Source organism: Centropristis striata, chromosome 15 (assembly GCF_030273125.1).
Source record: "Centropristis striata isolate RG_2023a ecotype Rhode Island chromosome 15, C.striata_1.0, whole genome shotgun sequence".
NCBI classification, from domain to species: domain Eukaryota; kingdom Metazoa; phylum Chordata; class Actinopteri; order Perciformes; family Serranidae; genus Centropristis; species Centropristis striata.
The window spans coordinates 13256811-13307462 of record NC_081531.1 but is presented as its reverse complement, the minus strand read 5'-3'; the positions used below and the strand labels follow the sequence as shown (position 1 = coordinate 13307462).

The 50652-nt window shown below is 39.6% G+C and overlaps 1 protein-coding gene across 2 annotated transcripts; it reads left to right on the top strand.

Moving 5' to 3' along the window:
* The first annotated feature begins 15141 nt into the window (after nucleotides 1–15141).
* On the top strand, nucleotides 15142–50355 carry cpeb4b (cytoplasmic polyadenylation element binding protein 4b). Of its 2 annotated transcripts, XM_059351168.1 has the most exons (11): nucleotides 15142–15545; nucleotides 16335–17572; nucleotides 29374–29464; nucleotides 34866–34916; nucleotides 38762–38785; nucleotides 40114–40284; nucleotides 40507–40596; nucleotides 40968–41086; nucleotides 41239–41353; nucleotides 43293–43474; nucleotides 45681–50355. In XM_059351168.1, the coding sequence occupies exons 2-11, from the start codon at nucleotides 16382–16384 to the stop codon at nucleotides 45906–45908; spliced, it is 2262 nt and encodes a 753-aa protein (XP_059207151.1). In that variant the 5' UTR covers nucleotides 15142–15545; nucleotides 16335–16381; the 3' UTR covers nucleotides 45909–50355. The 2 variants fall into 2 exon arrangements, with proteins under 2 accessions (XP_059207151.1, XP_059207152.1); XM_059351169.1 differs by lacking the exon at nucleotides 38762–38785.
* Nucleotides 50356–50652: the final 297 nt, after the last annotated feature.

Below are 50652 nucleotides of genomic sequence, written 5' to 3'. Positions count from 1 at the left end.
TTCTGTGCCTCCTCCTCCTCCTCCACCACTCCTCCTCTTTCTCCCCCGCCTGCTAATCATCTGTGTTTCTATCTTCCCATCCTCCTCAACACTGTCATCCTCCTCCTTCTCCTCCTCCTCCTCTTACTCTCTCTCTTTCTCCCTTGACTCATCATCCTTGTCCTCCCTTCCTCTCTATCGTCCTTCTCCTTTTGTTTGAGATACAGGACCCTGGGGACTCAAGGCTGCAGTAAAACAAGTCTGATTGATTCAGTATGCCTTGATGAAAGTCCTTGAACAAAATTTAAACAATATCATTGATACATGGGGTAAAGCTTGATTATAGAAGAACATAGAGGATCATTTTTGCTAAAAGAAAATTGAGTTGGTCAGTGAGAAGAAGAGTATTGAACTATTCAGACTTCTGCCAAAGCTTCACCAGACTCTTAATTTGAAAATATTCTGATCTTGTGGCTGGGGTAGGTGTGTGCATGTGTGTATGTGGGGGTGGTATTGGTGGACCTCTCTGATGTCAGGGAGTGAGTGTGATGAGGCTTGTGTCTGTGAGGTTGTAAATGTTTGATGGGGTTTGATCCTACCATCTGTCCACTACTGCTGGTGAGGAGGAAGAGAGGCACAGAGTGAGACTGTGTTACAGTAGAAAGCACGAAAACAGACACAGACAATGGCAAAAAGATCAAAATGTTAGCATCGTGTAAGCAGCATTACACAGCACTGAGCACTTAAATGTTAAATGCATGAATAGATTAAGATTTAGTATGCTAGGCCTATATATGAGTGTTTGCATGACATGAAAAATATATAATTGCATATTGTACAACATATACATCATATGTTTAAATCCCCTAGATAAGGTGCTATGTAAATAGCAGTAGCACAAAAATACCAAAAATACACTTATTCCACCATAGAATATCATTATCAATTCACTCTACAACTCTACAACGTTTCAGAGACAAATATTAGCATGTTAGCATGCTAACATTTGCTAATTAGCACTAAATATAAAGTACAGGTGAGGCTGTTGGGAATTCTATTAATTTTACGAGGATTTCATCATGAACTAAGTACTGGACATATTATTACCTTAGTGACCTGATGGTGGAGCTTTATGGAGAGTCAGGGGCTCAGCAAAGTTTTTACTATTATTATGGTACAGACCGTGTAACCTCCAGGCCTGAAACGACTCCACTTGTTGAAAAGAAAAGATTGTGTAGAGGTCTATGAGAAAATGGCCCCTCTTCTCACTTGATTTATTCCCTCACTGTATGTTTTCCATATAAGTTAATGGTCTGGTTTCAATTACATGATGTTCATTTTGTGGATTGTTGTCGCAGTTGGAGTAAAATAGATGATAAAACAGGGTGTGCTTTAGGGCGTGCCTACCTTGTGATTGACACTAGATACTATCATGGTGACCTGTCAATCTGATTGAAATGGATATGCATTGGTTAGCCTCCATCCTGATTGGCTAGAGGCTTAGCAATGGGTGAACGCTCGCCAATTTAGCACTAGTTAGCTGGTAACTTAGCATTTAGCTAAGCACTCCTTCCCAGCTTCACCCTCTTGTCCAAAAATAGTCAATTTTGGCTCCAAAAACACAAAATGCTAATGGCCAAAAACACAAAATGCTAATGGCCAAAAGTCCAAACTTGAGGGAACAGAACTACAGTCCACAAACCACTAGGTGACATCATGATGGCTATATCCACTTTTTCTCTGTAGTTGACTGCCCAGCAGACAGACAAAAGTGCCACTAGGATGGTGAAAGAGATGAACGACTCCTGCATTTATCTGTTTTAAAAGGTTGTTCTGGGGGCAGCATTGCAGATGATCAAAGGATATGCTAAGCAGTTTGTAATGGATTTTGTGAGGTATTGATTGGTGCATGCTATGACATTTGTGTGAGTAGAGAGTATATGGCATGTTCATGATTAATGTATGTTTACACAGTGCTTACACTTCTATGAATGTATAATGAACAGATATGCTTGAATGGGCACAAAATGCTTTTTGTTTGCATGCATGCAGAGTGTCCATGACCCAGGATCAGCCCACTCCCCCATCCTTTAACAGTCACGTTGCTGTGTGCCTCCCATGACCCCAGAGGCTAGTGACTGGCTGAACTCCCAGCCAGTGCGATTTTAACAGATTGATCATCTCTGTGTTATACTCCAATCAATGGCTCTAACTACCAATGGGCCAGATTGTGAACTCTGCAAACGGAGGTCAATAAACACAACAGATCCTGGGGGGCCTGAGGCTTTGGGGTGGTGGTGGTAGGGAGGATCAATCTCTTTACTAAAGGGCCTCTCCTTGCACTGTCGCTCGCCGGAAAGGTCACAAAGTCTTTCTGCTTGATAATAATGCCAACGCAGCTCGTACAGCAATCATCACCCGCCCAGACATCAAATAGGATTAATGAAATCCTGTAAACTCCTGTGACCTTCTGTGCATTTGTGACCTTCTCTTTACATTGGCCTTTCCTCAGATTTGTCTGAAACCTCTAAGTCTTGCGATATTGTCTGAGATCAGCAATTTGATTGCAGATTAGGAAACCATGGGGTGTATTATGTTATGTAACTTTGCCCTTACTTGAGTAACCAGTAAGTCATAAGCAAGTACTTCCCTTTAGGTGAAAGCTCAGGCTAAAATAATACATCAGTGGCTTTTTGATTGTCCGAACCAAGTTCAAGAGCAAGTTGAGATAAAAAAGATCAAGGGACCCGCACATTATTACTGAGGGAGTTAACCTTGGTTTACTTTCGACTGGCAGATCTTTAAGGTGTAAAGATACCACAGTGATGACAGAAACATCTGGAGAAGTAATTAAGATGGAACAATCTGGCTCTCAGAATATAAATCTTTGACAGGGAGGAATCAGTTATTCTTTCCAACGCTCCAAACTCCCACTGATTCCTAATATAGAAGACCATGCCAAATGAACCTGATAAAACCCATCACATTAATATTTCTCAGCGGGCTTGCACAACCACAATATGCATTTGTCTTTTCCAACAGTAATGTTTTGTATAATAAACTGTATAAGTGTATGAATGACAAAAAAAAACCTGGTGTACTCAAGGATTTCCTTTTGTTAGACAGGAGGACAGGTTGCTTCATTAAATGGAACAAATAGGAACACCCAAAAAGTGATTAAAAAATGTTCTTTCATATTTAAATGTTACAATGTTGGATGTTCATATTAAATGTGACCAAAGTTTTAAATAATGTGGTAAACATATGTTAATTAATCTGCTCGAGGCATGGTACTGCAGGGTTTACATCACATACACTGCTACATGTAGCTACATGCTAACATCTTGCTTACTTCCCTTTCATTGGTTATTTGCTAACAGTAAAGAGCTGCTATATTCTGTTACAGTCCGCTGCAATGATTGGGGGTACAGAGACCAGAGCACAAATGTGGTAGACCCTGAAATGCTGACCAATCAGAGCAGACGACAGCAATCAAAGGAGGTGAAATCAATCAATCATCTTTTACTACTCCTGAATATGTTGTAAAATATATTTTGTTAAGGTCTGAGTTTGACATTGAAGTACCCTTATTCTCTTTGTTTTTTCCTATAAAGTTACATGAGAACATCGTGACCACCACAATGCCTCTCTGAAAAATATGAAGGGAGCAATTAATTCCACCGATTGCCTGGCAACTGGTCCTATCCAAGAAATAGCCCAGCACATAACCCCCCATGAAAGGCATACTTAAAAAATGTTTTTTTTCCAAAACCATCTTGACACATGAGAATATTTTTTAATAGCAGTCCAGTGAGAGTGCTGTATTAGAGGTTGTACACTGAATTTTTTTCTTGATATACACATCCTCTCTTCACACCAGACTTTTTTATGCTCAATGCTGTCATCACAAAAAACTACCTGTAAATCAACACACCAGAATGAAAAGATGAAATGATATAGTGATCCAGATGAATATGAGAAAAGTAAAGAAGAGATGCTATTCAAATTACAAAGAAGAAAGAGAGAGCTGAGAGGCATATCTACAAATTCAAAAACACACATCTAGGCTGCTATTTATTTACTGCTTTACATTCACCCCAAGACCAAGAACGTCAAGGACAGAATTCTCAAACATTGGCATGTTCCCTAAAACAACCCATCTTTTATGGTAAGTTTTGAAAGGGGAGTTGTTAGAGCATGTCGAAATTTTGAGATCTCAAAACTGCCAGAATGTCCCAAATATTCTAGTCAATAAAAATGTTTTCATTTAACAAACAATGTTAAATTAAACTCAGAAGTGGCCCAGATTCTTGGTGCACACAACTAATTAATGTCCGTAAGTGATGGCTTTGATGGATCACAGCAATGCAAAGTGAAATAGGTGTACTTTGTATGCATGTGGTATGAGGTTCAGCCTTTTGGAACTTTAAACATAAAAAATTCCTTAATTCTCAGTTCACAGTTGAAGGAAGTGAGATTTGGGGGATTACAGAGTTGCTGGAGGGAATAACGTGTAGTCATGTCTGGAAACCTCCAGCTGCTAGTCACAGTGTGCACATCATTCAGACTGGCTTTCACTACATCTACCGGCTGACACACACATCTCAGTACATCACAGTATCCTCGGAGGTACAGCTGTGTCGACTGATAAGAGACACTCGGAGCTCCACCTCGCAGTTAAAGCGATCTGGAAATACCATAAACCTAACCATCTCTTTGTGTCCCCCTCCGACCACAGACACACACAGACTAGCATGATGTCTTAATATAAAAACTAATGTTTCTCTTAAACAAGCATCAGCATATTTTCTTTTTTTCTTTTTACTGACACAGACACACACATATACTATATATCAGTGACTTTTGGGCCTTTAAGGAGGAGTTTTCATTATTGATGAGGCCACATGCTCTGTACCTTTATTGGGGCTGGGGGTGGCTCAGGTCTGCTTGACTCAGCATTCCTCTGTCCATTGGTCTTTCTTTTAGCCTCTGTCAGCACTGTGTGTGTGTGTGTGTGTGTGTGTGTGTGTGTGTGTGTGTGTGTGTGTGTGTGTGTGTGTGTATATGCGTGCAGACACACAGGAAAGAGAAAGCAAGAGAAAGACAAACACATGCAATGAACCCCAGACAGACCTTACAAGAGGCACAGCCCAAGTGGGTTTAGAGCTAGCAGGTCAGAAGACAACAAAAAACACAATAATTTTGGATCCTATTTTGGGGGTTAACAACAATTTCCAGGGGTTTGAATGGAAATAAAATATTTTGGTGGCGAACATCAGGTTTGGATATAGCTGCTCAAAACTGAAGGACAGAACTCAAAGCATGAACCACATAGCCTCCATTCAACACATGTTGTGTTTGAGAGAGAGAGCTATTGTAATCATTGATATGGCAAACGTTGGTTAGCATTTGAGTGGGAATGTCAGCCCCCTTGTCCTTATTTCCGCAGTTGGGGAATTTTTGAAGGCTAAAAACTCTCCTACTTGGCAAAAAAAAAAACAGATTTCAAAAACAGTGACAAAATGGCTGCAAATCAAACATCACTGGCAATTCAAAATCAACACTTGAGAGTAGTTTGCACTAACAACAATCACTTCCCGTAGACAGCTGGCAGTTGATTAAAATTGGGGAGATATATAAAATCAACAAACTTCTCCTTCAACCTGACCTTTTTGAAAATGTTTTAATAACAAGATATGAAATTGTCAGCCCTGCATTTTAGATAAAAGAGATGTCCCCCCTATTGGCTCAGAGCCATACCATTGTATTTAAGTGTTGCTGAGTTTTCTTACATGGAAGATATTGTAAAGAAATGTAATTGGTTTTGTAGAATAAAAAAGAGAAAAAAGAAAAGAAGGTACACATTTATATCCAATATGTTACTGAAATGTAACACTTAAAAACAACAAAATAGGATTAATAATAATTTCCATTTATCAGGAATACAAGTCACAATTCACCATCCATCCATGCTAACTTTAGCATGCTAACATGCTCAGAAAGATGAAGCTAACATGCTAATACTAAGCAGGTATAATGTTTACCATGTTCACTGTTTTAGTATAACATGTTAGCATGTTAAAATTAACTAATTAGCACTAAATTCAAAGTACAGCTGATGGCAATGATATTAGTTTTGCAGGTATTTGTCAGAAAAGGAGATTATTGGACAGTTGACATTTTTGACCTAATAATGGATGCAGCATGTCAGGCGATCAAAAACATTATTGGAATTCATATTATACCTCTGAAGGGGACATGAATGTGTGCACCGAATATCACTGAAACTCATCCAACAGCTGTTGAGATATTTCAGTCTGAACTGAAATTGTGGACCGACAGATAGACAGACAGATATTGTCGTCCATAGAGCCATGTCAGGACTTGGGAGCATGGCTGAAAATCATTCTGGGAAACAAAGAAAATCACAAACTGAACCAGACCTGGAGGAGGCTCATTGAGGAAACATGATCACACCATAATATCATATATTCTGGATTATAGAATCCAAATTTCAACACCCCATCAGATGCATTGAGACTTAACTTAATATGTGACCTGAACATCATATAATTACAAAAAAAAGACTGAAGATGGTGAAGATAATGATGGATTTTTCCTTGAAACTTTCCATGCCATCCATCCAGCGTCTGTTGTCCAAGGCTGCTTTCTGCCTGACACCCAGCCAGACTCATCAGCCATGGAGAAGTGCCCAGAAGGTAAATGAAACCGCTCCCGCTTTAGAGGCACAGCTCCTCAATTGATTCCACACACATCTGTGCACATTCTTTAATTATATACACTTACGGACAAACACACAACCCTCTGACAGATCGATAATTGTTTCCAAATGTTTTTCTAATGTTGATTCATAAGAAAAAATAAAGATGCAAATAGATGAAAATAAGCAGAATCAGAATCCCTTTTATGTGTCACCAACAGTGAATGAATGAACAAGTAGCCCAAATTTGACATTGCCATGGCAACAACAAATTCACACATTGCAGACTGCCACATATAGTACAAGAATCCCCCAAGATACAGCCATGAAAGATATAAAGATTGAAAAACACTTATCATTATGCTTTTTTTCTTTATTGTTGATCCAAACCAAAGGATCAAGAACATTTTGGCTAAACCAAGACAATGTGTTCAGGCCCAGTTCTTTGTGAAACTTTTTGGCATTAATGTACAAATCTCACATCTGATTATGGCAGCTACTACCAGGGCAAAATTGGGTAATCCACCAGTACTCATTTTCAATGCCAGTTATAGTAATTATAATAATTTTGCCAATTCTCTCCCTGATGTTGGTACGTCTCCAAACAGATTTTTTTGCAGTTCATAAACTGTGAAGCACATGAAAAATGTTTTATATCAGCTTTTATTTTTTTTCTCATTAATATGTAAAGTTACACCATGATAACATAAAACAGAGGACTGAAAAAGAAGTCAAACTGCTTTTTTTTCATTTTTGCTACAGTGCAAGATGTTGCATTTTGAATGTGTTAACCCACTTAACTATATATTTGCTCAATCTAGTTTGCGGCAAGACACACACACACACACACACACGCACGAACACACACACACACACACACACACACACATTGACACTCACATCACAGACCCCCAGCTGCTGCTCTTTTGTAATTTATTATCCCTTCTGTACCCAGTGGAGTCATGAAATCAGCCTGGCCTTTGTGACACACCACACACACACACACACACACACACACACACAAACACACACACACACACACACACACACACACACACACACACACACACACACACACACATACACACACACACACACACACACACACACACACACACACACACAGAAAGTGCCTTTTTCAAACAGTCATCCTGGCCTCTACCCGGCAAAGACCTCTTTGGCTTAATTAGTATCAAGTCCCCAGGGAGAACACAACAGGCAAAACACACCGGGCGGATGAAGGATGTGAAAGGTCTCTGGCTGACAGAGGAAAAAGAAAACACTGAAAGAGAGGAGCTAATCTCTCATATCAAAAAAAAAATTCTAATGGTTTTCTACTCCATTTTAAAGTGAGCTATCAACAATCATGAATGATTGATAAAGCCAGATCAATGTGGTAGGAATTTTGGAGAACTGACCGAGGCTCTGCCACATCTACCTAGTCTTCTTTGTGTGTGAAGATTATAGATAATAGCATTCAAAATGAATGCAATGAAGCTAAAAATCCATGCCTCAGACATTTAAAGCTCAAACTAGGTCATCATGTGTTTTAGTACTTCATAATAAAGGCCGTTTTTCGCCAGTTCGATGCGAATGTGTGGTGTGGGAATATGGAAAATCTGCATGTGAATTTCCCTTGTGATAACTACGAAAACGATACAAATTATCTGTGTTTCCAGGTTCCAGCTGTTATATGTAGCTGATGTGCACTTGTTTAAGTTTTATGCTGGTCATGGAATCTATTATTACTCATTGGTCCAACAAAAAGACGATATGCTTGGTGTCAGTCTGCAGCCTTTACTATTCAGACCCCTCTAGCGACTATTTTTCAAAAAAGCGAATATCGACAAATCTAGCAACTTTTTCTGGTGCGATTGGAGACTCGTTCCTACTTTTCTTAATGAGTAGCGCCGTCCCATAACACTCACATACAGCCCCGTCCTCCCGCAGCAGTCTCTCCAAGCTGCAGAGCAGGAGCTGTTATTCTCAGTAGCACTAGTAGTACTACCTGAGCCGCTAACCGGTGAAGTTGGGAGGATCTTGGGCGGATCCTCTCTCCCAAGCCACACCCATAGCGGCTCACTAGAGGGAAAAGTTCCTAATAGAAACACGCTTCAAGTTATTCTTGTCTTGCGACCTCTTGCTCAGTCACTCTCCTTTTCTCGTCTTAGCTTCCTCTGTCAGTGTCCTCTTTGGTCTCTTTCCCTTCGCCACGTTGTCCATACAGGCTGTTAAATCCAGTTCCATTTCCCACTTGCCCGGTTGTGGTTCAGACATGACACTGGTGAATGCTCTCCAGAAGCAGACCCACCCAGCCCCCACACTGGGCGTGAAACCTCCTCCTCCCCATGATCCAAAGCTGTTGCTTTGGGCAGCAAGCAAACTAGCTATGACCTGGAGGTATGACATCAGTTGGAACGAAGGATTTCTTTAAACATGTATTTCCGCAGGCGGCAATCTGCTGAATCAAGATCTGCCTGAGTGGTTTTCCCCACACAAATGATCTGCAGCAGTTCATAAGAAACCACAAGTTCAGTTTTTATACATTTCTGTGCATTTTTTGGGCTGAAAATCCGTGATTGTTGTTAAATGGCTTTTTTTTTCTTTGAGAATGTTTTTTTTTTTAAAAACTCTCAGCCTTTACACTCATGTATATTTGTTTTTGCATCCGTATCTCCATACTTGCCACAGCTCTTCAATTTTTCTATCCACTTCCCTTGTATTTGGTTTTTGCATCATCTTACTCACCTCCCCGTTCCCACCCCACCCTGTACCCAGAGGTCCTTGATGTGTCCCAAAGCCACCCAGGAGCACGTCCACAGCGTTTTGTTAGCAACATGTACACTCCCTAAATATTTCATAGGACACAACACAAGCCTACAACAGCACATCATGAGGTTCAAACCTTCTATCTTTCAAACATCTACATAATTTACACAAATACGATTTCTATCGGGCCAAAACCTTGTATTTCCCAAATGTCAACTTTGGATAACAGCCATGTTTTTGGATGGACCACAATGCATTTCTAAATCCAAGTCAAATTGAAATGCCTGGAGAATTTTCTCTACCATCAAAGAGGCAGGAAATATTTTTAAATTGAAATTTTAAGATAGAAATCATCAACACTGGAGCTATTGAATTAGCATGTGCACTGTACCACTTTAGTGCACACATACAAATGAACACACACACACACACACGCACACACACACACACACACACACACACACACACACACACACACACACACGCACTCTGGGAGGAATTTCACCATAATTATGCCTAAGGTAAAAGGCGATTAATTTTTTAATGGACTCAATGTTTTATTCATAGCACCTATCCAGTCTTGGGTATGGCAGAACACACAAAACCATTGCTGGACTGGCAGAACTGGCTATTAGCTATTTCATACAGTGGATACATTACATATCTCAGTAGCTTTGAACATTTTTAAACTGTAGATGTACAGACTCCATTAATAATTTCACATATATGTATGGTTTATTTTAGATTGCTTTGGATATGCATTTTAAGTTTGACAGCCATGTGTGACAGAGAGTGAAAGACAGACAGAGACAGAGAAAGGGAAAGCAGGAGGAGAGGGTGTTGTCTCCCAAGTGAGGCCTGTAAGACCGGTTATTCCGTCCAAGAAAGCCTTTTACTGTACTGAACACTCTGCCCAAACATCCACCCCACTGTGAGAGGAACACTCTCTCCTACTGCTGGAGCACATTTAGGACTATCAAACATTACTCCTTCTCCCTGCTGCTTCTCGCCCTCCAGCGTATGATTAAGATTACTCTTGAACACTTTCGTTTGTGGAACAGAACGGAGATTAGAAAATGAGGAAAGGGAATGGAGGACAAAGATAGAAATTACAATATATAATAGAAATGCATGAGACAAGTGTTCAACTGGAGCAGCTGCTGTACTGCGCATGTGGTGTTGGACCTATTACATTAATTAAAAAGCAATGCAGGGAAAATGGTTTTGGAAGCTAGCTGCTGTATTATTATACAATTACCATTAGACAATTAAGAGACTAATTAGCCTATATTGTTCCAAGATGAGGAGGATGGAATATTTTGTGCTCAAAATATTTTCTGATGCTTAGACATTAATGACAAGTGCCTCACATTAAATTTAAAGGGATAGTGCAGCTTTGTTTGAGGTAATTATCTATAGTCAGTGTTAGGCCTGGGCAATATATCGATATAAAAAATATATCAATATATTTTTAAGTGTGATATGAAGTTCGACCATATCAAAAATTTATCGATATTGTTCGATTTTTTTTCTTTTTATATAAATGTTGCCCTTACCAGGGTTTGCCATATTTAGTTATTTTGTAATGTCCATTAATCTTTTCTCATATGAATATGTTTATTTCAGATAAAGATTGGCCTATTAAATTTCATAGGTTATTTTTATTTAAGATATTATTTTTATTTAAATGTGCACTTTCTGGAGTTTTGAATTTTTAAAAAAAGTACTCCTGTTGTTACACACTATTAATGTTCACTTAAATAAACAGTTTCAATATAACTACTTGTGACATGTCATATCTAGCTTTGACTTTGACTGAACATTTGCTCTCACTTTGCGATGAATATATCTGTTTATATATTATATATCGATATTCAGCCTAAATTTATCGGGATATGACTTTTAGTCCATATTGCCCAGCCCTACTCAGTGTATGACCTTCAGTAGATGGAGGTTTGGAGAAGCAGCAGGCAGGAGTACTAACACAGAAGCTAAGCAATGTGGTGCTGTGGACGAGGGCAGCAGCAAAATGAATTTTAGCCATTAAAAAAATGGCCCATCTAACAAAATCAATATTGGTTTAAGCGTATGCTATTTTTAGAACATTTTCACTGTTACATGCCTTCACACAGCCCGTTCTGATGGGGAACTAAAACCATTATACCTCTCTGTAAAGCCACCAGACCCCATTGGCAAAAATAGCAACTTTTATCTTGGAGAACATGGGAATTGCTGGTTTACCGCTGCCATTATTTAGTTTATTCTTGTTATTGTGTGACTTTGGTGTATCTAAAGTAACACCAAAGTCACACAATAACACAAGCAAGCTAAATTATTGAGGCAGCAGTAGACCAGCAACTCTTGTGCTCTTCTAGGTGAAATTACTGTTTTTATTAATGAAGTCTGGTGACAATGGCTTCTGTGCTGGTAGCCTTGTCTGTTTCTCTTCCAAACTGGGGGTGTACAGACTGCCATCAAAGGTAGGTATTAAACAGACTATGCATAAATACCAAAATCCTAACTATCTCTATAAGGGAATGGTCTTGGTAAACAGTAAAAGTAAGAAAAGCAAATTGAGGGACAGCTTGCATTTAATATTTTTTAGCTTAAAATTACAACTGTCAAAATAAACACCTCAATTTCACTTTTGAAGCCTCCAAATTCTTTTCATGTGAGAGTATTTGCACAGCTCGCACTAGTTTGCAGGCGTAATGTGAATAGTGTTACTATCAGACATCTGTAATCTATTTTTTTAATCGGATTACTGTTAAGCCGGTCACTCCCTAACCCTGCCAATACCTGCCGTCACCCACCGCCCATCTCCTGCTCATCCTTCCTGTGCACACTTAATAATGCAGAACACTACAGATTCCCTAATTTATCACACTCTCCCAGCTGGACTTGAAGTGACAGATTTATTAGATAGCCATTTGCAGCTGCATGTAGCACTGCCAGTTGAGGGTCGGTGAGACTGACAGAGTCAAAGCTGTTTGATGACCTCGAGGTGATAATGACCGTACAGGAGAGAAGGACACAGAGGAGGACAGAGAGGGAGATAAAGAGACATGGGGAATGGCGTGGGCGGGTAATGAGGGGAAAAGGGTTGGATGGTCAGACATCTGGCAGAGTAGAGAGAAACAGACAGTGGGCTGGACATAGTGTACACAAACTAGAAGAGATTAGGATTTAAACTATTATATATTATAGTAGTTGCAATGTGTATTGTTTTTAAATACATGGTGAGGTTTCTTCAGGATAGAGTATTTAAAGAAACATTTTGTGCTTTGTTGCTTTAATGCAGAGGACCAGATGAACGGATCACTGCCATTCTTATATCAATTAGGACTGTGTATCTTCACTGGTCTCACGATTCGATTCAATTCCGATTCCGATTGTTAAGTCCACAATTCGATTTGATTCGATTCCCCGATGCATCACGATGCGTTACATCTTCGATTTTTTTTTTCATCAATAAATACTAATGATCTCATAAATGTGGGTTCACTTTTTATTATTTAAAGTGCTTTACAAAATGTATAGCCGACTTTTGGAGTCAAGTTGTAAATTCTAAAAACTTCTAAGGACATTCCTGATAACCACAATTTCTGTAAACCAAAATAAATAGTATATGCCTAGTCTACTACCCACATCATCTGTCTGATTATCGATTATCGATTATGGACAGTCACTGCATCGATTATACAATTATTTTCACATCCCTAATATCAATCAACAACCCCTAATATCAATCTGTTAAATATGAGGCTACAGCCTGCATGGAGTTAGCTTAGCTTAGCATGAAGACTAGAGGAAGGAGGGAGAGCAAGCCTTGCTCCATCCATAAGGTAAAAACAAAAAACAGCGAGTCATGGTGTATTTAAAACAGCAAATGTTATTTTGTAGGATATCATAGCAACTGTGTTGCATAGATGTCCATAGGAAACGAAAGACTCTCGGATGTCGGCCAAGAAATAGTTCAGCACATAACTCCTCATTTCATCTGAGAAATTCTCTGTTGTCAAATTCATATCATATAATGTTGTTTGATGTAAAAAAAATAACTCACCACATGTGACTGGTTCTTATATGCAAATACATTATTCAGGAATATACAGATTTTAATAATGCAAATTGATATTATACACTCACTGGCCAAACTACATGTTTATAATTGAGGTTGTAATTGAAGTGTTGTTGAATTGAACTTCATCATATATATATATAAAATGCAGTAATGCAATAATGCAATAACCCACTGTGGCCACTTTATGACCTGTACCATGTAAATTTACTAAAACAGCCATAATAACCATAACATCTGTTTTTACCAAGCTCATATGTCCAATTTGGTTTGACATTCTCAGAAATGTGTGATTTCAAATATTAATTTTGTTATTGAGGTCATAGTTCAATGTGGTGTTGTAGCATTGTGTTGACTACATTATATTGAGAGGTGTTTCTAATATTTTGCCTGAAAGAGGCAGATTGTCAGAAACACAACCAGAATCTGATGCAGTCCAGTACAACACTACTATAACTTCAATGCTAAAAAATATAAATATATTAAAGTCTCTATGATATATCAAATAAATCTGATTGTCATGGGCATCATTACAGTAGACCGGCATATGAATAAACTAAATAAATAAAAACGCCATAGCTGCTGAAATTAAATGCTTTGTTGCAGAGGACCACATGAATGGATCACTGCCATTCTTATATCAATTAGGTAGAGTATCTTCACTGGTCTCACAATTCGATTCTAAGGGCGTGAAAACGTCTGCAATTGTGGATACTTTATATATTTTTATTTGGAAAAACTTGTATAATCGATGCATTGCAATCCAGATGTGGATGACTCTGCATTGATGCAGTGACTGATCATAATCGATAATCAGACAGATAATGTGGGGAGTAGACTAGGCCTATACTATTTATTTTGGTTTACAGAAATTTTGGTTATCAGGAATGTCCTTAGAAGTTTTTAAAAATATACAACTTGACTCCAAAAGTTGGCTATACATTTTGTAAAGCATTTTAAATAATAAAAAGTGAACCCACATTTATCAGATCATTAGTATTTATCGATGAAAAGTAACCATGTGTTGTAATATAAAATAATGGAGGATGTAGCACATCGTGATGCATCGGGGAATCGAATCGTGAGACCAGTGAAGATACACAGCCCTAATTGATATAAGAATAGCAGTGATCCGTTCATCTGGTTTCTCTGCAACAAAGCAACATATGTCAAAAATGTTTCTTTAAATACTCCGTTCTTTATTTCCACATTACAGTGGAGCATGAGATCAAAAAGCTTGGGCCAAGGATGCTCTTTTTCTGAGGCATCCTTTCGAGGAGGGGGGGTTGGGTAACTCAGTTTTCTCACGACCTGATACCGGCTGCATCGTGAAAGGACAGGACCGTGCTGGGAGGATTTTTTCTCCTTTTTTTTCATCGTATCTGACCTCAGTGGGCAGTACTTATGGATGGCATGGTTGTATTATTGGTGCATGGCCTTTAAATGTTGTAGAATTTAGGCGAGGCTGCCGGTCGTGCGGCCAATCACATAGCGAGGTGTGGCTCTCGGAGGGCGTGTCCACGGTGGAAAGGGAGGCGCTCGAAGCGGAAGTGTGTCTCGGCTGATCTCTCGCTGTCATTCGGCCACGGTCGGTTTCAGGAGAGGGGCAGCCCAAAGAAGCACACAGGAATCGGCTGGCTCAGTAGGAAAGAGAGAAAATATAGTGAAAATCAAACGAACAATGAAACCGATCGAATAAGGCTAGTGAAAGAACCGCGGCCGGATATATTTGACTCATTGTCACGTTAACAAAGCTCTTTGATTATCCAGTCCAGATTAGAGGCAGCAGATAGAGAGCTGTGTCATTGAGCAGGCAGGACACGTCAGGAGAAGGGAGGAAAAAAAAGACTGCACTGTACGAGTCAGCTATCAGATCGCCTCTGTGAAAAGCTTTTGCCCTGACGCACTCATTTTTTCAAGGACACCACCTTGCTTTCAAACCGAAGAAAGGATCTCGACAAAGACATCGCCGAGGTCGAAGGTGGTGATCAGAAGGTGAAAAGACATTTTATTCGCCTGTATTCAGACAGTCCAGCTAGCTAGCATTCATGCTAACGGTTGATAGCTTGCTAACGTTAGCTGCCCAGCTAACATTTCCAGTTTATTCAAACAGCTTGGTTGTCGAGTGTTACCTGGACTGCTAACATGTAAAAACGAACATTAACGTGTAGTACTATACATTGTATGACTTGTTTATGGTACATTTTGAGGTTGGACTTTACAGGACTCCTGACAGCTGTCAAACAAGGTCGAGTGTTTTTCCTCTCACGGTTTATTGTTAATATTATCAACATTCATTAATATTTTGTACAGCGGTAACCTCTCTAAGCTTGAACTGCGTGTAAGAAATGATCTGTCAGTTGGTTTGCGTCAGGAAAACGTCTCCAAATGGAGATTGTGTCGGCTCGACACAGCAATGTTTCAAGCTATATTGGTGGCTGCCAGCAGCTCAGCTGAAGACTTACAAGCTGGCAACGTCACGGGGTTATAATTAGCTAAAGATGTAATGTTAACTGGTTGGCTTTTTTCAGCTGCCCAGAGTTATAAGGCTAGATTGTTCAGTGTAAGAATGAACTCATTCATGATTGTGTTGTGTGATTATCATATGTCTAGGAATTCTCTGAGGGAGTAAAACAGACCCAACAGAAAGAAAGATCTTTTATATCACTAGAAAATATCTATGGCCATCACCTTATTATTTCTAAATCCCTTGCTCTATAGTGGTATGAGAAGGGCTGACTGCTAACTCGGTGCATGCCATCCTGTGTGCTCTTCTCTCAATAGGACCAAACGATCACGGGATAGCATTTGTGTGTGGGGGGAGAAAACAAATGGGGGATTACGGGTTTGGAGTCCTAGTTCAAAACAACACTGGCAACAAGTCTGCATTCCCGGTCCGAATCCACCCGCATCTGCAGCCCCCACACCACCACCAAAATGTGTCGCAGAGCCCCGCTGCTTTCATAAACAGCACCACAGCCGCAGGGAATGGCACCACGGGAGGCTCTCCCTGGCTCTTCCCTGCCTCTGCCACCCACAACAGCGTGCAAGACGAAATCCTGGGGGGCCCAGAGAAGCCCAAAGCACAGCAGCAACAGGAAATGCAAGAAACGCAAGAAAAGCAGCAGCAGCTGTCCCCTGGTAGTCACCAGGAGGGTGGGAGTGGTGTTGGGATCATTTCAGAACTGGAAAAAGCCCGGTCAGATGAAGCCAAGACAGACAACGGCACGTCTGAGGGAAGTAACGGAAAGGAGAAGCAGCTACGTCTTGAGTCTCCTGTCTTGACAGGCTTCGATTACCAGGAGACGTCTGGTCTCGGGGGAACTGGCCCAGTCCAGTCCAGTACAACCTCGTCATCACTCACTGGCTTCAACAATTGGTCTGCTGCCATCCCGCCGGCACCATCAACCATCATCAATGAGGACGTCAGCTTCTTCAACCCGGCCTCTGCCAATAACGGGCCCCTTCTGTTCCAGAACTTCTCACACCATGTCAGTCCAGGTTTTGGTGGGAACTTCTCCCCCCAGATTGGACCAGCAGCGGCCTTGTCCCAGCACCACCCGGCTCCCCCACCACACCCCCACTTCCAGCACCCCCACAACCAACACCAGCAGCATAGGCGCTCCCCAGCCTCTCCACACCCTCCACCGCCCTTTCCGCACAGGAATCCGGCTTTCAGCCAGTTGCCACACTTGTCCAACAGTCTGAACAAGCCCCCATCCCCTTGGGGTCCAGCCAGCTACCAGAGCCCCTCTCCCTCCCCCGGCTCATCCACCTCCTGGAGTCCCGGAGGAGGCTATGGTAGTGGTGGCGGTGGCTGGGGAGGGTCTCAGGGCAGAGATTATCGCAGAGGGCTCAACGGCGGGATGACCCCCATCAACTCTATCTCCCCACTGAAGAAGACGTTTCCAAACAACCATGTGGCATCCCAGAAGTACCCTCGAAACAGTCCCGCAGGCTTCAATCCTAAATCCTGGATGGATGATGGAGTCGGCCGCAGTGATAACATCTTCCCCTTTCAGGTCAGTTTACCTATGACAGTCTCATTGATGATTAGCAATATTTCTGCATACTATTCATTTTTTCCCCCCTGTGATGTACCTAAGCACATGTTCACTGTCTGTATTCATGAATTTGTGTGCACATATTTTTCAGCATGGCCGATTGCCATCCGAATCATTAAAAACCAATGTGTCATTTTTGTTAGCTGATGATTTTATTACAGTATGTGGTATAGCTGCTATTTTTAAACATAGGGGGAGGGTATGGATTTACATGATGCATTTATTAGCTTAGAAATCAGTCGTTGGGCTCTGTACTTCAACAGCTGTATGTCCCTGATGATGACTAATGTGCCTCTGTCGCTGCAGTGGTGTGTGCCACGTATACGAGCTGGGGGGTTTGAGTGAGGAGCAGGGGGAGACATCATGGATGTGGAGAAAAAGATGGGGAGAGGGAGTTAGAAATGGGGAAAGCGAGAGGGGGTGCAGGGAGAATGATCATAAATGGATGGATGGATGACCAAGGTTGACAGACACTGAGATGTAAAGAAAAATCTAGATTCAAGAAGACAACATCAGGGGATTTCTTTTATCCGGCCAGCAGCACAAAAAAATGCAGGTAATTCTGTGGATTTATGGCCAGAGCCTAATGCCCAATGATTTTTCAGGATTACCGCTTTATTAATCACCCAAGTCGTTGCTGCCATACCACAGCCACACATTTTCAAAATGCCAGCCTATTCATAGTGTAATTGTGATCGCCGGGTCCATTCACAATGAAGATGGTTTGAATAATTGGAGAAAACAGCCGATGGGATTGATGGAAGAGGTAAAGGGAGCATGGAGATAAATTCATTTTATTGATCTAGCTCGTGATTGATTGTGTCGGTCGTTACAAGGAGGCGGGGGTGAAGAAAGGATGGTTGGTAAGGCCCAGCTAGGCCAGAAGACCTGATGAAAAGCTTCTTTAAGCACCTTTGTCTTCCAATCTTTGGACAGTGTCCCTTTTGCTATGTCAAATTAACTTCTGGTCAGTCATAGGTACTTGATTGTCATCAGTTCCCAATGTCATCTTGGATGGAATAGACAGTATTAAATTGTCTGAATGATTTCTTGCCTGTGTTGTTTCAGCTGTATGTCAATAGCCTAACAGCATTACAAATTGGCCTTAGAAACCATTGGTGAGGGGGTACTTAATTTCCTACCCATCCCCATCTACCTCACAATCTCTATTTGCATTAAGATATCTTTTACAGGAATTAACTAAAATTCTCCAAACAAGCAAATTTACTCAGTCTATATCTAATCTCTTGCTGTGACCTTTCCAGGAGTTTCCTTATCTCCTCTTAAAATTAACTTCTCACAGTGTACCACACATGTCAAACAGTAAGGACATTGTACTGACATGTCTTGACATGTCTTGACATGTCTTAGGTATTTTTTTGCAGAATAAGTAGCAAAGCTTTGAGCAGCTATTTACTATTAGCTAAGAGCCTAATTGCTGTAGATATTCATGGGTCAGGTTCATATCTGACCTGTTCCAAATCATTAGGGATTAATCCTTGTTAATATTATAAAGTCATATTGTATTTAAATTAATTCTAAAAAGCAGCATATTTCATTGCAAATTCACTGTACTTAGCAACAGTAAGTGATTGTAAATGCTGCATAAAAAGGGTCAAGGTGCAGCTAGCACCTAGCTCTGTTAGGTAATTCTTTCAATCAGAATTGTGATTCTGTTTCTATTTTGAACAGTGGAGTCTTGTTGTGACGTCTCCATGACGGATTTAAACTAAAGCTAGAATTACTGTGGCTGCAGTGTGTTGCTCTCCGGTGCGGTTGAATCAGATCAGTCAAAGTAGCAATGCCCTTCTAGCCTCTTGATAATGCAAGGGCAGATGGAGGATGGGCACATCTCTCTCTCTCTCTCTCTCTCTCTCTCTCTCTCTCTCTCTCTCTCTCTCTCTCTCTCTCTCTCTCTCTCTCTCTCTCTCTCTGTGTGTAACAAATGGTAAAGCTCTACATTAGAAAAAAAACATATAAACCTGGTTGTTGAGAAATGAACATTGACAGTTGACCCTTGAACTATTTTGTAATTGGAAGGTCTGATGAGTGGATAGTGGATGAGTTTCTCAACTCCCAAAAGAGATGTGTGCTTTGACAACAAGCATTGTCTCTCTGTATGAGGTTATTGTCAGGGGACATTGTAAATATATATTATCGTGAACCATATCATGTGCTTTTTTTCTAAACTCAAGATATTGTTCTAGCCTCTGTAAGTGAAATGGAAAATGTGTAATTTTGGTGTGGGCATATAGATCATGTTGCAGCATTGAAGCTGTCACTATAGAAACCACTGTTAAATTATTACAAAGGCAACCAAGTGTCAAGTTTACTGGTCACAGGCCTACTCAGTGTAGTCCAGTCTTGTCTGTGGTCCATTTAATTTGCACACAGTTCAATTTAATTGCATTTGCTGATTAATTACAACAGCCAAAACGGTTGGACCAATAGCTTTTAAAAAACTGTGCCCAAAATGGTTCTTGTCAAGGCTTGTCGAGATCATGCTCTGTTCAGATGACTGATGACACATGTTGCCTCACAAGGCACCCTTCAGGTTTGGTAATTGAAATACAGTAGCTCCTGTAACTCTGAACTAAATGGACCCCGTGAGGAACTGTTGTCACACTCTTTCACTGTAAGCCCTCTCCAGCTGTCTCCATTTTAGCACTGACAGCAGATGAAGGATGAGTGGTTTTTGCTTCAGAATTGTCCTTTTTAGTTCATCATAGTGTCAATTTCTTTGTACACTTTTGGATTAAATGTGCTTGTAGCATAAGGCTCTACAGAGACAAAGCAGATAGTTGACTCCCACAGAGTAGCACTTCTGTAACATTTGCCGTTGGATGCTATTCGGTAGATAGGAACACAAATTAAAAGAGCAATATGTCACTGCTGAGGTACATTATAACAGCTAACTGCTAAAGCAAAGATCCCTCTTTCAGCCCACTTACACAGAGTTTGGCACAATCTCGTAATTGCCTTAGGCCATGACATTCATTTGTGTGTATATGAGCAAATGTGTAGATGCAATTTGAGAGCAAGGCCATATGCCATTTGTTGGATATTTTATCCAAAGTGGTGTACAGCACCATGGCACACAGAGGAAGAAAATGTTCCAGTAATGTGGCTGTTGCTGCAGCAGGCAGGGCCACTGTTGTATCAGAGCGGCTGTAGTATTTGGGATGGGCTCCAGGCCAGACACACTGCTGCTAATACACTGGTCAGCTAGTAACTAGCCTCGGGCCAGTGCTTTTTTAAATGCCAGGTAACCCTTCCTTGCTTTTCTTTTTTGTCCCGCTTGCTTTTCGTCCTTTTCATCCATTGCTATACCTGCTTATCCACAAGGGGACTGGAGATAATCCCAGCTGACACTGGGCAAGAGGAACAGTACACCATGGACATGCAACCAGTCAATCACATTCACACTACGGGCCATTTTAGAGTCACCAATTAACCCAACCTCTATGGATTGTGGGAGAACACCAGAGAAAAGGCTTTGTGCTGTGTCAGGTGTACTGGGCTCGTTCAGATTGGTTGATTTGGCCTGTGACCAGATCAAGACCCACAGGGCCTGAAGGCGAGTAAGCCAGGACAGGATATTGTCTCAGTAAGCTACCTCGGTAACTGTTAGTTACAGCTCCCTCCCTACTGTTTGTGTAGCTTAGATATACTGCAGCCTCGTACAGTGCTGTTATATGAGGGACATTATTAACCTACTTCAGGCCTGCAGTGGAAACAAATGTTGAGCACCTGTTGTCTTACTTCTACTTCCTTTTTACCTTGATTGTTTTAAAGTATAATTGAATCAATAAAACAGGTCTATAGGCAAATATCCAAATACATGCATTCATTGTCATTGCCTGTCTTTGGAGTGAGACTTTGATGATAAGGACGGGATCGTGTTAAAGCTGACCAGTTTACTATGAAACATGAAGCTTCATTATATCAGGTAGCCGTCCTTCCCTTACTCGTAATGTGTGCATACAAATTCTCTTGCGTACATGTCTACAAACACTCAGAGCCATCAAGCTGTAGAGGCCCAAGGTTTCTGCCATTACCTCTGGTCCTTGTGACATTGATGTTATGTGAGAGAAATGTTTTTAGACTAATGAGCGGCTTCAGCTGTGCTGGCAAGCACATAACTCTGCTGCTCATACGGCCTCATTGTGCCCTTCTCACACCCTTGACAGACGCTCTGAAACAGAAGAGAAAGAGAGCTTGTGTGTGTGTGTGTGTGTGTGTGTGTGCCCATGCCCATGAGTGCATGAGCCCTAATTAGTCCCTGGTCTATGTCTTCTGCACATGTGTCTTAACAAAGGAAGAAGACAAAGCAGAGTCTATGTGGAAGTGTCATATTGTATTTAGGCAAGCTCATTGCATACAATAAAGGAGTCAGTTCAGTCTAATCCCAGAGCAGCAAATACTGCTAGGACCCCTGGCTCCATCACTCCAGCTACACCCTAAATACAAATACACACACCACGACATTCAGCCAACACTGGGTAATAGGTTGTTTTTGACAGTTGGGGGTATTTAATGTCATTGCATGCCTTTGAAATACTTTGACCAAGAAACATAATCGCAAGCATCAAAAGCTCAACCTGCTTCCCTTTCCTGCCCTCCTTTCTTCTCGTTTTGCTTTGGCTTACCTCACTATTCGCTCTCCCTCTCTCCATCATCCCCTTTCTTTCATCTGCCATTTTCCCCTTCCCTTCTTTGCTTTGAGCTTCCTCTCTCTCCTTGTTGTCTCAGGGATGTGATTAGATGCATGAAAACTAAGGGGGGAAAAAAATCAGCCTTCCCACAAATGAATGTAACGTGGATGGTTTAATATTCTCCTGCCTCTAAAAAAAACTCTAAAATTTGAAATGCACCCATATATTCTATAAATATATATATGTATATATATATATATATATATATATATATATATATATATATATATATATATATATATGTCCTTTACAGTGTTAGTTCTACTCCCCCACCCGCCCTCAACTTCCATTTTTCATTTACAGGCAGATGACATGGAAGATTTATGTTTGAGTAATCACCCTCAGCATGCTGTATTTAATCATTCTTTATTACCCTATATGTCTTTAAAATGTGTTGGAGGTTGCCCTCACTGTTTTTGGTGCTTTAGATTCAAAGATGTCTGGAGTTGAGAAGCTGTGTTACTTTGCAACATATCTGATCCACTTTTTTTTTTATCTCGACCTATGTTCACTTAACAGTTAAACAAAAACAGCTTTAAATTGTTCCATATTGTGAGTTTCTTTTTAGGTAAGGTTCATACAGATGCCCAATGCCATCATCTTTTGTTGATGTGTGGAAGCTATTGTTCATGACTTGACTTTTGAAGCAGGCAACAAGTTTTAACTGTTGTGGCTAAAGATACAAATTGTAAAGCGTTTTTGTTCTTGTACCATTTTAATCTATATTTTCGTTTCTTCCTAGTTGCTGAATTGTATATATATATATATATATAAGTCTATAAAACATCAGAAAAGAATGAAAGATACCCACCAGGGGCCCTTATGCCCCCTTTTGTCTGACACGCCGTTGAAAACCCGAAAATGTTCCATTCAAACAATGTAAGAAAAAACAGCAAATACTTACACTAGAGAAGCATCAAAGGTTTGGCATATTTGCTTGTAGAAACCTAAAATGATACATTGATTATCATAATAGTTGCTGATTCATTTTCTGTCGATAAGGAGCAAGAAATCGACTAATGACGTTCCAGCTCTAGTATTGTTCAGAGTTAAGGCAGCATTGGCTTAGCTGTTCTCAATAATCACAGTAGTGACGTCACAAGAACAAATAATTTGGTACCAAGTCGATACCTAAATTCTGGAAACGTGACGATACTGATTTTTGAATCAGGGATGCCCAGTCTCTCCTCATAATGTAGTGCATGGAGCTCTCCCCACTCACCTGCTGCTAAAACCAGTCTGAGTTTCCCTTTAATCCCAACTGAACATCGTGGTTGAATTTCAGCCTGTGTGCACATTTGTTCAGCCCAACATTGATTTAAAAAAAAAAAAAAAAAAGAGCAGCTAGTATTAGCAAGAGCATCGTGTTATTAAGCAGTAAAGTCGTCACTGCACCTCTTTTGATGCTCCACACCAGGTAAAATAAAAGTAAAGAAATGGAGAGTAAGTGATAGCACAGATAAGAGTTACGGATGTAATTTAGATTCTATGAATTCCTCCGAACCACGATATAAAATTCCTAAATGAACTCAGCTGGAGGGAAGAATGAAATAGAACCAGATACAGTTACAGATGTACCTCACCATTGAAATATATAGGAGAAGCATGCTTGCTTGCTCCTCAGTAACCTACCCATCTACCTCTATCTGGTGTCCACGAAGTACGAAATTAGATATAGGCTATTGTCTTGTTTCTGTTTTTTAAAGTGGTATCAAATTAGTAGAACTACTAAAATTCTTGTATGGTGACATCCCTTTATCAAAGTATTACGTTTCCTAGGCCTTACCCCTCATAGGAAAAAAAAGCATGCAGACTAAATAAATGTGCTTTATATTGATTGAATAGAATATTTGGTTATAAAAAAACAATAAATCAACCTATTGGTCATGGTTATTGGATCTAAAAATCAGTTAAGAGTTCATGCCTCCCACGACACAGGGTTCTCTGAACCACTGGGTACATGCTGTCTCGATTCAGAGTGATGATTTCATATTTGCTGACGCACTCCCTTCTTGTTTAATCCCGGTACCTTTAGTACTTTTCAGTTCAGTTCACATTTGTTGATCCAGGGTCAAACACTGGAGACTGGTGACAGGGCTTGGTAGAGGCATTTTGCCATGCTGTGTAATGCAAATCGATCCATCATGCAGGTTTTTATTGACAGTCACTGAAAAAAAATGTCTCGCCATTTTGATCCATTTACCTCTAACTAGATTAGGTCATAGTTATTATATTTTTTTTCTTCTCACCCACATATGCTAGACTGCTTTTTATTAATGCCTGCAAATAAAATGGTATGTACTGCCACGTCCTCTATCTTTTTATTCCTATGGCCTTGTGTTAGCATGGGCAAGCTTTCATAGATACATATGATGTGGACTGTAAATTGTGTGTCTTGCTTGCAGCTAATCTGTTTGTGTGTGTGTGTGTGGATGTTGTGAGTGACTGAGTGTGTGTATTTGTGCATGCCCTGCAATCTGTCAGGGATGAGTACTTTACTGGTCAGCTGGCCAGTTGTTAAGAGAGAGACGCATGCATGAATCTGATGATTAATCACCCTCTCCACCTCTACAGGCTAATGCTTAGCAACTGCAGAGCAGCAGCCAGGCCTTGTGGACGCCATACTGAGTCCATCTCAGCCACAAAATGAATTCCTATTCCCTGAAACCAAATAATAGAAATACCTTGCAGTACTCCATCAGCCAAAATATCATCATACCAAGGAGAGCGTACTATAAAGAATACCGACACCCGCTGTTAAAACACAAAAGCATGAAGCTCCTCTGCTTACTGCTTCTGCTCTTTTATCATAGTATACTACAGAAAAATAACCTGGTCATATTTCACTTTGCTGCTGTACCTAGCTGTGTTTGACTAATGTATTCATGTGTTTGCCTGCATTCAGATACACGCACTAGTGGTTTAAACTTCCCATATTAACTAGTCCTTCACTTGTTTCCTCTTCCCTTGCTTTTGAATGTTTAGTTAATTTAACCCAAAGCAATAGCTTAAGTCCACATAAGATACTGAGGCGGATATGAGAAATAGTAGACCTAGTCTGGCCTATATCCCTGTGTTGATATTTGTTTTGAGGGAGAGTGTGCACTGGGTGTGTTCTTCTACCATGTCATCTCTGTGTTAGTATGTTTCCTCCGTCAGTGTGGGAAATGTACACCAGCCAAAATGCTGGTGAAATTTTGGCTACAGCTGTTGATTTTTGGCTGTTTTTATCAGCCGGTGTGTGCCAAACTTTAAACCACGCTCTCTGGCTGATCAGATAGTAAAAGTAGCTATTGGATTTTGGGAGCCGCTGCATTCACACACCAGACAGTAGATGAAAAAGTGAGCTGCCTGTCTGGTCTGACCCTCGGTCATATGCTTCACTGACGCTGGTCTGTTTTTCTGAACCCTTTAGCATTTGACCCCTGTGGAGTTCATGGTGTGACAAAGCAGGGGTGTGGACTCGAATCATATGACTTGGACTCAAGACAGGCTTGAGTCACTCATTTGATGACTTTAGACTTGACAAAATCTAAAATGATTTGCAAGTCAAATTTGACTTTTAACACCAATGACTCTTGACTTTACCTGCACTTGAGTCTTTTGACTGATGCCTTCCTCCAAGTCATGCTATATCCTATGAAAGTGTAATGTCAGAACTGCTTGGTTTCATAAAGTTCAGTTGCACTTGTTTTAACAAATAAATTAGCACTTTTGTAAATATAATGTACTATTTCTCTTTTAAAATGGCATCACATTTGGTGATTATGACTTGTGTAGGAATTTAAACTGAAAGTTTCGATTCTGGGACTTGATTTGGGACTTGTCAGTCTTGACTTTGGACCTGAGTGCAAAGACTTGAGACTTACTCATGTGTTGCAAAACAATGACTTGGTCCCACCTCTGCAACAATGAATGCTAGGAGCTTTTTCAGACCATTCTCAACAGACTTTGGTTTAATGTTTGAAGCAGGTAAGTGACCTTGTTTCTTGATAAATGAGTATATAATATAGAGGTCATGCATAGTGTTGGAAAGACAAAGCAGTGAATGGAAAGAGGGTTTGACTATACAGATAGGTTACTTACAGGTTGAGAGACACGTTGGGTAATTCTTGTTGTGCAAGGCCCGTCCATTATCAGTCAGGTCCAGGGCAGAGCTGATCACGCAGTGTTGATGTCATGATGTTTTTCAGACCTTTCGGGAGAGGTGATTTTCACACAGAGCTGCACATTAAATCGTGTATTATTTTGTCAGGATTGTAGTTTACCTTTTGACTTCTTATAGTTCACTTTAATTAACAGTCTTTCACTCAATGTCAGGCTTTGTTTGTATTGTTTAATATTAAGGTGTCATATTCGACATCGGCCCACAATCACATTTCACTTCCTGTAACCTTGACACAGTGTAAGTTCAAGTAGGCTGTACAATGGACCTCAATCACACCTCATGTAAACTGTTGCTACACCTGCTAGTTATTTTCAAACTGGAGAATGATGTTGGCTGCTCTGAAAATGTTACATTTCTTTTAACTCCTTAGATTGTGATGGCCCGCAGGATTAACAAATTATCATATTCTGTTTTATTACCTTTTACACCGCATCCCAACATTTTAGGATTCGGGGTTATAGAAGCTTTATTACCCATAACAGCTTACTGTTCACAAATGTGTCTGTTTCTGGAGGCTGTGAGTCATGTTGTCATCTAAAAATTCCCTTGATTTCCCCAGTCCGGATTGGTCTGTCAGCACCTTGTCAGCCTCAATCAACTCTAGACGTAAATCTTGAGCAAAAACTGAGTCAAAGAGAGTATTCTTTCTGACACTGGTATTTTACAACTACTGCTTATACTTGCACATAACATCGAATACTAATGCCAGGCTTAGAGTGTTGTTTTACAATTGATATTATTTAATTATTTCATTAGCTTTACTGTAAATAGTCAAGCCGTTTAAAGAACAGATATGATGCAGAAGGAAAGAAAGTTTATATCAGTCGTGACCAGACAGCTGAGAAAAAATAATCATGACTAAACACTTTAGTCACGATGTACAATTTATTGAACAACTTGTTACCAAAAGAGTCACTGGGTTTATGCAGTGTGAGATATCTGACGCATAAATGAGGAATAGAAAACTTTTTTTAAAGGTATTTCTGCTTTTAAGGTGGCACTGGAGAATGACTGGAAAAATGGGGAACAGACTGAGGAAGGAATGAGACAATCGCGTGATGCTGTAGGGACATTTAGCACCAACTGTTAATGTAAACAAGGAAGGTATGAATTTAATGCTGCGGTCTTCAGCAGCACTGTGTGTCTGAAATGCGGTCGTCTTGGATAGAGTTTGTTAACAAGTTGTTGTCAGAGGCAGCATATTTTGTTTGGCTGAGGTGGAGTCAAAACAGAAGCCTTATCAGCATGCCACTTGGAGTATGTGTGTGTTTGTGTATGGGCACATGTTTTTGATGTGTGTGCATATTTTGTGTATACACATTTGCAGGGTTATGTGTTCTTACACATATCTGTGTATGCATACAAACATTTCCAGTATGGTTGGTATGCCAAGGATGCCCTTGTTTGTAGGTGACAAAGCTGTCGCTCAAGAATTGGCTCGGCTCCGGCTTCGTTCTGCTGCCGGTTTTACTGTTCACTTCCATTATGCTGCCTCATTGAATTAGTGAATTTATAGCTCAGTTAGTTAGTCAATTAAGTTCAGAAGTATCACCGCAGTTAAACACACAATAACCATGCAAAAAGGTGAATTGTGGCTAGGTTTTAGAAAAAATACAATGTATTCCGACCAGACAAAAACAGAAAGAGAATTGAAATGCTGACAACAAAAATGAGGGTAAACCAACAAAGGAGTGTCTCATAAAATTCCTTGTGTCACTCAAATGGTTCACACGACTGTGCCACAGAGATGTCTCTGAGGTTTTTTTTTAGCTCCTGTTTGGTGACTAGAAAACCAAAACAGGAGGCCGAGAGCATTCAAGCTGAAGAAAAACTCCTTTTCATCTTAGTTTTTACATCAGTTTGCAGAATATATTAGTGAATCGCTTGAGATTCCACTTATGTGAAAGTAGGGCTTACTCCTAATTTGTTTTGTTTGTCACTCCCGCTATTTAGGCCAATGCCAAAAGTGTCAGAATCCCTAATTAAGAGACCATTGCGCATTTAAATCCTCACAATATCTTGGTATTGCATTTATGGAAATAAATTCACACAAATTAAGCGACCTGTCATGTCTTTTATATTTTTCTTTGAAATGAACTGAAGCAACCCTTCATAGATGACTAGGAGAACATCCCTTTTATAAAACCTTCTTTAAAAATAAAAAAGTTGATTGCTAACTTTTGTTCCAAATGTTCAGGCGATGTTTAGATTGTGAAGAAGTCAGAATTGCAAAACTATATATATTTTTTCTGTGGAAAATCAAAATAATCTGTCTCCTTGTCCTGTGTGTGTTCTTTGGTCATCTTGGGTTAGTTGATTAATTATTACATTAAAAGATGTAGAAAAATATGTGAATCATCCTAACTTTAACTTTATTACTATGCAATTAGTTCCAGGTTGCTCCCCTCTGGCCCCCTGTTTCTTCTCAGGTTGTGGTCGATGACTTGCAGGCTCTGCTTTGGTTAATTGCTAAAATGATCAATTATAGTTGTGATTGGTGGTTCGCTGTGCATACACCACCTGCATGTCACTCAGCAACCCTGTATCCAAGCGACAATGTTTCTGCAGCACCTGCAGGTTACGGTACTTTTCTACACACAAAGGAGAGACTCACTTCCCATTACAGGTTACCCACAATACAGATCACATTAGTAAGAGAAAATAAGAGCTGTGTGAGTTTTTCTTTTGTACAAAGCAGCAAAAAAGTTGTTGCATTACATCGTACTTCCTGCAGTGTGACTAATGCACATGCTAAAACGATATGTTCATCTCTAAAGACTGCTGGCTGCCACACATTTTAAGTTTTTGGAAATGGCACATCTTATGCAATGCAAGAAAATTAAATGTTGTTTGTCCTCTTTCTCTCCTCTCTTTAGGAACGCACCAGGTCATTTGACAGCTTCAACATGAACACGCTGGAGAGCTCACTGATTGACATCATGAGGGCCGAGCAGGACACCCTGAAAGGTGAAGAAGTCAATCAACAACATGAAACACTAAGCAGACATCTAGCAACACAACCATTTTCATTGTTATACTCTTAAAACAGTAGAGATGTAGTGCACAGAAGCTGTATTTTTCCACTTTTGCAGTCCTACTCAAGGTGTATTTTTAGCACACATGTGATGCACATATGACATTTCCCTTCATAACTAGTACACAGTATTCATCTATGTGTCAACTCACTTAAAGTTAACTTCAGAATATACATTTAAAGCTCCAATATAATGATCAAGCCTCCAAAAATCTCTTTAATAGATTTATATCATAATAATGGTTTTATGGCAACATATATAGTACAATAAAGTTAAATGTAAAATGACCCTTACACTCATAAATGAACATCAAACATATGTGATAAAGATAACTGGGTGTTATGATTGTTTCTTATGGCCAAGCGTCCAGTAGGAGTGTTACGCTTGTTGGTAGAGCTGATAACTGCTCACACACACTTATTCACAATTTAACACTAATTCTTAGCGGAGAAGTTTCACTTCCCCCACAGATCAGATGTCTAGACACTGTGTGGTCTTTAGTGTTGTGATCAACAATAATACAAGAGGTCAACTTACACCTCTGTCTTCCTCTTTCTTCTCTCTCCTTCCCACTCTGAATATATATATATATATTTTGCTCACTTGTGAAAAAAATTAGTGCAAAGAATCTGACCTCTTTTTCTCATGCATTTTGGGAAGGAGACACAGAGAGGATACAGGGCTGATGGAAGCTTAGGCTTTCTATTTAAGAGCGGATTTGTGAGAGAGATGGAAGGACTCCCACTGATCTGAAGTGAAGTTGTTGCCATCATTAGTTTCTAATGATCACAACTGCAGAGCCTCTCACTTTGAAGGATGATAACAATTTTTCTAAGCACAATGAGGCACAGTTGTTTTTGTCCAAAGCGTCTGGCACATTTGTGATGGACACAAATGCATGTTGCTGTTACCTGCACTGCGAACTTGTGGTTGTTTATCTATTAACATCCTGTCAAATCAGAATGAATTCTGAAATGTTTTCCACATATTGCCAGTGAAAAGAAAAATGTGTCAGTAAAAAGGAAACATTTGGCTTGTTTGCAAACAGTGCTCGTAAACTGATGTAGGCTATCAGTGTACCTTTGAACCTTTAAAGAGATATTAGTCTGTTTCCTTTCTGGGTCAGTTTAAGTCACTGTGTTTGGGATTTTTAAAGGTCTGCTGTGTATAGATTTGATGATTACTGTTGTGCATTTCACCACATGTTTATACTCAGTTGGCAGTTTATTTAGTACACCTTGCTAAGTTTAATGCAGTCTAATACGACAGTCCTGCAATAAATTATTTAATAAAGGTTATAATGAGTTTTTGTTGAAGCTGTTTTAGAGAGGTTGTGATTCAGCTCTGGTTGTTTTAGAGGCTGTAGTTTCTTTAAGCACTTTAATGGTTTTCAGAATCAGACAGTACAGTAGTACAGTACCTTATCCATACTGATATAAATGGAGGGGTCAAAATAATAGGAATAGGTACACCGAACTAAAACTAGTTGGCGAATGACCTGCCAATTGAGTGTATATTCTATAACAGAGGTTCTCAATGTTTTCTCTCCTTAAAATAGAGAAACCATTGTGCACCCCCTCATGTACCTTGGAATAATTTGACATCACCTATTTTTTGCTCTTTTATTGTCTTAGTCATGTGAAAGAACAACACAAGAGAAATGTGGTCACAAAGATACAAAATTAACTAATATTGGCTTCCTGTTCACTTCCATTCGATGCAAGTGAAGGGACAAATATTCCATTTACTTCTGGTGACTAAGCAAATATTGCATCTTTGCATAATATGTACTAAACTTTGAACTTTGGTGATGTTGCACTCTCAGCCAGTAGCAAAGAAGTGTACGTGGTTGACTTCACTTGGCACTGCCCACATTCAGCACCAACTTTGCCACAGTGGATGACGGTTCATCCCCTGCCTTCATACACGTTGATATTGCCCTTAGAAAGATATTAGACATGTATTCAACATACTTGCAGATTTATATGGAATCACTATTCCATATATTACAAAGTAGGAGCCAACACTAAACTGGTTGAAAGAGAGAATCATTTATTGGAAATTGGACTCTTCCTGACTTGGATTATTGATTAATAGAGACTAGGCAGCATCTGTTATTGGCTAAATAGTGTTAGGCAACACTGGTCAATGGTGACCTAGAATTGGGTTACTGAATGGAGCAGGTAGCCAGTTTTGTTTATTGTTTCAGAGGGTGTAACTGACAGTAATTATAGATAGCGAGTGCTTGGCTAACAAGACGTACTGTAGCCAATGTTTGGTCGAGAGGGAGTAACTTGTCGGAGTAGTTCTGGTAATGAAAGTTGTTGGAAAGGAAACGTCTTTCAGGATTTAGGTGTAGAGTTTAAGTTGTCAGCCACATTTCTTAGTACTTCATCACACCACAAGGCTTAACACTAGAGACTGACTACGGCACAGACACTTTTTCTGTTAAATGCCAGTTTCCTTTTCTAATTTTTGAACATTTAGATGTTATTGTGCTGAAAATGAAAGTCAAACATAGTGCACACATTACTCCTATTCCCCGGTTTGATCTTATTAAATATATATTCCCATATGAAAGGCACAACCATTGAAAACACACTGACATCCCAGTTTCTTGCCCGCAACAACAAGATGAGTGAAACTCCGAGTTCCAGACACTTTACTCTCACCTCCTATTTATTTCAACCTCACACCCACTGGGCTCAGCCATATCCAGCTGTGATCTAATGTTCTGCTGTCAAACCTTAGTAAATCTTCCCTCAGTATTAAGGGAGGAAGACTGGAAGGTTACCTCATTAGCCACGTTTTGGTGTCTTAGCTCCAGCCATGCTGGCACAGATTCCTGCAACTAGATTAGATCCAAGAGCTTGGCACCTGAAGACAAAACAAGATTTCTTCTAAATTGAAAACCCACAAAGTTCTGCTCCATTAGCAATCAAACCATGTAGGATCTTGAAATTATAGCATATTATTGACTCAAAGTTCCTATAATGGTTGATTGCTTTATCCATTTGTGTCATAGCTCTGTTTATCTCTGTTGGGGAAAGATAGACTTGTCTTCCAGTGTTTATATGATACAGCAAATTAATCTTCTATCTTTTCTTTTTATTCTACATTTCTCCCAATATATTCTAACAGAACATGTTTATCTCTCCTTTCCTCTCATTTGACCTGATCTGTCTTCAGCCATCCTCGTCATATTTGTTCTTTTTTGTACAGTGCTCCATTCTTTTCTGCTTTCACATGATGCATCACGCCATATCAACCCATACTCCTTATCTTTTTTTGTCTTTTAGCTCTTGGCCTGCTGCAAAATATTATCCTGTTTGTTCCTTGTTTTCATAATTATAGTCAATGCTTGTACAGTGCTGTGCCAAGTGGAGCAATGACTTAAGTGAGCCCTTTCTTTTCCCCTCACAGCAAAGTAAAAGAAAAACATAATTACAGCACATTTTGTTTAAGCACCGACTCTTCTCCAGGCTAACTGTCCCTTGCTTCCTCCTGCTCTCTGTCACATAGAATACATACAAGCCTGCACGCACATACATAATAAACACAGACAACATGCATACACATGCACATTTAGATACACATGAGCAGGAGTGCAAATTTCTCATTTCAGCAGAACATATTGAACTAAGTGAGCGCGATGAAGCAAGGGGGAACAGGCGAGACAAAATGTCTACAGTAGAAGTGGCTTTGAATGGCTTCCAGCATTGTCCTGAATGACAGAAAGGATCTCTGTGTTCAGCCACCGCGCGCACACACACACACACACACACACACACACACACACACACACGCCACACCACTGTGTTGGGTGTGATTGTGCACGCATGTGTTTAAACGTTTACTGCACTGTACATGTAGGCAGCCAGCAGCTTGCAAATAAGGTTCACAGAGCGGGCACACACCACCCTGCAGACACACCGGGATGTGGTGTGCTTACGTGCTGGCACGCTTGCTCTTCAGAGACTATTAAAGGCTCTGAAAATCCAATATGACCGGTTGTGCTCAGATGGACTTTGCTTTTGGGTGGTGCACGTATCAGCAGTACATATATTACTAAGCTAAATTACAGAGGGAGATAAACTGTTGAAGTCTGCCGTGCAGTCTGGAGGAATTGAGCTTGTCTGCGTAATCTGGCTTTAGTTGGCACCTTTAATTTTATTTAATTAAACTGAGCACTTTAATAAACGAGTGAAAGTGTATTTTTATGCCGACAATGTCCAGACTGTGATGAATGGGCTTGTATGTATGGAAATCTGTACAGTAGCTCCCAAAGCCCCGGGTGGTCCGTCCTGGTTTCTGTGGTCTACTTCTGTTTTATGTACCACATCTACTGACTACTGTGTGGCTCAATAGGCGAGGTGTGGGGGAGGGGCCAGCAGATTTCCATGTGACCGGGGCATTGGAATGCACCAATCACAGGGCGGTCCGTACCCATACAACAATGGTTGTACTATTTCAGCGCTTTCATCTCATTATCCCTCTGGAGCAAGCGAGCCTTGCATAACTTTGAAGCTTGTTTGGCATCATAACATGTATTTGTGTGGGTGCGGGTGTGTGCGTGCGAGACGGGCCTGGCAAATAGCTCAATGTAAAATGCATGATATGAGGCTGAGAGAGAGGAACACATAGGGAAATGGAGGTCGTTGAGAGGGAGAGGGATGGCCGGTGTCCCACAGATGTATTCTCTAATGAGATTGATGTGTTAGTGTTCTCATATCTGTTATTGCCACAGCATAAACTCTATGAACACTGTTAATGAACTGTCTGAAACACCCAGTGTTCAATATGTTCTTCTGTACAAATCATATTTTCCTTTCCCCTTTATTTTGAATTTGTCCTACATTGCATGCAAAGTTCAAATATTGCAATCAGTAAAGTACATCTCTGCACATGAAGCAATAATCAGAGTATTGTCATGGCCTTATGCCAAATTACAAACTGCTTAACAACAGTGGTGCTATTTCCCCTCAGAATGTTAGTCTATCATTTCTTTTGCTGCCATTTTATGATTTGTACTTAATTGTAGACATGTTTTGTTTAAATCTCAAAATTTTAAATAGGCCTTATAATGGGATATCATCTGGAGGTTCTACAGTCATCACACTAGAGACTCGTGTACTTCCTACTGAAACATAGATTTTTTTATTGTTTTTTTAGGATATGAATCATAGCATAAAAGCTGCCTGATATATTCCGCCTTAAGACTAAAACAGGATGTACAGCTTCTGTTTGCATTAAAAAATCCCTCTGTGTGTCACATGTAGTAATATCTAGGCATCGTCATTTTAAATATTTCTGTCCTGTGTCTCCTTGTGTAGGTCGTCTGGGGTTCCCGCATCCAGGAGGAGACAACCCTCTGCCTCTCAATGGTACGTATTGCAATCTACTCAGGTTTTCAACCACCCACTAACATGACAAATCAGGGAAAAGACATGACCTCCTTGGTGGAGGCATTGATCACTTATCCTCTAAACATAATTTGATGGAATGTCAAGCTGTCATTAATTCTACATTACTCCTCAATCTGAAAATAGTAACAAGCTCATTTTTAGTTCCTGTTCTATAGCTCAGATAAATCATGTCAGTTTGGTATACTATATGAAGTATGATTCACCCTATTTTAGTGACTTTTATGACTCTGAGTTTGTCTTTGTAAATCTCTGTGTAGGTGACTCTAAGCACGGCAGGTGGAGGTAGTTGCCCCGTGCCAGATAACCTTGAGTGTTTGTGCGTAGTGACTGAGGAGCCTCATGTGCCCTTGCTTTCCTGGGATTTAATCCAACCGAAAGTTTTTGTGCCTCTGCTCACTGACCCTGTCTTTGTAAATGTCAACATGAAATGAAAATTTCCACACTCGTCGCTTAAAAGTGGTTTTAACCGACAAGCATTTCTCTTGATGCCCTTTCACTTGGTTATGAACTTCTTTTGGGTGCTTTTCTTCCCTTTGACTGTTGATACTGTTTGGCTCCCCAAATGAAAAGATGGATGAAGTGGGACGTGAACAAAGATGAATAAATTGAGAGGACCTAGTGGTTTGTGACACCAGAGGCCTTTCCACTTTGTGCATCCTTTCCCCTCATGTCTAAGTCCCGCCCACAGGAGATGCAAGCGAAGAAGGCGAGAAAAAGTCGTCCGTCAAATATGACCCGTGACACCCCTTCCTCGCGCTTCTTTACGTCCTGGCAGTTCTATTTGATTACTTTGCTTGTAAACTTTATGTTCACAATTTAGATTCTTAAGCAAAAGTCTAAATGTATCAACAAACAAGCTGTTCAAATATAGGCTGTACCACACCAACCCAAGATATTTCTATTACATTTGTTATCTTTTTTAATCACAATCTTGAGTCACCCTGACTTGTTCGACACTGTAGAATCACACATGTACTTTGTCTCAATATATAGTTGTTTGTAGAAATAAAAAGAAACATTATAGCACAATAAAGACATGAGGAAGCACAGAATGGAGAAATAGGGATGGACTTTAGAATTAAGTTGATGGATTCAGGTAAACAATGAGGTATTAAAATAGCCTTAGCATGGGACTTGACACGTGTGTTAACTTTCTCCTTCTGAGTGCAGGTTTTTTTTAGTGATTTTAGCTGCAACAAAGCAAACCAGGGATGTTGTTGATATGTAGTGTGGACCAATAGGACGCCATGAGCCTCTTATTTTAGGGCTTTCGATGCAAAATGGAAGTCCCTTTTGTAGTTCGAAAGGACAATTTTAATCTAAAGGTGCCCTTCATGCTTGTGTTTCTGAGAAATATGATGCAGATTTTTTAGCCACTGTACTTTGCATATAAAGTTGTGTTGCACGGACTAAAATATGTCTTTAAATTGTATATAAATAATAGCTGTGCCTCTCTCCCGCAGTTGAATAAATCCCTTTGACATGCTGCAGTTTCCACAACAGCAGTTTAATATTCAGCTAGCTCTCCTTTGCCCTTGCACACTCTCACTCCCTTTATCATTGTGTAATTGTGTTGTTGTAGCTTTTGCCTTCTGGTCTTGGGCCAGGATGTAAAACACGAGAGGCCAGTAGTTTCTTCACGAGATCGCTCGGTCACATGGTCAGATCACATGGTCAGGAGCTGTCATCAAGCCCTGAGACAGATGGTGCCAGCGGATAGGCAGGATTCAGAGGTTGCACACCAGCTCTCTCTCTCTGTCTCTCTGTCTCTCTGTCTCTCTCTCTCTCTCGCTCTCTCTCTCTCTCTCTCTCTCTCTCTCTCTCTCTTTGTCTCATAAGCATACACAGATTGCATTCCTCATTCTCTTGATCTCTCTCGCTCACTCTCATTTTCGCTCACCCCCACACATCGTTTTATCAGCTTCTTTCTCCATCTCCTCCAATCTATTTCTCTCTCTCTCTCTCTCTGTCTCTCTCTCTCTCTCTCTCTCTCTCTCTCTCACCACACCACACATCTTTTTATAGCACTCTCTGCTCTCTTTCAATCTGCTTTCCTGTTTCTCTTGCTCTCCTCTCTCTTTCGAGCTCCCTTTGACCTTCCCCCCAGAGTTAATGTCCATCTGGGTTGGAAAGTCCGCTGAGGGAGGCGAGGATTATTGCTCGTGTGTTCTGGCCACTTCTTCATCCTCTTCATGTCCTTACAGTTTTAGATGGGGTCAATGCTTCAGTCTCTCCAGTGTCCACATTATAATTTGTTTCACTACAGCTCTGTGCAAAGAGACATTGTGTCCCAGGAAGCATATTATATTAAATAAGTAAGAAGAGCATCTTGTTGTCTACACATATGACAGTGAACCACATTATGGTCTTATTAATCCTAGATGCTTTATAGACATGTTTGACCAAAAGGTATGGATATGAATTCCATATTTTTGTATAGAGTTATTTAAAATGTGAAACCTCTCTTTCATCAAGGTATAACTGCCATACACTGATTTCAGTTCTGCTCTTAGATTGAATGCGATCTGGTTCTTAAAGAAAATGGTGCTTTCAAAAAATAAGTGGTGAACACTCTTTTCTCGTTCGATCTATCTTCTGCTGTTGCCATGGTCACAGAAGTTTAACAATTATCAAAAACGGAGGAACATAGCCGTGCACGTACATAGCAGTGGCAGCCGCCTTCTCTCCTTGGCGCCAATGTTGCCTTCCTTGGCCGCAGAGCTGCGATTATGTTTACATTGGAAACAATGGGGTTCCAATGGTAACCGCTCACCGACATAGATGCATTTTGTTTCAAAGTGTGAAGCGTGACAGTAGGAGGGCAAATCCCATATTGTGAAATGGCTGGCCATATCCAGAAACACTTGCTGCCCTATTATTACTTTTGGCAGTTTCATTTGGTTTATTGTGGAAGTTATCCACACTAGTACTTCCTCTGCACTTGTAACAGCACCAGACTCTAACAAAACCACCGCCGCTGGGAACGCTTGGGTTATAATGACATACTTAATGAATTTCTGTCTTGTTTCTGTCAGTGAGACAGAGTTGTTATCAGGATTGTTGGTGATCTTGTTCAGTAATAAATGTTGTGAGTTTTCCTTCTTACTATCTAATCACTGTCCCTGATTACCTGTAGTGTGTCACCAGTCCTTGGACAATTTCTTCTTTCCCTTGATATGATTTTTGGTAATGAGAAGGCAGCTAATCTGCATCGTTACACATGATAAAAATACACAGTTGTACTTTTCAGTTAAGTTGCACAACTGTTTAGCCACTGTTTCCTTTTCTTATGTTGTAATCCTAAAGCCTGTATTTTCTTGTGTCACTCTTTACTGCCGTAGGACTTTGTTACCGTTGAGCTGATCTGTCCTTTGTTTTCTTTGGATCATGTCTTTTAACTCTTATTGATAATGCAACACTTTATTTTGAAAGTGCTGTATAAATAACCAGGTCATATGTGTGCATTCCTAAATGTGTCAGACATCTCATTCCTTTTTGGGATTACAGTGAGATAAAATGATTGTCAACATGATTAAGATACAAGCTAAGTATACCACTAAAGCGTCCATTCACAGATCTTCAAAATAAGACATTATCCTTTAAATCTATTCTCTGGTTTCTGTACAGTGGTGACAATTCCACAGGCTTATTATGATTCACAGTCTATTAATAAAATAAAGAGCGGATAGACAATGGAACATCCCTCGATTGTCAAGAAGCACCTGGCACCTTTATTGCTACAGTGTATTATGCACCTTTTTATAATCACCCTCTTCTTTGGTTTGTCCTTACTCCTCATGCAGCCAGGAATTATAGCAGGAGACGAGGTAAAATATAATCATGGGTATATTACTTCACACTCAGCATAAATCCAAATCTGTAGGCTTCAATATTTTGACTGACTTTGTGATGTGAAGCCATGCTGTTATGCTTTGATTGGTTATAAGGCGTTGGTTGTTAACTGAATGCTTGTTAAAGTTTAAAATGAATCTGCGCTTCGTATCCGTACAGTGAAGTGACATGTTTGTCTGCATGATTGTCTTAAGTGTCGAGCCTTGCCATCAGCTTGTGAAGTGATCTTATGCATCTTTCATCCTTTAGTGTGTGTTTCTCTTGTTATGCTTGTTATGACTCTGCTTGCTTTTTTTTCTCATTTCCCCACACGTTTTGCAGGATTATTAAGTCAGACAATAGTGGTTATTGTCACATTAAGTTGGAAGTTAATGAGGCAGAGAGGCGCACAAAGTGCAGTGTGATGTTTACACAAACTGCAACAGAAACGCACTCACACACAGCACATACTGTAAGCTCAGGCTAACGCCCTTGCATAAATCTTTATAAAGCAGCTCAGGGCAGGTTATATAGGAGCAGGAACAGGCCGGATAGGGCTTAGTCTCTACAACACATACACAAACACTTGCACAAACATGCACAGTCCACTGTGAAACTATTTAGACTTGCTCATTGAGAAGATTTCTGCATGCATGTTCACTCCTTCATAGACATACAGTTGTCAGCCGTGTGTTGGTCAGTGCAACAAATAACATGATATTCTTACTTTTCTCATTGTTCAGCCTAATCCTTTTGAAAATGACTCTGATATGTACTTTCAAACTGTGAAATTTTCATTCCACATGTCTGAAATTAACTCATAATCACTGTATTGTTTTGGTTATGCTAATGTTTGTTTTTACTTAAATTGAATAAGACAGTCATGAAATTATTTTCAGTTTAACATTATCCGCTGCTAACCTTTGTGTGCTGTGTTACTTTTAACTCCTGCTTTTGTCTTTTTTGCTTCAGACAGCAGTATTTTTCTAATAATAGTCTTTTAATAGGTTTTGTTGTAGATGTTAAATTAAATTTCACTCATCATAGAAGTAGAAGAGCATAAAAGTCACACAGTGCCGAAGGAAATGGAAATATGCAAGTAATGCATCCTTAATAATGTGCATTGCATGTCTCCAATATGTCTATTATGTCAAATGAAGACTAAAAGAAATATGCTTCTTCCTCTTTTCACCCAGTGCTAGGTGGGCTATTCAGGGCAGTGAAACGTTTGTACAGCTGTTAGTCCCCTCCTGAAACGTAAGTCCAACTTTTCTACCCAGGAAATCAACCTTTTCTCCTCTTCTTCTCTCTCTCTTTCTCTCAGGCCACTCCTCTCTCTTCCCCATGGAGGATGGTTTCCCTGACGATGAGCGTGGTGACCAGGGTCTTGCGGGCCTCGGCTCTCCACACTGCTTCCCACACCAGAACGGAGAGCGTGTTGAACGCTACTCACGCAAGGTCTTTGTGGGAGGACTGCCCCCAGACATAGATGAAGGTAAAGTAGCTACATTTACATCAAAAGGATTTCATTTCTGGGACGTTCAGGGTCATGATTGAAACTTAAAGGAAAGGGAACTTGAGGGCAAGGTTTACCATAAGACCATCAGAAAATTCCACAAGCATCTTTGTACATTGAGGACTTTTCTTTATTATCTTAAAGGTTTTCTTTTAAAATATACTCTGCCAACAAGCATGCGTTCTGTCTGCTTATTTCCAGATGAGATTACAGCCAGTTTCCGGCGTTTTGGACACCTGTTTGTGGACTGGCCTCACAAAGCGGAGAGCAAATCTTATTTTCCACCTAAAGGTTTGTTTTGTCTTGCATTTTTTTCCCCTATTTCTTTCAGGATAGCTGCAATACATTTGAGACATGATCAGTCCCGATTCCTGATCCATAAAGATCCATTTTAGTTATAGTTTCTGTGTGCGAAAAAAGATGCTTTTTGGTAACTGATTTTAATATTCTTTAGTGCAGTCTGGTTTTGTGTGTAGTCGATTATCTGAAGCATTTTGTAACCATGTGTGGACTGTTTGTCTGTTTGCTAATGCTTAAGCCTTCCTGCTGTGAATGTAGAATGTCGTGCTCAGTCAGTAATCGTTGCGCTAAATTCCAACATGACTTTTTGACAATGCACCGCGTCCCCAGCAGCATGAATAACCCAGCTATAATTTGTGTAGGCTACGCCTTCCTGCTGTTCCAGGATGAAAGCTCAGTGCAGGCTTTGATCGATGCCTGCATCGAGGAGGACGGCAAGCTGTACCTGTGTGTGTCCAGCCCCACCATCAAAGACAAGCCGGTCAGTGGGAGCACACACACAAAACACACCCATCTGCTTGCACCCCTTGCTGTTTCCACTGAAACTTGCAGTTCTGACTTTTACTTGACTTTAGAAGCAGCTTGTACTTAAGTGTGCTCAGTGCTGAAACCTGTTGGTTTTATGTGTGACAGGTCCAGATCCGCCCGTGGAACCTGAACGACAGCGATTTTGTGATGGATGGATCTCAGCCTTTGGACCCGAGGAAAACCATCTTTGTGGGAGGGGTCCCTCGTCCTCTCCGTGCAGGTATCCTGCTTTTTTATGTTTGTCTTATTTTAGGGGGGGGGGGCGAATAGTTACAATTTGATGATTTCCATTTGGAGGCTGTCGCACGTAATTCTTTTTTTTTTTTAATAATTCAAAGTTTTTATATCTTTTCATTTTTACAACATACAAATGAACAACAAACAAACCAGACAGGATGGAGGTCATAAAAAATACAATAATAATAGTAAATAAATAAATAAATAAATAAATAAAATAAAACACAAAATCTGAAAATAAATTAACTAAAAACAAGACAGGCATGTTGCACGTAATTCTTCATCTAACAGATCACTGTGGCTGCTATTTGTTGTTTAATTTAAAACTAATCTGCTGATTACACGACTAATAATGAAGGCTACTTTTTTAGAGATGTAATTAACGAAGGTAAATACATTGGCTATTGCCGAAAAAACTGAAAATAATGGTTTGAAAAAAAAGGATAATAACCCAGTAGTACCAAATACCTGTAATGACGTCATCGTAATGATGGGCTTTATTTATATAGCATTTTTTAAAATTGTTTTTGAAAAGTACTTCAGAGACATAATAACAGATACACATACATAGAAAAACATATAAAAGACAACAAATCAATATCTGAAAATGTCAGTTCACCCTATAAAACATATCTTTCGACTGAGAAGTGTTCTGTCTGTCCTCCGATTTTTATTTTTTCAGAACTACGAACAACGACCCATCTAGACGCAACAAATACCACTGTACATTTAAAAAACAGCAAAGCGACTGTCTCCATCAATAGTTTTATTGTTTTCCTGCTTTTATTAAGATATTTATACTCAAACAATGAATCAATGATCAAAAAAGCAAAACATGATTCGATGATCAGTTGAATGACCCATCAGATTAGATTATATAAATCGGAGTTAGCGACACCTCTATCTCTTTATATAAGACCCTTTTTCCATCAGGTGAATCAACAACAAATGAGCGTTTGTAATGACAACTCTTTTATTTGATGTGTGGTGCTTGTTATTGTCTGTTATTTATTAAAGGCCTTTCTGCCTTTTCATTCTGTCTCTGCATTTGATCCTTTTGCATATATTTGCACTGTAAATCACAAATAGGCAACACTAAAGTAGCCCTCCTTCACTTCCCATGCTTCATTTTCTTTCACAAATCTTTGAAATGCCAGCTGTAAAGAAAATCCTCCTTCCTGTAAGACATAGCAATGTGATCAGCTTGTGTTCATAATAAACATAAGAGCTGCTAGAGCTGAGAGAGGCGCTGTGCTGCTGAGACGGGCTTTGACCTACACCGGACCCGTCAGGAAGCACCGTCTTTGGCACGCTGTGCTGAGTAGAATATTAAATTCCTTTTTATCCTGAGAGCACTGTGTGTTCATGTTATCTGCACCGCTGCTAGCTGTGTTTTAGACTACTGCATTGTAGTTGTGGACCTGACCAAGGTCATAAGGCCCTGTGGTGCATTACATGTTTTATGACCCCGTTTAATATTTGGGTCTAAATTAACATGCATATTGGGGTAAAAAAAAAAACCCTGCCAATTGACATTTTTATGTTTTTACAAGTATAACTGCCTTGTAAATTTGCAAGGTTATCTCCCCCCAATTTGCATATTTAACTGCTGTTAATAACAACAATAAAAACTGTAAATAATTTGGGATTTATTGCAGCCATTTTAGCAGCTGACATTGCTCTCACATTTGCCCCGTCAAACTCTGCTGGACTTTAATCCATCTGTGTTGACGGCTTTAAGCTCTCAGATCAACAACCCTCATCAGCTCCGTGTGTGTTTGTGTTCACTGGCTACATGGGCACAAGTTCATGTATTAAGCCTGTGTATGTGTGCGCATGTAGTCATGTAGTTTATTGTGTTCATGTCTTTTGCTTCTGTGCGTCAAACTGTGAATATTCAGTTTCTTTCTCCTCCTTTACAGTGGAGCTAGCCATGATCATGGACCGCCTGTATGGTGGGGTTTGCTACGCTGGCATCGACACAGACCCTGAGCTGAAGTACCCCAAGGGAGCAGGGCGGGTCGCCTTCTCTAATCAGCAGAGCTACATTGCTGCTATCAGTGCTCGCTTTGTACAGCTGCAGCATGGAGAAATCGATAAACGGGTGAGTGGAAAGAAAAGAGAGCTCAGTGTTTTTTGCTCTCCTCTCTCCAGGCCCCTTTCTTTCTTCATTTGTCTCCCCACACTTCACTTCCTGTTCTGTTTTTCTCAGACACTCACCTTTGCCCCTTTTCTTAGAGATAGAAAGTCTTACTGTATTTTCTTTCAGAGTGAAAAATGCTGCACTTTACTATGCAGTTTTTGCTTATTATTAGAGAATGTGTAGCAGGGAAACACTTTGTAGGGATATGTTTCTTTATCTAAACAAATAATCCTTTTTTGTTTCTGAGGAAGGATACACTCACACAGTGTACAGTTGTGTGATGCATTTATACTTTCAAGCTTAGGCTATCAATGGCTTCCCACTGTTGTCAGCAGACAAGGAATTACAGTTGCACAGCTTACTGCGGCCTGTAACTGACTCGCATATTATTCACATTTGCACAATAGAGGTGAGTGAACAAGATAACATGAGCAGAGATCTAGAAATATCTAGTGAAGAGAAAACATCATAATATGAAAAAGTGGAATAATAGTACGCTGCTTTCTCATTTGCATAATTGCTGTGCAAATTTTGCAGACGGAGTGCCTCAGTGACTTGCTAATAGCACCATCCCTCATCACAGAGCAGTTGTAAAAGCAATTGAATGGTGTACAGTATGGTCTGGAGAGGGAGTTTGAAATCTACAAATTTTTACATTTGGAGGCTGTCGCATGTAATTTTTTATCTTAACAGATCACTGTGGCTGCTGTTTCTTGTTTCATTTAAAACTAGTCTGCTGACTACAGCACTAATAATGAAGGCTACATTTTAGAGATGTAATTAAAGAAGGTGCCGTAAATACATTGGCTATTGCCGAAAAAATAGACCATGAATAGATCGAAAATGTGTTTAATTGAAAATCTAAAAGATTATAACATTAATAAACAAATACCTGTCATGATAATCATAATAATGAGCTTTATTTATATAGAATTTTTAAAAATTGTTTTTGAAAAGTACTTTTCAGACATAAAAACAGATACACATACATAGAAAAACATAAAGACAACAAATCAATATGTAAAAAGGACAAATCACCCCATGATACATATCTTTCAATTTCTGCCTTTTCTTGAAAATAATGGAACTACATTGCAAGTGGCACTTTGGTTGTGGCGTTTAAAGCACCAAAAATACATATGAAAATCTCAACCGCAATGTCTCTTTCCAGAAATCATGACCTGGGGCCTATAAATCAGGGGTCAGCAACCTGCGGCTCTTCAGGCCTTCGGCAGTGGCTCCATGAGGCTGTGACAACATTTTTAAATGAGATGTTATTTCTTTTTTTCCTCATTTATCATTTGTGAAGGCCCAAAGCAGTTATTATTCTTCACATGTATAAATGTGTAGCTTATTTACGGCATTGAAAAAATGTTTTAACATTTTAGTCGACTTAAGTTTGCCTTGAACTTTACATTTTGCCAACTTCAAGTCTAGTTTTTGGTTCCCTTAGCTTTGGTTCCTTAGCTTTCAGTTCCAAACCTCCTGAGATATTTCATCAGTGTCCAGACTCTCATTTGCAATTGGGTCCTTGCTGCATTCTGACAAAATCATATTAATAAATGCTCATGCTATGAGTAATGTTGGTAGGTTAATTTAGACTTAGTAGGCTGGCTCTCTTGTTAGTAAAGGTTGCTGACCGCCGCTCTAGATAATCTACAGACATGTTTTTAGAAACGATTTGGTAACGCTTTATATTAAGGTCCTTGTAGTAACCATTAATTAACAAGTAATATGGCCCTTGTAAGTCCTTACAAGATGCTTATTAACATTATTGTGTGTTTATAAGCTTATATAAGTGTTAATAATGGCATTACAAACATCCATGACTCACCCATTATGTCTTTGCCATGCCTTTATTAATCTTATTTTGTTTGCTTATTGATATTAAAATATACTTTATTGCTCATCTATTATAAGTTAACTATAAGTTAACTATGCTTTTTGCAACTACCGGATCTAAAGCGAGAACAATGCCTTATTACTTGTTAATTAATGGTTATTAAGGACCTTATTATAAAGCATTACCAACGATTTTCTTTCTACCATAGTTCTTACTCTATGCCTAACGGAGAGAGGGAGAGAGGGAGACAGCAGCAGTATGGATACAGACATTGTAAAGGGAATAATATTGCTATATTAATATGATTCCCGCTTGTGATTGCAGGTGGAAGTGAAGCCATACGTGCTGGATGACCAGCTGTGCGATGAGTGCCAGGGAACTCGCTGCGGTGGGAAGTTTGCACCGTTCTTCTGCGCTAACGTCACCTGTCTGCAGTACTACTGCGAGTACTGCTGGGCGGCCATCCACTCGCGCGCCGGACGAGAGTTTCACAAACCCCTGGTGAAGGAAGGAGGCGACAGACCCCGTCACATCTCCTTCCGCTGGAACTGAGCGGACGACAGAGAGGGAGAGGCAACAGGGGAGCAGGAGGGCAGGTAGTGCAGGAGTCGCAAATCATTGTACAAATAAATGCACTTTTCTGTTGCTGGTTCCTTTTTGCTCTAATTTCACTGAACCTTTTTCTCATTTTTTTAAGTTAATATATATCTATATTTTGAAGATAGAAAAGAAAAACTGGAATTATATCCAAATATGTCCAGCAAGGAAAAAAGATGTGTAACATAATTTTATTTATGCGTTTGATTTTTTGAAATATTTTTATTAGTTGAGAAAAAAATAAATATATAGGAAAGTTTGAGGTGTGATATGGTACTCTGCTATTCAATTGGCATATTTTTTCTAAACGATGTATTTGATTTTGATACGAGAGACCCCAAACAATACACTTCATTTGACATTTAATTGACTTGTTTTGTAGCAGAGCGATTGTTTTTTAGTTGAGTCTCCAGAGCAAATGCTGTTGAAACAGCATCTCATTGGCTATTTATTTCTGAGAGGTGTGGCTAAATTCTCTATTGGCACAAGAGGCTCCAGAGCAAATGTGGATTGAAAAAGGTGTTGCTAAAGAAGAGTGCACTTATTTCCAGTTGTTAAAGAGTGCAGATACAGTATATGAGACCCTTAGTAGTTAACCAAAGCTGAATCTTGATTAACTTTGAAGAACAGAGAGGGCCCACTGCAGAACGAACCAGATTCTTTTCCCTCCCATATCAAAAATGTTCGAACCTCTCTTTTTATGATTTCTGACATCTTACAAATATTTTGATGTTACTTGAAAAATCGCGAAACGAAAAATTTTAGCAACACATATTTGGGTTTTGATCTCCATTTTGACATGCAAAAACTAATACCTCAAACTCAGCTGCTAATGTGCCGAATACAGTTTAAAAAAAAAAGAAAGGAAGAAAAAAAAGCAAGAAAGAAAACATCACCCGCTCGTGTTCTCCTTTCCTTAGAACTATAATCAAAGGGAAGTGATGCAACAGGCAGAGTGTGATGCGACTGGCACAGTTTTGTACTCACTTGCTTCATCACCTCCTTATTTTTGTAATCAAACCCAGGGTTGTGCTAGGGACAGAGCAGAGCGACGTACAGTATACAGTGTATTAGGGGAATGTATGGCGGAGGGAGGCTATAGCAGACAGACAGGCTTACTGGTGAAGAGATAAGTCCGGCCCCACCCCCCCCCTCCTCATGTCTGCCTGCGGCCTCTGCTGCTAAGCTAGCAGCTAACAGAGGGTCGGGCCTCATTCACGGATCAAACCGGCTTTCTGTGGTCACACAGCGGGGGGTTTGATCCAGATCTTTCAGGACTGAGGTTAAAGGTAACTCCTTGAGAGAAAGATGGTCAAGCGGCCACCTTTTTATTGCAGTTTCTACGGGGCTACCACCAAATGGGAAATGCCTGTCCTTTGTTCGTTTTTTTGTGCAATTCTCCCGAGTCTTTAATGAAAAGTTTGCATCCGAGAGTCAGCTACATTTAATGAAAGAAGCAATTAAAAAGTTCATCTGATTTCCCAATCGTCAGCACACATTTGAGTCATGGAGGGATCTGCCCTTTCGGCGAACCCTCTATCCTTTCTCCTGCTAAGCTAATCCAACTCAGCATCCAGTGTTTTTGAAGCATAAATGAAGATAGTCTCTGCAGTGTGCTCTACTACTACACACTTGTGACCCACATGCAGTTTGTCGGTTGTACCCAGTGGCTTTTGGGAACCAAAGATGGCTGTGCAGTAGTGGGTCATACTGTAGCTCATTTCTTATTTAGGTTTTTATTCTTCTTTTTTTTCCTTTGTCATTTCTTCAAGGACGTTCTTTCATATATATTTTTTTAAAAATTCTGTCACTTCTACCCAGTTTTGCTTAACTGTCAAGCCCAGCAAACCAAAGATTGGCCTTGAACATAATATATTTATATATCTATATTTGACAGTGCAGTCAAAACCCATTAGAACACCAGTGGAAAAACAACAGGGCTTGCAGACACACACACACACACACACACACACACACACACACACACACACACACACGTACACACACGTACACACATGTTCACACACACACAAGGCCTCACACTCTCCATCGCTCAAAATGGAAGTGCACGCTGGTAGGCACTAGTTGTTTTTATCTCTGCGGAAAGTTTAACATTAAGTGCACATACACAAAACAAAAGTAAAACTAATCGTCACATTCGTTTGAAGTCACTCAGTGGTAACCTACTAGCCGAGCATTTAAATATGTCAGGGAGTTAGTACAGAAACTTGATTATACACACTAGTGAGAAACGTATCCTCATATCGGCGTGGTGTCGTTGCACCAGTTTTGCACCCTGGACATTAGTTTTGTGGGTGTGGTGGGTGAGCATTTTAGAAGTTAAAACACTTTGTGAAGAATTTGCTGTTAAATGAGATGAAAAAAAAAGATTATTTTATACATGGCCTGCTGATTTTTGGTACAGTGTTTTCTAGCTAAATTATTTTGTCATGCACATATAAACATTTATTATGCACTACTTTTCTAAATATTTTTTCTTTTTCCAACAGTCATTTTAGGCACATTTTTCACAAATGGGGAAACTCCTTTTTGCAATACCTCAATTTTTCACATTGTGAAAGGTAGCTTTTGTACTTTTGTTACTGAGAGATCTGCATATATGGAAATGTTCATTTTAAGAAAAAAAGTTGAGTGATTTCAATATATATTATTTTCAATTATGCTTTTTATACATTTCAGTGCTGAGGAAACTTTACAACTAAGTGCGCACTTGTGTTGATGCGACTTCAGATCTGCAGAGGAGAGACCAAAGTGTATTGCTCTCTTGGTCTTCGCTTTTCGTACACTAGATGTTTCCAGTAAATCTGGTCAATAACAGCATGGCGAGAATTTAAAAGAAAAAAGAAAAAAAAAACAAGTTGTAATTTGAAATTGATGTTAATGTCTCTAAACATGGCTATACTAGTTGGAAAATGGTAACTTCTGTCTTGGTTTCCTCTCCATAGATGGAGTATAACTTATTATAAGGAGAATGCAAAATTCGGTTCACGCTTAACGCTGAATCTCGTATCACAAGAATGGATGTTTGGTGTTTAGATATTTTAATATTTCAAAAAAAAAGTATATATATATTCTTGAACTTGCCAACTAGCACCTATTGTAATCCTTAGCATGCATGACAAAAAAGAGAAAATGACAAGTACATGAATTAGCTATTAAAATTAATTGTTGTGGTGTGCACCAAATGTTTCTCAACTATTAAGTTGTTAAGGACACCCCAAACCCACTCTCACCTCACCTCACCTCACCCCCTGCCCCTTCTCCCCTCCCCACGTGTTGATCTCCTCGCTTCCCCATTCGCAGACCTCTGCAGGATGCACATGACAGAGAGATAAGACGAGAAACAAGACAGAAACTTAACTTTAAATCGATATTGGCAGTGCAGGACTTTGAGCATCCTTATAGAACACTGTTTAAAAAGACTTGAGAACTCATCCCCGCTGTCTGTCGAGGTGATCTTATATAGACCTATCTGGAGGAAGGGGAGCTTAAAGACTTGAATGTGGTAAATGTTGCAAGTTAACTTCAAGTTGTTATGTGCAATACTTCTTTTGAACCTTTTTCCAGATAAAGACTCTTTGCAATGTAATTCTTTAATGCCATTTTTAATTGCAGACATTTAATTAAAGAAGATGTTAATATGTTTTTCACAGTCATTTTCTACTGTTATTGTAATCCTTTTCATGCTGGTGTTTGTAAAAAAGAAAAGAAATCAAACTATTTGTACTAATATAAATAATTGAAGTTATTTTTAAAACATTAAAGGTTTTGTGCTCATTTGCTTATTTTGTTTATTTTAAGCTACTGTGATTGATTGCATTGTAATTATTAGGTCAACAATGTATTTAGCTGTTTATTGGTATATTTTTAATTGGAATGTATAATTGATTTTTATAATTTTGATCAGATTTTTGTTATATTTTTGAGGTGAAGCTTTTAATATGTTAAAGTGTCTAGTTTTTACTAATTGCTATATTGTGCTCCACAATATATGGTTCACATTTTCTGAAGGAAAATAAATATTTAAATATTTGTCTGTTAATGATGTTACTTAATGGCAAGATTTCAATAGTTTTTAACTGTGTATGGGAAGGTTGTTGTATTTATTAATAGCATTTTTTACTTAAGATATCACCTTAATTTTTATTGTCATTTCACTTTATAAGTTCCTATTTTTGTATTTTCCTTTCTAATTAAGTTATGTAATACGGATATGTCCATATTTCTAGGAGTTGGTCTGTAGAAGTGCTAGTGAAACGAAAAAGAAAAATCTAATGTTATTTAATTGTTTGCAGCCAACTATTTATAACAGTATGCATAATTTTTAAATATTTGTAATGTGAAATGTTGAATGAAATAAATCTTAACTGTGATGAAAATATGTGCATGGTGTGCTTATTTATTTGAAATCATGGGATATTCTCACTAACTACTGGACGACTCTGCCATCTTTCAGTATTGTAATCACACTCTCACTAGTGTTTGATTACCATGTGAATAAGCGATCCATCTTAAGAGCCTGTACCAATAGGCTAAAGGGATGATTCACCACTTTGTACCTGTGAACTGTTTTTTGTCATCGTATACTATCACATTTTTATGACATACTAAACCATAACATTTTTGACTAGATTTTTATTGAATTCTATACTGTGACATTTTTAAAATCATAATTTTA

Excerpts from the sequence above, each read along its gene's own strand:
- cpeb4b (XM_059351168.1), top strand. The coding sequence starts at position 16,382 with ATGGGGGATTACGGGTTTGGAGTCCTAGTTCAAAACAACACTGGCAAC. Across the intron at positions 34,917-38,761 it reads CAACCCTCTGCCTCTCAATG|CCAGGAATTATAGCAGGAGA; the intron begins GTACGTATTGCA and ends CTCCTCATGCAG. Across the intron at positions 43,475-45,680 it reads ATGGAGAAATCGATAAACGG|GTGGAAGTGAAGCCATACGT; the intron begins GTGAGTGGAAAG and ends TTGTGATTGCAG.